Source organism: Lepisosteus oculatus, chromosome 21 (genome assembly GCF_040954835.1).
Source record: "Lepisosteus oculatus isolate fLepOcu1 chromosome 21, fLepOcu1.hap2, whole genome shotgun sequence".
NCBI lineage: Eukaryota > Metazoa > Chordata > Actinopteri > Semionotiformes > Lepisosteidae > Lepisosteus > Lepisosteus oculatus.
Genome location: NC_090716.1, coordinates 409,640 through 477,875, shown reverse-complemented (window position 1 = coordinate 477,875; position 68,236 = coordinate 409,640). Strand labels below are relative to the sequence as shown.

Genomic DNA, 68,236 nt, shown 5'->3' with positions numbered 1-68,236 from the left:
TGTGAGAGACACACTGCGGGCTTCACAGTGTCAGTGTGTGTGTGAGAGAGACACACTGCGGGCTTCACAGTGTCAGTGTGTGTGTGAGAGACACACTGCGGGCTTCACAGTGTCAGTGTGTGTGTGTGAGAGACACACTGCGGGCTTCACAGTGTCAGTGTGTGTGTGAGAGACACACTGCGGGCTTCACAGTGTCAGTGTGTGTGTGAGAGACACACTGCGGGCTTCACAGTGTCAGTGTGTGTGTGAGAGACACACTGCGGGCTTCACAGTGTCAGTGTGTGTGAGAGAGACACACTGCGGGCTTCACAGTGTCAGTGTGTGTGAGAGAGACACACTGCGGGCTTCACAGTGTCAGTGTGTGTGTGAGAGAGAGACACACTGCGGGCTTCACAGTGTCAGTGTGTGTGTGAGAGACACACTGCGGGCTTCACAGTGTCAGTGTGTGTGTGAGAGACACACTGCGGGCTTCACAGTGTCAGTGTGTGTGTGTGAGAGACACACTGCGGGCTTCACAGTGTCAGTGTGTGTGTGAGAGACACACTGCGGGCTTCACAGTGTCAGTGTGTGTGAGAGACACACTGCGGGCTTCACAGTGTCAGTGTGTGTGTGAGAGAGACACACTGCGGGCTTCACAGTGTCAGTGTGTGTGTGTGAGAGACACACTGCGGGCTTCACAGTGTCAGTGTGTGTGTGAGAGAGACACTGCGGGCTTCACAGTGTCAGTGTGTGTGTGAGAGAGACACACTGCGGGATTCACAGTGTCAGTGTGTGTGAGAGACACACTGCGGGCTTCACAGTGTCAGTGTGTGTGTGAGAGAGACACTGCGGGCTTCACAGTGTCAGTGTGTGTGAGAGACACACTGTGGGCTTCACAGTGTCAGTGTGTGTGAGAGACACACTGTGGGCTTCACAGTGTCAGTGTGTGTGTGAGAGAGAGACACACTGCGGGCTTCACAGTGTCAGTGTGTGTGTGAGAGAGAGACACACTGCGGGCTTCACAGGGTCAGTGTGTGTGTGTGAGAGACACACTGCGGGCTTCACAGTGTCAGTGTGTGTGAGAGAGACACACTGCGGGCTTCACAGTGTCAGTGTGTGTGTGAGAGACACACTGCGGGCTTCACAGTGTCAGTGTGTGTGTGAGAGACACACTGCGGGCTTCACAGTGTCAGTGTGTGTGAGAGAGACACACTGCGGGCTTCACAGTGTCAGTGTGTGTGAGAGACACACTGCGGGCTTCACAGTGTCAGTGTGTGTGTGAGAGAGACACACTGCGGGCTTCACAGTGTCAGTGTGTGTGAGAGAGACACACTGCGGGCTTCACAGTGTCAGTGTGTGTGAGAGAGACACACTGCGGGCTTCACAGTGTCAGTGTGTGTGTGAGAGAGAGACACACTGCGGGCTTCACAGTGTCAGTGTGTGTGTGAGAGACACACTGCGGGCTTCACAGTGTCAGTGTGTGTGTGAGAGACACACTGCGGGCTTCACAGTGTCAGTGTGTGTGTGTGAGAGACACACTGCGGGCTTCACAGTGTCAGTGTGTGTGTGAGAGACACACTGCGGGCTTCACAGTGTCAGTGTGTGTGAGAGACACACTGCGGGCTTCACAGTGTCAGTGTGTGTGTGAGAGAGACACACTGCGGGCTTCACAGTGTCAGTGTGTGTGTGTGAGAGACACACTGCGGGCTTCACAGTGTCAGTGTGTGTGTGAGAGAGACACTGCGGGCTTCACAGTGTCAGTGTGTGTGTGAGAGAGACACACTGCGGGCTTCACAGTGTCAGTGTGTGTGAGAGACACACTGCGGGCTTCACAGTGTCAGTGTGTGTGTGAGAGACACACTGCGGGCTTCACAGTGTCAGTGTGTGTGAGAGACACACTGTGGGCTTCACAGTGTCAGTGTGTGTGTGAGAGAGACACACTGCGGGCTTCACAGTGTCAGTGTGTGTGTGAGAGAGACACTGCGGGCTTCACAGTGTCAGTGTGTGTGTGTGAGAGACACACTGCGGGCTTCACAGTGTCAGTGTGTGTGTGTGAGAGACACACTGCGGGCTTCACAGTGTCAGTGTGTGTGTGTGAGAGACACACTGCGGGCTTCACAGTGTCAGTGTGTGTGAGAGAGACACACTGCGGGCTTCACAGTGTCAATGTGTGTGTGAGAGACACACTGCGGGCTTCACAGTGTCAGTGTGTGTGTGAGAGACACACTGCGGGCTTCACAGTGTCAGTGTGTGTGTGTGAGAGACACACTGCGGGCTTCACAGTGTCAGTGTGTGTGAGAGAGACACACTGCGGGCTTCACAGTGTCAATGTGTGTGTGAGAGACACACTGCGGGCTTCACAGTGTCAGTGTGTGTGTGAGAGACACACTGCGGGCTTCACAGTGTCAGTGTGTGTGAGAGACACACTGTGGGCTTCACAGTGTCAGTGTGTGTGTGAGAGAGACACACTGCGGGCTTCACAGTGTCAGTGTGTGTGTGTGAGACACACTGCGGGCTTCACAGTGACAGTGTGTGTGTGAGAGACACACTGCGGGCTTCACAGTGTCAGTGTGTGTGTGAGAGAGACACACTGCGGGCTTCACAGTGTCAGTGTGTGTGTGAGAGACACACTGCGGGCTTCACAGGGTCAGTGTGTGTGTGTGAGACACACTGCGGGCTTCACAGTGTCAGTGTGTGTGTGAGAGAGACACACTGCGGGCTTCACAGTGTCAGTGTGTGTGTGAGAGATACACTGCGGGCTTCACAGTGTCAGTGTGTGTGTGTGAGAGACACACTGCGGGCTTCACAGTGTCAGTGTGTGTGTGAGAGACACACTGCGGGCTTCACAGTGTGAGTGTGTGTGTGTGAGAGACACACTGCGGGCTTCACAGTGTCAGTGTGTGTGTGAGAGAGACACACTGCGGGCTTCACAGTGTCAGTGTGTGTGAGAGAGACACACTGCGGGCTTCACAGTGTCAGTGTGTGTGTGAGAGACACACTGCGGGCTTCACAGTGTCAGTGTGTGTGAGAGAGACACACTGCGGGCTTCACAGTGTCAGTGTGTGTGTGAGAGACACACTGCGGGCTTCACAGTGTCAGTGTGTGTGTGTGAGAGACACACTGCGGGCTTCACAGTGTCAGTGTGTGTGAGAGAGACACACTGCGGGCTTCACAGTGTCAGTGTGTGTGAGAGAGACACACTGCGGGCTTCACAGTGTCAGTGTGTGTGTGAGAGACACACTGCGGGCTTCACAGTGTCAGTGTGTGTGTGAGAGACACACTGCGGGCTTCACAGTGTCATTGTGTGTGTGAGAGAGACACTGCGGGCTTCACAGTGTCAGTGTGTGAGAGAGACACACTGCGGGCTTCACAGTGTCAGTGTGTGTGAGAGACACACTGCGGGCTTCACAGTGTCAGTGTGTGTGAGAGAGACACACTGCGGGCTTCACAGTGTCAGTGTGTGTGTGAGAGACACACTGCGGGCTTCACAGTGTCAGTGTGTGTGAGAGAGACACACTGCGGGCTTCACAGTGTCAGTGTGTGTGAGAGAGACACACTGCGGGCTTCACAGTGTCAGTGTGTGTGTGAGAGACACACTGCGGGCTTCACAGTGTCAGTGTGTGTGAGAGACACACTGCGGGCTTCACAGTGTCAGTGTGTGTGTGAGAGACACACTGCGGGCTTCACAGTGTCAGTGTGTGTGTGAGAGACACACTGCGGGCTTCACAGTGTCAGTGTGTGTGTGTGAGACACACTGCGGGCTTCACAGTGTCAGTGTGTGTGTGTGAGAGACACACTGCGGGCTTCACAGTGTCAGTGTGTGTGTGAGAGAGACACACTGCGGGCTTCACAGTGTCAGTGTGTGTGTGAGAGAGACACACTGCGGGCTTCACAGTGTCAGTGTGTGTGTGAGAGACACACTGCGGGCTTCACAGTGTCAGTGTGTGTGAGAGAGACACACTGCGGGCTTCACAGTGTCAGTGTGTGTGTGAGAGACACTGCGGGCTTCACAGTGTCAGTGTGTGTGTGAGAGACACACTGCGGGCTTCACAGTGTCAGTGTGTGTGTGAGAGACACACTGCGGGCTTCACAGTGTCAGTGTGTGTGAGAGACACACTGCGGGCTTCACAGTGTCAGTGTGTGTGTGAGAGAGAGACACACTGCGGGCTTCACAGTGTCAGTGTGTGTGTGAGAGAGACACACTGCGGGCTTCACAGTGTCAGTGTGTGTGTGAGAGAGACACACTGCGGGCTTCACAGTGTCAGTGTGTGTGAGAGACACACTGCGGGCTTCACAGTGTCAGTGTGTGTGTGTGAGAGACACACTGCGGGCTTCACAGTGTCAGTGTGTGTGTGAGAGACACACTGCGGGCTTCACAGTGTCAGTGTGTGTGTGTGAGAGACACACTGCGGGCTTCACAGTGTCAGTGTGTGTGAGAGAGACACACTGCGGGCTTCACAGTGTCAGTGTGTGTGTGAGAGAGAGACACACTGCGGGCTTCACAGTGTCAGTGTGTGTGTGTGAGAGACACACTGCGGGCTTCACAGGGTCAGTGTGTGTGTGAGAGACACACTGCGGGCTTCACAGTGTCAGTGTGTGTGTGTGAGAGACACACTGCGGGCTTCACAGTGTCAGTGTGTGTGAGAGAGAGACACACTGCGGGCTTCACAGTGTCAGTGTGTGTGTGAGAGAGACACTGCGGGCTTCACAGGGTCAGTGTGTGTGTGAGAGACACACTGCGGGCTTCACAGTGTCAGTGTGTGTGTGAGAGAGAGACACACTGCGGGCTTCACAGTGTCAGTGTGTGTGTGAGAGAGACACACTGCGGGCTTCACAGTGTCAGTGTGTGTGTGAGAGACACACTGCGGGCTTCACAGTGTCAGTGTGTGTGAGAGACACACTGCGGGCTTCACAGTGTCAGTGTGTGTGTGAGAGACACACTGCGGGCTTCACAGTGTCAGTGTGTGTGTGAGAGAGAGACACACTGCGGGCTTCACAGTGTCAGTGTGTGTGAGAGAGACACACTGCGGGCTTCACAGTGTCAGTGTGTGTGAGAGACACACTGCGGGCTTCACAGTGTCAGTGTGTGTGTGAGAGACACACTGCGGGCTTCACAGTGTCAGTGTGTGTGTGAGAGACACACTGCGGGCTTCACAGTGTCAGTGTGTGTGTGAGAGAGACACACTGCGGGCTTCACAGGGTCAGTGTGTGTGTGTGAGAGAGACACACTGCGGGCTTCACAGTGTCAGTGTGTGTGTGAGAGAGACACACTGTGGGCTTCACAGTGTCAGTGTGTGTGAGAGACACACTGCGGGCTTCACAGTGTCAGTGTGTGTGTGAGAGAGACACACTGCGGGCTTCACAGTGTCAGTGTGTGTGTGAGAGAGAGACACACTGCGGGCTTCACAGGGTCAGTGTGTGTGTGTGAGAGACACACTGCGGGCTTCACAGTGTCAGTGTGTGTGAGAGAGACACACTGCGGGCTTCACAGTGTCAGTGTGTGTGTGAGAGAGACACTGCGGGCTTCACAGTGTCAGTGTGTGTGAGAGAGAGACACTGCGGGGTTCACAGTGTCAGTGTGTGTGAGAGAGACACACTGCGGGCTTCACAGTGTCAGTGTGTGTGAGAGACACACTGCGGGCTTCACAGTGTCAGTGTGTGTGTGAGAGACACACTGCGGGCTTCACAGTGTCAGTGTGTGTGAGAGACACACTGCGGGCTTCACAGTGTCAGTGTGTGTGAGAGACACACTGCGGGCTTCACAGTGTCAGTGTGTGTGTGAGAGAGACACACTGCGGGCTTCACAGTGTCAGTGTGTGTGTGAGAGACACACTGCGGGCTTCACAGTGTCAGTGTGTGTGTGTGAGAGACACACTGCGGGCTTCACAGGGTCAGTGTGTGTGAGAGAGACACACTGCGGGCTTCACAGTGTCAGTGTGTGTGTGAGAGAGACACACTGCGGGCTTCACAGTGTCAGTGTGTGTGTGAGAGACACACTGCGGGCTTCACAGTGTCAGTGTGTGTGAGAGAGACACACTGCGGGCTTCACAGTGTCAGTGTGTGTGTGAGAGACACACTGCGGGCTTCACAGTGTCAGTGTGTGTGTGAGAGACACACTGCGGGCTTCACAGTGTCAGTGTGTGTGAGAGAGACACACTGCGGGCTTCACAGTGTCAGTGTGTGTGAGAGAGAGACACACTGCGGGCTTCACAGTGTCAGTGTGTGTGAGAGACACACTGCGGGCTTCACAGTGTCAGTGTGTGTGTGAGAGAGAGACACACTGCGGGCTTCACAGTGTCAGTGTGTGTGTGAGAGAGAGACACACTGCGGGCTTCACAGTGTCAGTGTGTGTGTGAGAGAGAGACACACTGCGGGCTTCACAGTGTCAGTGTGTGTGTGTGAGAGACACTGCGGGCTTCACAGTGTCAGTGTGTGTGTGTGAGACACACTGCGGGCTTCACAGTGTCAGTGTGTGTGAGAGACACACTGCGGGCTTCACAGTGTCAGTGTGTGTGTGAGAGACACACTGCGGGCTTCACAGGGTCAGTGTGTGTGTGAGAGACACACTGTGGGCAGGGTCAGTGTGTAGGGTAGGGGTCAGTGTGTAGGGTCAGGGTCAGTGTGCAGGGGTCAGGATCAGTGTGTAGGGTTGGGGTCAGGGTCAGTGTGTAGGGTTGGGGTCAGTGTGTTGCTTTGGGGTCATTGTGTAGGGTCAGTGTGTAGTGTCAGGGTCAGTGTGTAGTGTCAGGGTCAGTGTGTAGGGTCAGGTCAGTGTGTAGGGGTCAGTGTGTAGTGTCAGGGCAGTGTGTGTCAGCTGCTCAGCCTCTCTGATTATCACTGGGCTATAATAATAATAATAATAATTGCTTACACTTATATAGCGCTTTTCTGGACACTCCACTCAAAGCGCTTTACAGGTAATGGGGATCCCCTCCACCACCACCAATGTGCAGCCCCACCTGGATGATGCGACAGCAGCCATAGTGCGCCAGAACGCTCACCACACACCAGCTCTCAGTGGGGAGGAGAGCAGAGTAATGAAGCCAATTCATAGAGGGGGATTATTAGGAGGCCATGATTGGTAAGGGCCAATGGGAAATTTGTCCAGGACACTGGGGTTACACCCCTACTCTTTTCGAGAAACACCCTGGGATTTTTAATGACCGCAGAGAGTCAGGACCTCGGTTTTACGTCTCATCCGAAGGACAGCGCCTGTTTACAGTATAGTGTCCCCGTCACTATACTGGGGCATTAGGACCCACATGGACCACAGGGTGAGCGCCCCCTGCTGGCCCCACTAACACCTCTCCCAGCAGCAGCCTTAGTTTTTCCCAGGAGGTCTCCCATCTCCCAGGTACTGACCAGGCTGCTGAGCTTCAGGGGGCTGCCAGTTGTGAGTTGCAGGGTGATATGGCTGCTGACATAACCCATGACCCCCCTCCACCACAACCTGGATCCCCTTAACACTGGAGTGTTAATCTGTATGTGGACTGAGAGTGTGAAGGAGGGAGAGAGTGAGGGGGGGACAGGATGAACACAGTGTTGATTCACAAATGAACGCTTCAGTGGTGTTGTGGAATGATCAGCGTGTGACTCCTCTCCTCAGGTTCCTGGAGAGTCACTGGTTTGTCTGGGTGACTCAGATGAACCACATCCCCATGGACATCGATTACGAGAAGCACCAGGACTGGCTGAGCATGCAGGTACAGACTGTCCTCTGAACACACTGAACATACTGCCCCGACCTCTGAACACACTGAACACACGGCCCTGTCTTCTGAACACACTGCCCAGTCTTCTGAACACACTGAACACAGGACTGTCCTCTGAATACACTGCCCTATCCTCTGAACACACTGAACACACTGCCCCGTCCTCTGAACATACTGAAAACACAACCTCATCCCCTGAACACACTCAACACAGGACTGTCCTCTGAACACAATGTACACACTGCCCCATCCCATGAACATACTGAACAAACTGCCCCATCCTCTGAACACACTGCCTTATCCCCTGAACACACTCAACACTGTCCTCTGAACACAATGAACACACTGCCCCATCCCCTGAGCACACTGCACTGTGCGCTGAACACCCCAGCGCTCAGGGATGTGTGTGCAGAGTCGTGACCCCTGTCTGCCTGTGTGTCTCAGCTGGCCGCCACCTGTAACATAGAGCAGTCCTTCTTCAACGACTGGTTCAGCGGACACCTCAACTTCCAGATCGAGCACCAGTGAGTAGCCCTGAGCACACAGCCTGCGCTCTGAGCGCAGTGAGAACTGGACTCTCAGACAGTCCGCGCGGTCCGCGTGGGCCTGACTCCCGTCTCTGTGTCCCCAGCCTGTTCCCCACCATGCCCAGGCACAACTACTGGAAGGTGGCGCCGCTGGTGCGGGCTCTGTGCCACAAGCACGGGGTGCCCTACCGTGTCAAGGGGCTGTGGCAGGGCTTCACCGACATCGTCAGGTAAGACCTGCTGCAAGACATGCCTGAACACAACACCACACAGCAGCATGAGCTGGAACACGCCGAGAAACTCCTGAACACAACAACACAAACCAGCATGAGCTGGAACACGCCGAGAAACTCCTGAACACAACAACACACACCAGCATGAGCTGGAACACGCCCAGACACTCCTGAACACAACAACGCAAACCAGCATGAGCTGGAACACGCCCAGACACTCCTGAACACAACAACGCAAACCAGCATGAGCTGGAACATGCTAAACACACACCTGAACACGTTACTAGCGTGTGTATTAAGCCTTCTGTCCCTGTCTGTGTATTTAGCTCCCTCTCTCTTCCTCACAGCTCCCTGAAGAAGTCTGGAGATCTGTGGCTGGATGCCTACCTCCACAAATAGGCTGCTGCCCCTGTCTGTCCGTCCTGCCCGAAGTGACCTATCACCCAGCCAATCAACTCATCTGCCACTGCGGTCATTTCATTGATCTGCACCCCTGATACTGCTGTCTTCACATTTGTCAATCTGCATTTCTTTGTCCTCTTCTCTGGTTGTTGCTGAACCCAGAGAGGGAGAACAAGAAAGTCTAACCGCTAAGACGAGAGAATGAAGAAAATCAGAGAGAGAGACAGGGGGAGAGAGACAGGAGAGAGAGACAGGGAGACAGAAGGAGGGAGGGAGAGAGACAGTGAGAGAAAGACAGCAGGAGAGAGTGACAAATGGATGAAACTCAGAGTGTTTAATAGAGAAGCCACCCAGATTGATGGAGAGAAGAAGAGAGAAGGAAAGGGCAAAAAAATGTCGCCAGATCCCCATTACAGAGAACATCAGCTGTTGAAGACAGTGATTAGCCCAGCAGGTCACACTCCAGTTTGCTCGGGCAGTGAAATTGGCCAGTTTCTCCTTTCTCTGTTCCGCTGTTTTCAGCCTCTGATCCAGATGACTAGTTGAGTCCTCTGTACTTCCTGTCACATGTACCAGGAGATGGACTGTGATTGGCCAGTCCGTGTCCTCAACGGGAACCAGGAAACAATTCTGCCTTTTTGGGCCTAGGGACCATGTAGAAGTACTTGAATGTATTAATACTAGAACTAATTTAATTAATTTAACAATAAGCAAGTGTGTGTTTGTGTTTTTATATATCTTCTTTAATCCTCTCTGATCTCAGAGACACTGCAGGCCTGAGCAGCTCTGGAAGGGACAAACACTTTGTGTCAAGATGTCCATCTGCACTCTGGCCTCTGTCCAGGGGTCACAGTTCCACCAGCCCACTCATCCGTGGGTAGTGAGAGCAGTGCAGAGAGGGAGCGCTGACCAGGGGCTGGATAGGGCCTTGAGCAGACAGCTCCTCAGACAGAGCTCAGGGTCCAGAGCCGACAGCTCTTCAGACAGAGCTCAGGGTCCAGAGCCAACAGCTCCTCAGAGCTCGGGTCCAGAGCAGACAGCTCCTCAGACAGAGCTCAGGGTCCAGAGAAGACAGCTCCTCAGACAGAGCTCAGGGTCCAGAGCAGACATCTCTTCAGACAGAGCTCAGGGTCCAGAGCAGACAGCTCCTCAGACAGAGCTCAGGGTCCAGAGCCGACAGCTCCTCAGACAGAGCTCAGGGTCCAGAGCAGACAGCTCTTCAGACAGAGCTCAGGGTCCAGAGAAGACAGCTCCTCAGACAGAGCTCAGGGTCCAGAGCAGGAAAGCTCCTCAAGACAGAGCTCAGGGCCCAGAGCAGACAGCTCCTCAGACAGAGCTCAGGGCCCAGAGAAGACAGCTCCTCAAGACAGAGCTCAGGGTCCAGAGCAGACAGCTCCTCAGACAGAGCTCAGGGTCCAGAGCAGACAGCTCCTCAGACAGAACTCAGAGTGCAGAGCAGACAGGTTCTCAGACAGAGCTCAGGGTCCAGAGCAGACAGCTCATCAGACAAGAGCTCAGGGTCAAGACCAGACAACTCCTCAGACAGAGCTCAGGGTCCAGAGAAGACAGCTCCTCAGACAGAGCTCAGGGTCCAGAGCAGACAGCTCCTCAGACAGAGCTCAGGGTTCAGAGAAGACAGCTCCTCAGACAGAGCTCAGAGTCCAGAGGGACAGGTTCTTTTATGATGGTGCTGTTTTCGACAGACACTGGACAAGAACCAAGCCCCCCTCTGACAACCCTGCTGAAGTCCAATAAACTTTCAGATGAGACCCTGGTGTACTTGTTTCTTTTGCACAGAGCAACTGGGTTTATGAGCCTCTTCCCTACAAGAGGAGGAGAGTCAATACAACACTCTGCACACGCTAAACTGCCAGGCCTTCATGACCCGAGCAGTGTCTGTCATCAGCTCTCCCTTGAGCTGTGACAGGAGACCCTGCATTGTATTATTATTATTGAGAGACAGGCTCACTATTCCTGAAGCTGGGATAGGACATCACACTGTATTATTATTACTGAGGGACAGGTTCACTGTCTGTTCTGGGCTACACACACTGTATTATTATTATTATTATTATTATTATTATTATTATTATTATTATTATTATTATTATTATTGAGAGACAGGCTCACTGTCTTTTCTTCAGGCTGGGGACAGGAGATCTCACACTGTATTATTATTGATAAAAAGGGGTCACTGCCTGTTCCTCAGGCTGTGACAGGAGATCACACACTGTATTATTATTGAGAGACAGGCTCACTGTTCCTCAGGCTGGGACTGGAGATCACACACTGTATTATCATTATTGAGAGACAGACTCACTGTCTGTTCCTCAGGCTGGAACAGGAGATCGCAAACTGTATTATTATTATTGAGAGACAGACTCACTGTCTGTTCCTCAGGCTGGGACAGGAGATCACACACTGTGTTATTATTATTGAGAGACAGACTCACTGTCATTAAATATTTAAATATTGACAGGAGATCACATACTGGGCTGCCAGTTTGAGTTCCCTCCTCCCTCTCCCAGTAGGATCGGGACTTGTTGTGATTCTGGCAGGTGTGGAAATTCTGGGACTAGATTTCTGAGTTTGGGGAAGAATGTTTCTCTTATCCCAGAATATTTGTCACAGTGTAGTAGGAAGTGCACCTCTGACACCGGGAGCACATCCTGTCCTCTCTGGGCAGCCAGGTCTACCTGTGTAGCCCAGTTTCTATGGCCAGACTGTGGTCACTGAGCCTGTACTTCGTCAGGGTCTGTTTCTTATCATGGTCAAATATTCGGCTAGTGTGTATTGTCTGTTTAGGGTTCTGTAGCATTCCAGTTTATGTTGTGTTTGTGTGTGTGTGTCCCAGTGTGTGAGATATTGCTGTTTGATCTGTGCTGTGATGTGGTTGAGTCTGAGTTGTGGTGCTCTAGCAGTGCTGTCCTGATGCTGGTTAGTGTCGGTGTGGCTCAGGTCAGTGAGCCTCGGGACCAGCTGGCTCAGGGGGCTCTGTTTTGGGCTCAGCTCTTGGCTCAGCAGGGCTTTGTGGTGGTAGGAATTTTGGTCGCAGTTTTTTAGGTGTAGCCAATACTTTAATACTCTCTCTCCCTCCCTCTCCCTCTCCTCTCTCAGTCCACATACAGATTAACACTCCAGTGTTAAGGGGATCCAGGTTGTGGTGGAGGGGGGTCATGGGTTATAACCCAGTGATAATCAGAGAGGCTGAGCAACTGACACACACTGACCCTGACACTACACACTGATCCCTACACACTGACCCCTACACACTGACCCTGACCCCTACAAACTGACCCCTACACACTGACCCTGACCCTAAATACATATTGGCAACTGATACACAAAACTTCACAAGGGGAAGGATAAAAAAAATACTAATAAATGAGACAAACCGCAGCAGTCGTATTAACACTGGGGTGGCATCAGTCTGGCCGTTGGCAAGCAGAGCCTGGAGCTGAAAGACAGCTCTCAGTTCCGCTGCAGAAGCACACCTGTGAGATCAAAGACAGCCAGCGAAGACTCAAGGTCAGAACGTCCACCCCTCCTCCTCCTCCTTCTCTTCATCCCTCTCCAGGTGATCGGCACCCTGGGTCCCAGCCAATCAGATTGGCCCTGCAGAGCAGGCAGGTACATCACAAATGCACCTGGAAAGCCCAGAGGCACAGATAAGAAGATGCTGGACATTCCAGTATATAACCCTCTCCAAGCGAAGACACACAGACTGAGCCCCAGCGCTCTGCGAGAGACACATCTGGACACTCCTCTCCTCTCAGCCGCTATATAACCCTCTCCGAGCAGCGAGACACACGGACTGAGCCCCAGCGCTCTGCGAGAGACACATCTGGACACTCCTCTCCTCTCAGCCGGTATATAACCCTCTCCGAGCAGCGAGACACACGGACTGAGCCCCAGCGCTCTGCGAGAGACACATCTGGAAACTCCTCTCCTCTCAGCTGGTATATAACCCCTCTCCGAGCGAAGACACATGGACTGAACCCCAGCGCTCTGCGAGAGACACATCTGGACACTCCTCTCCTCTCAGCCGGTATATAACCCTCTCCGAGCAGCGAGACACACGGACTGAGCCCCAGCGCTCTGCGAGAGACACATCTGGACACTCCTCTCCTCTCAGCCGGTATATAACCCTCTCCGAGCAGCGAGACACACGGACTGAGCCCCAGCGCTCTGCGAGAGACACATCTGGACACTCCTCTCCTCTCAGCCGGTATATAACCCCTCTCCGAGCGAAGACACATGGACTGAGCCCCAGCGCTCTGCGAGAGACACATCTGGACACTCCTCTCCTCTCAGCCGGTATATAACCCCTCTCCGAGCAGCGAGACACATGGACTGAGCCCCAGCGCTCTGCGAGAGACACATCTGGACACTCCTCTCCTCTCAGCCGGTATATAACCCTCTCCGAGCAGCGAGACACACGGACTGAGCCCCAGCGCTCTGCGAGAGACGCTGCTGGACACTGCAGAGATGGTAAGAGCAACTCGGCAGACCGCTGACAGTGCTGCAGGAGCACGGGCTCGCACTTCTCCTGCCTCATCAACAGCCCTTTCTTTTCAGATCTTCCTTGTGCTTCTCATCCTGAGGCTTGCGGTGACCTTTGACCTGCCACTTCCTGCTGCCGTGGACATACCCTCACACTTGCCTCCAGGTCAGCTGACACACCCAGAGGCCTCTGATTGGTCACATGTCTCCTGTCTGTGCTCTAGTGTCGCAGTGTTAAAGCGGATATGCGGTTGTGTCTCCAGCAGGGGGCGCGAGACCGGGGAGCCACTTTGTGGCCGAGGCCCTCAGGAGAGCTGGAGAACTGATAGACGCAGCATACACTCACACTGGCGAGAGGTGAGAGACAGCTGGAGAACTGAGAGACACTGGGCACACTTACACTGGCGAGAGCATTATTGAAAGACAGGCTCATTGTTCCTCAGGCTGAGACACACTGTATTATTATTATTGAGAGACAGGCTCACTGTCTGTTCCTCAGGCTGTGACAGGAGGTCACACACTGTATTATTATTATTGAGAGACAGGCTCACTGTTCCTCAGGCTGGGACAGGAGATCACACACTGTATTATTATTATTGAGAGACAGGCTCACTGTCTGTTCCTCAGGCTGGGACAGGAGATCACACACTGTATTATTATTATTGAGAGACAGGTTCACTGTCTGTTCCTCAGGCTGGGACAGGAGATCACACACTGTATTATTATTATTGAGAGACAGGCTCACTGTCTGTTCCTCAGGCTGGGACAGGAGATCACACACTGTATTATTATTATTGAGAGACAGGCTCACTGTCTGTTCCTCAGCCTGTTACAGGAGATCACACACTGTATTATTATTATTGAGAGACAGGCTCACTGTCTGTTCCTCAGGCTGGGGCAGGAGATCACACACTGTATTATTATTATTGAGAGACAGGTTCACTGTCTGTTCCTCAGGCTGGGACAGAGATCACACTGTATTATTATTATTGAGAGACAGGCTCAATGTTCCTCAGGCTGTGACAGGAGATCATACACTGTATTATTATTATTATTATTATTATTATTATTATTATTATTATTATTGAGAGACAGGCTCGCTGTTCCTCAGGCTGGAACGGGAGATCACACGCTTTTATTATTATTGAGAGACAGGCTCACTGTTCCTCAGGCTGTGACAGATCACACACTGTATTATTATTATTATTATTAGTAGTAGTAGTAGTAGTATTATTTTGAGACAGACTCACTGTCTGTTCTTCAGGCTGGGGACAGGAGATCACACACTGTATTATTATTGAGAGACAGACTCACTGTCTGTTCCTCAGGCTGGAACAGGAGATCACACACACTGTATTATTATTATTATTATTATTATTATTATTATTATTATTATTATTATTATTATTATTGAGAGACAGGCTCACTTTCTGTTCCTCAGGCTGGGACAGGAGATCACACACTGTATTATTATTATTGAGAGACAGGCTCACTGTTCCTCAGGCTGGGACAGGAGATCACACACTGTATTATTATTATTGAGAGACAGGCTCACTGTCTGTTCCTCAGGCTGGGACAGGAGATCACACACTGTATGAATTAAATCCTGGTACTGTGTCTCCCTCTCAGGATGAAAGTGTCTCTGACCCAGGGCTCAGTCCAGCCCAGCGACCTGCTGTCCCTGTTCAAGCAACCGGGCCCGGAGACACAGGCCCAGGTGCAGGCAGCCGAGTTCCTGGAGAACACTGTGGAGCTGATCCGGGAGATGGTGTACACACAGGGTCTGCAGGCGTCCAACCTGACCCACATCTCCGGTACAGGCAGTGCTATCCAGTGTGGAGCTACCCCCCACCTCCATTACTGCCCTTGATCCCCTCTCTCTCCCCATTCCACCCCCTCTCTCTCTCTCCAGCAGTGTGGGGGCCCTGTTCCCCCCCTCTCTCCCTCTCTCCAGCAGTGTGGGGACCCCGTTCCTCCCCTCTCTCTCCAGCAGTGTGGGGGCCCTGTTCCCCCTCTCTCTCCCTCTCTCCAGCAGTGTGGGGGCCCTGTTCCCCCTCTCTCCCTCTCTCCAGCAGTGTGGGGGCCCTGTTCCCCCCCTCTCTCCCTCTCTCCAGCAGTGTGGGGACCCCGTTCCCCCTCCCTCTCTCAAGCAGTGTGGGGGCCCTGTTCCCCCCCTCTCTCCCTCTCTCCAGCAGTGTGGGGGCCCTGTTCCCCCCCTCTCTCCCTCTCTCCAGCAGTGTGGGGACCCCGTTCCTCCCCTCTCTCTCCAGCAGTGTGGGGGCCCTGTTCCCCCTCTCTCTCTCTCTCTCCAGCAGTGTGGGGGCCCTGTTCCCCCTCTCTCCCTCTCTCCAGCAGTGTGGGGGCCCTGTTCCCCCCCTCTCTCCCTCTCTCCAGCAGTGTGGGGACCCCGTTCCTCCCCTCTCTCTCCAGCAGTGTGGGGGCCCTGTTCCCCCTCTCTCTCTCCAGCAGTATGGGGGCTCTGTTCCCCCTCTCTCTCTCCAGCAGTGTGGTGGCCCTGTTCCCCCTCCCTCTCTCAAGCAGTGTGGGGGCCCTGTTCCCCCCCTCTCTCCCTCTCTCCAGCAGTGTGGGGACCCCGTTCCTCCCCTCTCTCTCCAGCAGTGTGGGGGCCCTGTTCCCCCTCTCTCTCCCCAGCAGTGTGGGGGCCCCGTTCCCCCTCTCAATTCAATTCAGTTCAAGGTGCTTCATTAGCATGACCGATGGGTACAATCAGTGTTGCCAAAGCAAATAAAAATAATAAAATTAACATGGAACAAAAAAATAAATAAAAGTAAAATTAAATCTACAGACATTTACAAAGACATATTAGAAAATATTTACATATACTGTAGACAGATGGAGCATTATTGGGAGACAGACTCACTGTTCCTCAGGCTGACAGGAGATCACATACTGGGCTGCCAGTTCAACTGAGTTCCCTCCTCCCTCTCCCCCCTCTCTCCAGCAGTGAAGGGGCCCTGTTCCCTCTTTCTTTCTCTCAAATTCAAATTCAAGGTGCTTTATTAGCATGACCGATGGGCACAATCAGTGTTGCCAAAGCAAATAAAATAATAAAAAACTAGCACGGAACAAAACAAAAATAAAAATAAAATAAAATCTACAGACATATTACAGACATTTAAAACAAAGACAAATCATAAAATTATAACATATACTGTAAACATATTGAGCATTATTGGGAGACAGATTCACTGTTCCTCAGACTGTGACAAGAGATCACATACTGGGCTGCCAGTTCAACTGAGTTCCCTCCTCCCTCTCCCAGTAGGATTGGGACCTGTTGTGATTCTGGCAAGTGTGGGAACTCTGGGACTAGATTTCTGAATTTAAGGAAGAATGTTTCTCTAATCCCAGAGTATCTGTCACAGTGCAGTAGGAAGTGCACCTCTGTCTCTATTTCTCCCCGCTGGCAGTGGGAGCACAGCCTGTCCTCTCTGGGCAGCCAGGTCTGCCTGTGTCGCCCAGTTTCTCTGGCCAGGCTGTGGTCACTGAGCCTGTACTTCATCCGGGTCTGTTTCTTATCTTGGTCAAATATTCGGCTAGTGTCTGTTAAGGGTTCTGTAGCATTCCAGTTTATGTTGTGTTTGTGTGTGTGTATCCCAGTGTGTGAGATATTGCTGTTTGATCTGTGCTGTGATGTGGTTGAGTCTGAGTTGTGGTGCTCTAGCAGTGCTGTCCTGATGCTGGTTAGTGTCGGTGTGGCTCAGGTCAGTGAGCCTCAGGACCAGCTCTCTCTCTCTCCAGCAGTGTGGGCCCTGTTCTCAGTGCAGTAGTAACCTGTTGGTTCTTCTCTCAGAGATGCTCAGTACCCAAGACATGGAGACAGTTGCCGAGGCAACAGGCTGCTTGTCCGAGCTCCAGCCCCTGCAGTGCGAGACAGACTGTCTCTCAGACCGGTACCGCTCCATCACAGGAGAGTGCAACAACAGGTACACAACTACACAACTCAGACTGGTTTCGCTCCATCACAGGAGAGTGCAACAACAGGTCCACAACTGCACAGCTACACAACTCAGACCCGTACCACTCCATCACAGGAGAGTGCAACAATAGGTACACAACGGCACAACTCAGACCGGTACCACTCCATCACAGGAGAGTGCAACAACAGGTACACAACTGCACAACTCAGACTGGTTCCGCTCAGCACTTTCAAACACACTGCTTACTGCAGTGACCATCAACAGAAAGTGTGGTGATACTGGATTCTTCAGCCACATGAAATTCCAGGACTTGTCTTAAAGCAAAACGAACCAACTCCTCACTCTTGGGTCCACGTTTAGTACTTCTCCGGGCAGTGCAACTGTACCTGGACAGCAGGACAGCTCCCCAGCCCCAGGAAACACCACTCACACAAGTACAGCAGCAGCAGAAGCAGCTCATAGTCACCACCAAGCAGCTAGCAGGCAGCCACATCCTCCATATTCGGCTTATACAGGCTGGCCAGGGCACACAGATGATTCCTGATCTCTTGATGGCAGATACAGCCTTTTCAGGTGGAAGCCATCTTGAAACTATCTTGATCAGTCTGGTGAGCCATCTAGGTAGGGACATACTACCAGAAACTGGAAGAGTTGGTTTTTAGAGTAAAATAACCCTGCCCCTTTCCCTGGTGACATCAGAAGTTATAGAGATGAAGAACATGTACAGCTGTGTATCTACACAGCTACACAACAGTACAACAGCTGCACAATTACCCTTGTATATTTTTCCCTAGGATCATACCCTTGAATATGAATTGCAACAATACTAATTACAATCAGTAGCATCCGTCCTACAATTATCATTTCATGAGTACTACATAAGTATTAAAATTGCTGCTATAATCTTGATGCTGTTATTACATTTTTAGTGCAATTCCAGTTGTATTCATGAACTTGACACTATTAATAATGGAAGTATTAACAGGAGTAATATTGTTAAAATTGTTGATCAATATTCTAGCAGTAACGGCAATGATCATGGCCTCGCCTTGTTTGATCAATGCTATTGACAGTGTGATAATTAATATTGCTCCTTGCTCTGCTGTGACCTGTCTGACCTGTGACCTCTGACCCCGAGCAGGAAGCACCCCCGCTGGGGTGCGGCCAACACCCCCTACGCTCGCTGGCTGCCAGCACAGTACGAGGACGGTCGCAGCGCCCCCCGCAGCTGGGACCCCCAGCACCGCTACAACGGACACCCCCTGCCCCCGGTAAGAACGCTCCTCCCCTCGGCTCGCTGGACCCCTGAGCGGACCGGGAGACAGCGGGCGTCTGCACGGGGGAAGAGGAACACGCCAGCTGCCCGCAGCCACTCCACGTGACAGCCGAGTTTAAACGAGCGCGCTTCATTCTCGTCAGCGAATCAGAAATGACCCAGCCTGTACCTGTGTCCCAGCCCCAGGGTTCCCTGCTCATTCTCGAGCCCATTAGCTTTACTGCTGTCCAGAGCTCTCAAGACTTCGAACACGTCCGCCAAGCCCGTCTTCATCAGTGTCCAACACCAGAGATCAGGTTCTTTTCATCTGGCAACATATGACACTGAAAAAATGCACTGTGCTCCACACACTGAACACTGTTCCCAACACACTGTGTACTGTACTCCATACACTGTACACTGTACTCCACACACTGTGTACTGTACTCCACACACTGTACACTATACTCCACACACAGTGCACAGTGCTCCACACACTGAACACTGTTCCCAGCACACTGTGTACTATACTCCACACACTGTACACTGTACTCCACACACAGTGCACAGTGCTCCACACACTGAACACTGTTCCCAGCACACTGTGTACTATACTCCACACACTGTACACTGTACTCCACACACTGTGTACTGTACTCCACATACTGTACACTGTACTCCACACACTGTGTACTATACTCCACACACTGTACACTGTACTCCACACACTGTACTCCACACACAGTGCACAGTGCTCAACACACTGAACACTGTTCCCAACACACTGTGTACTGTACTCCATACACTGTACACTGTACTCCACACACTGTACACTATACTCCACACACAGTGCACAGTGCTCAACACACTGAACACTGTTCCCAACACATTCTGTACTGTACTCCACACATTGTGCACAGTGCTCCACACACTGAACACTGTTCCCAACACACTGTGTACTGTACTCCATACACTGTGTACTGTACTCCACACACTGTACACTATACTCCACACACAGTGCACAGTGCTCCACACACTGAACACTGTTCCCAGCACACTGTGTACTATACTCCTCACACTGTACACTGTACTCCACACACTGTACTCCACACACAGTGCACAGTGCTCAACACACTGAACACTGTTCCCAACACACTGTGTACTGTACTCCATACACTGTACACTGTACTCCACACACTGTACACTATACTCCACACACAGTGCACAGTGCTCAACACACTGAACACTGTTCCCAACACATTGTGTACTGTACTCCACACATACTGCACAGTACTCCACACACTGTACTCCACACACAGTGCACAGTGCTCAACACACTGAACACTGTTCCCAACACATTCTGTACTGTACTCCACACATTGTGCACAGTGCTCTACACACTGTACTCCACACAGTTTACAGTGCTCCACACACTGAACACTGTTCCCAGCACACTGTGTACTGTAGTCCACACACTGTGCACTGTATTCCTCGTACAGTGCAGTGTACGCTACTGCAGTGTGGTGTATTATAAAGTGCCTTGTATTTCTTGTATAGTGGACAGTGCCCTTTATTGCACAGTGTATTCCCCGTACACTGATGTGTGTTCTAGTGCGGTAAAGTGGAGTGTATGGCACAGTCACAGGCTAACTGAAGGTCCAGACTCAGCCCCAGTGTTGCCTCGTCTCTGCAGGTCAGACAGGTCTCCCAGCTGGTGCTCCACACACCCAATGAGGAGATCTCTCTGGACTCGCTGACCCAGGTGCTGGTGGAATGGGGCCAGTGGATTGACCATGACCTGGACTTGACCCCCCAGAGCGGCAGCACAGCAGACTTCCTGTCTGGGGCAGACTGTGCTCATACCTGCAGCCAAAACAGCCCATGTTTCCCCATAAAGGTATTAAAAACATCCTTTCTCTCACTCTCCATCCCTTCAGTGTTAATGTACTGGAGTGTCCAGTCAGTGTGTCTGTATGAACCCCTCTCTCTCTCTCAGTGCAGTGTTCATGTACTGGAGTGTCCAGTCAGTTGTCTGTATTAACCCCTCTCTCTCAGTGCAGTGTTAATGTACTGGAGTGTCCAGTCAGTGTGTCTGTATGAACCCCTCTCTCTCAGTGCAGTGTTAATGTACTGGAGTGTCCAGTCAGTGTGTCTGTATGAACCCCTCTCTCTCTCAGTGCAGTGTTAATGTACTGGAGTGTCCAGTCAGTGTGTCTGTATTAACCCCTCTCTCTCTCAGTGCAGTGTCCATGTACTGGAGTGTCCAGTCAGTGTGTCTGTATGAACCCCTCTCTCTCTCAGTGCAGTGTTCATGTACTGGAGTGTCCAGTCAGTGTGTCTGTATGAACCCCTCTCTCTCAGTGCAGTGTTAATGTACTGGAGTGTCCAGTCAGTGTGTCTGTATTAACCCCTCTCTCTCTCAGTGCAGTGTCCATGTACTGGAGTGTCCAGTCAGTGTGTCTGTATGAACCCCTCTCTCTCAGTGCAGTGTTAATGTACTGGAGTGTCCAGTCAGTGTGTCTGTATGAACCCCTCTCTCTCAGTGCAGTGTTAATGTACTGGAGTGTCCAGTCAGTGTGTCTGTATTAACCCCTCTCTCTCTCAGTGCAGTGTTAATGTACTGGAGTGTCCAGTCAGTGTGTGTATGAACCCCTCTCTCTCAGTGCAGTGTTAATGTACTGGGGTGTCCAGTCAGTGTGTCTGTATTAACCCCTCTCTCTCAGTGCAGTGTTAATGTACTGGAGTGTCCAGTCAGTGTGTCTGTATTAACCCCTCTCTCTCAGTGTTAATGTACTGGAGTGTCCAGTCAGTGTGTGTGTATTAACCCCTGTCTCTCTCAGTGCAGTGTTCATGTACTGGAGTGTCCAGTCAGTGTGTCTGTATGAACCCCTCTCTCTCAGTGCAGTGTTAATGTACTGGAGTGTCCAGTCAGTGTGTCTGTATGAACCCCTCTCTCTCTCAGTGCAGTGTTAATGTGCTGGAGTGTCCAGTCAGTGTGTCTGTATTAACCCCTCTCTCTCTCAGTGCAGTGTTAATGTACTGGAGTGTCCAGTCAGTGTGTCTGTATGAACCCCTCTCTCTCTCAGTGCAGTGTTAATGTACTGGACTGTCCAGTCAGTGTGTCTGTATGAACCCCTCTCTCTCTCAGTGCAGTGTTCATGTCCTGGAGTGTCTCTCCCAGGTCCCTCTCTCTGATCCGCGCTCCAGTCTCGAGGGCTGTCTCCCGTTCTTCCGCTCGGCTCCGAGCTGTACCCCTGGGGGCCCAGATGGGGTTGCCCCGGTGACGCCGTGGCCGCGCGAGCAGCTGAACGCCATCACCGCCTTCGTGGACGCCAGCATGGTGTACGGCAGCGCCCCCTCGCTGGCCGCCCAGCTGCGCGACCGGGGGTCCCCCCAGGGGCTGCTGACGGTGAACGCCCGCGTGTCCGACCTGGGCCGCCCCCTCCTGCCCTTCCTGCCCCGGCCCCCCGGCCTGCCAGACGCCTGCGCGCCGCCCTCCGCCCCCCGCAACGGCTCGTCCTGCTTCATGGCCGGTACTGACCGCTCCCCCGCCGCTGCCCCTGACGCGCGCCCCCGCCCTGACCCGCCCTCCCCCTCTCGCTCTCCCCCAGGAGACTCCCGCGCCAACGAGCACCTGGGCATGCTGGCTCTGCACACGCTCTTCCTGCGGGAGCACAACCGGCTGGGGCTCGCCCTGCACGAGCTCAACCCGCACTGGAGCCCAGGCACGCTGTACCAGGAGGCCAGGAAGATCGTGGGCGCTATACACCAGGTGTCCTCCCTCTTGCTGTGTCCATCGCCCTGCTCCTCTCCCTCTCGCTATCAATCTTCTCATTCCTCTCTCTCTCTGTCTCTGAATCTGCCTCTCCCCCTCCTCCTCCTCTCCATGAATCTGCCTCTCTCACTCCTCCTGCTCTCTCTGTGAATCTCCCTCTCTCACTCCTCCTGCTCTCTGTGAATCTGCCTCTCTCACTCCTCCTACTCTCTGTGAATCTCCCTCTCTCACTCCTGCTCTCTCTGTGAATCTCCCTCTCTCACTCCTGCTCTCTCTGTGAATCTCCCTCTCTCACTCCTGCTCTCTCTGTGAATCTGCCTCTCTCACTCCTCCTGCTCTCTGTGAATCTCCCTCTCTCACTCCTCCTGCTCTCTCAATTCAATTCAATTCAATTCAAGGTGCTTTATTAGCATGACCGATGGGTACAATCAGTGTTGCCAAAGCAAATAAAAATAATAAAATTAACATAGAACAAAACAAAAAATAGAAGTAAAATAAAATCTACAGACATGTTACAGACATTTACAACAAAGACATATTATATAATATCGACATATACTGTAGGCGGCTGGAGCATTATTGGGAGACGGACTCACTGTTCCTCAGGCTGTGACAGGAGATCACATACTGGGCTGCCAGATCAACTGAGTTCCCTCCTCCCTCTCCCAGTAGGATTGGGACCTGTTGTGGTTTTGGCAGGTGTGGGAACTCTGGGATTAGATTTCTGAATTTCGGGAAGAATGTTTCTCTAATCCCAGAGTATCTGTCACAGTGCAGTAGGAAGTGCACCTCTGTCTCTATTTCTCCCTGCTGGCAGTGGGAGCACAGCCTGTCCTCTCTGGGCAGCCAGGTCTGCCTGTGTCGCCCAGTTTCTATGGCCAGGTTGTGGTCACTGAGCCTGTACTTCGTCAGGGTCTGTTTCTGTTTGTTATTTTTTATTTTGGTCAAATATTCAGCTAGTGTGTATTGTCTGTTTAAGGTTCTGTAGCATTCCAGTTTATGTTGTGTTTGTGTGTGTGTGTCCCAGTGTGTGAGATATTGCTGTTTGATCTGTGCTGTGATGTGGTTGAGTCTGGGTTGTGGTGCTCTAGCAGTGCTGTCCTGAGGCTGGTTAGTGTTGGTGTGGCTCAGGTCAGTGAGCCTCAGGACCAGCTGGCTCAGGGGGCTCTGTTTTGGGCTCAGCAGGGCTTTGTGGTGGTAGGAATTTTGGTCACTGTTTTTTAGGTGTAGCCAATACTTTAATATTCTTTTCTGTATGTTTATCAATAGTGGGTACTGGCCTAATTCGGCCCTGCACCCGTTGTTAGGAGTTTTTCTCTGCACACGGAGGATGATTCTACAGATCTCCATGTGCAGAGTTTCTGTGGGGTGTTTGTCCCATTGGGTGTAATCCTGGTCTGTGAGTGGACCCCAAACTTCACTGCCGTATAGGGCAATGGGTTGGATTACACTTTCAAATATTTGGAGCCAGATTCTTGTTGGTGGGTTGATGTTGAAGAGCCTCCTTCTTATTGTGTAGAAAGCCCTGAGTGCCTTCTCCCTCAGTGCCTTCACTGCCAGGTCAAAACTCCCGGAAGAGCTGATGGTGAGACCGAGATATGTGTAGCTGGATGTGTGCTCCAATGTGTTGTTGTTCAGTGTGAATTTGTACCTGTTTCCCTGAGGTCTGGCTTTCTTCTGGAAAACCATGACTCTGGTCTTGTCCAGATTGACTGTCAGTGCCCAGGTCTGACAGTACTGCTCCAGCAGTGCCAGGTTCTGCTGCAGCCCCTGTTCTGTGGGCGACAGCAGGACCAGGTCATCTGCGTAGAGCAGGAACTTGATTTCTGTGTCGTGTAGTGTAAGACCAGGAGCTGCAGACTGCTCCAACATTCCTGCTAATTCATTGATATAGATATTGAACAGTGTTGGGCTCAGGCTGCAGCCCTGTCTCACCCCGCGGCCTTGGGTGAAGAATTTAGTCCTTTTGTTTCCAATTTTCACTGCACATTTGCTCTCTGAATACATTGATTTAATTATGTCGTACACTTTGCCCCCTATGCCACTTTGGAGTAGTTTATAAAACAATCTCTCATGCCAAATCGAGTCAAATGCTTTTTTGAAATCGACAAAGCAGGCAAAAATTTTTCCTTTGTGTTTTTGGTGGACGTGTTTGTCTATCAGTGTGTGTAGGGTGTAAATGTGATCAGATGTGCGGTGATCTGGCAAGAAGCCAATCTGACTTTTACTCAGGACATTGTGTTCGGTAAGGAAGGCCAGTATTCGTGTATTTAGGATACTGCAGAATACCTTCCCCAGGTTACTGTTCACACAGATGCCCCGGTAGTTGTTGGGATCGAGTTTATCTCCACTCTTATAGATGGGCGTGATCAGTCCTTGGTTCCAGGCCTCGGGGAAACATCCGGCTGTCATGATGAGATTGAGGAGTTTGAGCAGGGCTTGTTGCAACTTTGGGCTGCTGTGTCTCAGCATCTCATTTATGACTCCATCATGGCCACAGGCTTTGCGTGGTCTGAGGGCCTGGAGTTTGTCCAGTAGCTCCTGCTCAGTGATTGGGGAGTCTAAGGGGTTTTGGTTGTCTTTGATAGCCAATTCCAAAATTTTGAGTTTTTCATAAATGGTGTTTTGGTCTGATTGATTTGTATTTGGGAGCTTTTCATAGAGATTTTCAAAGTATGTTTGCCAGATTGTTCCATTTTGGATGGCCAATTCTTCTGGTTTTGATTTGTTTAAGTTGTTCCACTTCTCCCAGAAACAATTCTGATTTAGTGACTCCTCAATTTCTGCAAGTTGTTTGTCTATGTATGTGTTTCTTTTCTTTTTCAGCGTGTGTTTGTAAAGTTTTACCATGTCACAGTACCTGAGTCGCAGATCTGTGTTGTGTGGTTGTCCGTGTTTTTCATTTGAGACTTTTCGTAGTGCATTTCTGATGTTTTTGCACTCCGATGAATCTCTCTGTGAATCTGCCTCTCTCACTCCTCCTGCTCTCTGTGAATCTCCCTCTCTCACTCCTGCTCTCTCTGTGAATCTCCCTCTCTCTCCTGCTCTCTCTGTGAATCTCCCTCTCTCACTCCTGCTCTCTCTGTGAATCTGCCTCTCTCACTCCTCCTGCTCTCTGTGAATCTCCCTCTCTCACTCCTGCTCTCTCTTTGAATCTGCCTCTCTCACTCCTCCTGCTCTCTGTGAATCTCCCTCTCTCACTCCTCCTGCTCTCTGTGAATCTGCCTCTCTCACTCCTCCTGCTCTCTGTGAATCTCCCTCTCTCACTCCTGCTCTCTCTGTGAATCTGCCTCTCTCACTCCTCCTGCTCTCTGTGAATCTCCCTCTCTCACTCCTGCTCTCTGTGAATCTGCCTCTCTCACTCCTCCTGCTCTCTGTGAATCTGCCTCTCTCACTCCTCCTGCTCTCTGTGAATCTCCCTCTCTCACTCCTCCTGCTCTTTCTGTGAATCTGCCTCTCTCCTCCTCCTCTCCATGAATCTGCCTCTCTCACTCCTGCTCTCTCTGTGAATCTGCCTCTCTCACTCCTCCTGCTCTCTCTGTGAGGTGTTGACATGGGATCAGTATTTGCCAAGGATCCTGGGACGTGAAGCCCACCAGCGCCTCCTGCCTGTGTATGCGGGGTACAGCGAGCAGACCGACCCGCGCATTGCCAATGTGTTCGCCACTGCAGCCTTCCGGTTTGCCCATGTGACCGTCCAGCCCGTCGTCCTGCGGCTCGACGACAACTACGCCCCCAGCTCCGCCCACCCCAGCCTGCTGCTCCACCAGTCACTCTTCTCCTCCTGGAGGATCATAAAGGAGGGTAGGACGCCCTGACCACTGTACAATCCTCCTCAGAGGAGGGTAGGACACCCTTAAACTAACCCTTAAACTCTGTACAGTCTCTGCTCACAGGAGGGTAGGATCCTCTGTTGCTGTCTAAGAGCCCTGAACACTGTACAGTCTCTGCTCACAGGAGGGTAGGACCCCCTGTTGCTGTCTAAGAGCCCTGAACACTGTACAGTCTCTGCTCACAGGAGGGTAGGACCCCCTGTTGCTGTCTAAGAGCCCTGAACACTGTACAGTCTCTGCTCACAGGAGGGTAGGATCCCCTGTTGCTGTCTAAGAGCCCTGAACACTGTACAGTCTCTGCTCACAGGAGGGTAGGATCCCCTGTTGCTGTCTAAGAGCCCTGAACACTGTACAGTCTCTGCTCACAGGAGGGTAGGACCCCCTGTTGCTGTCTGAGAGCCCTGAACACTGTACTGGAGCTCTGCCAGTACTGGGGGGAAGATACCCTGTGCCTCTCAGTTGTTCCGTCTCCTGTTGCCCCAGGTGGTATTGCCCCTGTGCTGCGTGGGATGCTGGTGGCCCGGGCGAAGCTGCAGACCCCCAGCCAGATGATGGTGGAGGAGCTGACCGAGAGGCTGTTCCAGGCTCAGGGTGGGCTGGCGCTCGACCTGGGCGCTCTGAACCTGCAGCGAGGGCGCGACCACGGGCTCCCCGGTACTCTGCCAAACTGACCTCTGACCCTCATGCCTGCCCACTCCTGGGGGAGCTCCTCCCTCAGCACAGTCCTGATGTGTGATGACCTCTGACTCTGCTGCTCTCTCAGGACAGTCCTGTGTGATGACCTCTGACCCTGCTGCTCTCTCAGGACAGTCCTGATGTGTGATGACCTCTGACCCTGCTGCTCTCTCAGGACAGTCCTGATGTGTGATGACCTCTGACCCTGCTGCTCTCTCAGGACAGTCCTGATGTGTGGGGACCTCTGACCCTGCTGCTCTCTCAGGACAGTCCTGTGTGGTGACCTCTGACCCTGCTGCTCTCTCAGGACAGTCCTGTGTGATGACCTCTGACCCTGCTGCTCTCTCAGGACAGTCCTGTGTGGTGACCTCTGACCCTGCTGCTCTCTCAGGACAGTCCTGTGTGGTGACCTCTGACACTGCTGCTCTCTCAGGACAGTCCTGTGTGATGACCTCTGACCCTGCTGCTCTCTCAGGACAGTCCTGTGTGATGACCTCTGACACTGCTGCTCTCTCAGGACAGTCCTGTGTGATGACCTCTGACCCTGCTGCTCTCTCAGGACAGTCCTGTGTGGGGACCTCTGACCCTGCTGCTCTCTCAGGACAGTCCTGATGTGTGATGACCTCTGACCCTGCTGCTCTCTCAAGACAGTCCTGTGTGATGACCTCTGACCCTGCTGCTCTCTCAGGACAGTCCTGTGTGATGACCTCTGACACTGCTGCTCTCTCAGGACAGTCCTGTGTGATGACCTCTGACCCTGCTGCTCTCTCAGGACAGTCCTGTGTGGGGACCTCTGACCCTGCTGCTCTCTCAGGACAGTCCTGATGTGTGATGACCTCTGACCCTGCTGCTCTCTCAGGACAGTCCTGATGTGTGATGACCTCTGACCCTGCTGCTCTCTCAGGACAGTCCTGTGTGATGACCTCTGACACTGCTGCTCTCTCAGGACAGTCCTGTGTGATGACCTCTGACCCTGCTGCTCTCTCAGGACAGTCCTGATGTGTGATGACCTCTGACCCTGCTGCTCTCTCAGGACAGTCCTGGTGTGTGATGACCTCTGACCCTGCTGCTCTCTCAGGACAGTCCTGTGTGGTGACCCCTGACCCTGCTGCTCTCTCAGGACAGTCCTGTGTGGTGACCTCTGACACTGCTGCTCTCTCAGGACAGTCCTGTGTGATGACCTCTGACCCTGCTGCTCTCTCAGGACAGTCCTGTGTGGTGACCCCTGACCCTGCTGCTCTCTCAGGACAGTCCTGATGTGTGATGACCTCTGACCCTGCTGCTCTCTCAGGACAGTCCTGTGTGGTGACCCCTGACCCTGCTGCTCTCTCAGGACAGTCCTGATGTGTGGGGACCTCTGACCCTGCTGCTCTCTCAGGAACGTCCTGATGTGTGATGACCTCTGACCCTGCTGCTCTCTCAGGACAGTCCTGTGTGATGACCTCTGACCCTGCTGCTCTCTCAGGACAGTCCTGATGTGTGATGACCTCTGACCCTGCTGCTCTCTCAGGACAGTCCTGTGTGGTGACCCCTGACCCTGCTGCTCTCTCAGGACAGTCCTGATGTGTGGGGACCTCTGACCCTGCTGCTCTCTCAGGACAGTCCTGATGTGTGATAACCTCTGACCCTGCTGCTCTCTCAGGACAGTCCTGATGTGTGATGACCTCTGACACTGCTGCTCTCTCAGGAACGTCCTGATGTGTCCTGGCCTGTCTCCTAGGTTACGGGGTATGGCGCCACCTGTGTGGTCTGTCTGTGCCTCTCAATGAGACGGAGCTGGCCCGCGTGCTGGGCAGTGCCACCCTGTCCAGGAAGCTTCTCTCTCTGTACGGGACGCCCGAGAATGTGGATGTGTGGGTGGGGGCCATCGCTGAGCCAGCCCTCCCTGGGGGCCGAGTGGGGCCCCTGCTCGCCTGCCTCCTGGGGCGACAGTTCAGAGCTCTGAGGGATGGAGACCGGTGAGCACATCTGTAGGTCCGATCTGGTAATACAGGGCCTGTGGAGCACTGACAGTACAGCACCAGTACCACCACTGTCAGTACAGTGTACAGTATAGTACAGCTCCAGCGTCCTGACCTTACAGTGTATAGTACAGTACAGCTCCAGTGTCCTGACAGTACAGTGTACAGTACAGCTCCAGTGTCCTGACAGTACAGTACAGTACAGCAGCAGTGTCCTGACAGTACAGTACAGCTCCAGTGTCCTGACAGTACAGTGTACAGTACAGTACAGCTCCAGTGTCCTGACAGTACAGTACAGTACAGCAGCAGTGTCCTGACAGTACAGTACAGCTCCAGTGTCCTGACAGTACAGTGTACAGTACAGCTCCAGTGTCCTGACAGTACAGTACAGCAGCAGTGTCCTGACAGTACAGTACAGTACAGCTCCAGTGTCCTGACAGTACAGTACAGCTCCACTGTCCTGACAGTACAGTGTACAGTATAGAGCTAGTGTCCTGACAGTACAGTACAGCTCCAGTGTCCTGACAGTACAGTGTACAGTATAGAGCTAGTGTCCTGACAGTACAGTACAGCTCCAGTGTCCTGACAGTACAGTGTACAGTGCAGTACAGCTCCAGTGTCCTGACAGTACAGTGTACAGTACAGCTCCAGTGTCCTGACAGTACAGTGTACAGTGCAGTACAGCTCCAGTGTCCTGACAGTACAGTACAGCTCCAGTGTCCTGACAGTACAGTGTACAGTACAGTACAGCTCCAGTGTCCTGACAGTACAGTGTACAGTACAGCTCCAGTGTCCTGACAGTACAGTGTACAGTACAGTACAGCTACAGTGTCCTGACAGTACAGTGTACAGTACAGCTCCAGTGTCCTGACAGTATTACAGCAGCACACTGGTAATAAAGTCTCATACAGCACCTCCAGATGCTCGTGCATCGAGAACAGTGCCAGTCCCAGCTGCTCCCTCTGTCTCTCTCTGCCCCAGGTTCTGGTGGCAGAAGGAGGACGTGTTCACCGCCGCTCAGAGGGCTGAGCTGCACAAGGCCTCTCTGTCCCGCATCATCTGTGACAACACGGACATCACGCGTGTGCCTGCCGATGTGTTCACACACGGAGCCCTGCTGCCCTGTGGTCACAGCAGCATCGCACGCCTCAACCTGTCTGCCTGGAGAGAGGAGGACACAGGTGAGAGAGAGAGAGGAGGACACAGGTGAGAGAGAGAGGAGGACAGATATTCTGGCAGATATTCTGGGAACATTCTTCCCTACATTTACAAATCTAATCCAAGAATTCCCAAAACTCCCAGAATCACTACTCGCAATCCTACCTGTAGAGGGAGTAGAGAACTCAGTTGAACTGGTAACCCAGTATGTCATCTCCTGTCTCAGCCTGAGGAACAGACAGTGAGCCTGTCTCTTTAAAATAATAATACAGTGTGTGATCTCCTGTCACAGCCTGAGGAACAGTGAGCCTGTCTCTCAATAATAATAATACAGTGTGTGATCTCCTGTCCCAGCCTGAGGAACAGACAGTGAGCCTGTCTCTCAATAATAATAATACAATGTGTGATCTCCTGTCCCAGCCTGAGGAACAGTGAGCCTGTCTCTCAATAATAATAATACAGTGTGTGATCTCCTGTCCCAGCCTGAGGAACAGTGAGCCTGTCTCTCAATAATAATAATACAATGTGTGATCTCCTATCACAGCCTGAGGAACAGACAGTGAGCCCGTCTCTCAATAATAATAATAATATAGTGTGTGATCTCCTGTCCCAGCCTGAGGAGCAGACAGTGAGCCTGTCTCTCAATAATAATACAGTGTGTGATCTCCTGTCCCAGCCTGAGGAATACGAATACTACATTCTTATCTTATCTGTGTCTGTACTGTAAATATCTAGATTTTATATGTTAATTGTATTTGTTTTGCTTTGGCAACGCTGATTTTACTCATTGGTCAAGCCAATAAAGCACCTTGAATTGAACTGAATTGAGAGGAGAACAAAGGTGAGAGAGGAGAGAGGAGAGAGAAAGGAGAGAGAGGAGACAGAGGGGAGAGGGATAGGAGGACACAGGTGAGAGAGGAGAGGGACAGGAGGCCACAGGTGAGAGAGGAGAGAGAGAGGCGAGGGATAGGAGGACAGGTGAAGAGAGGAGAGAGGAGGACACAGATGAGAGAGGAGAGGAGGAGGGAGAGGAGGACACAGGAGAGAGGGCCTGCTGATGCTCTGTCTGTGGTGACCCCCCCTCTCAGACCCCCACTGCGGCGCGGTTCCCCGCCTGGCACACGGCTTCTCCCTGCGCTGTGGCGCCGCGGTCCTCTACGAGTGTCGCCGTGGTTACCAGCTGCGGGGCTCCCCTTCCGTGACCTGTGACCCCCACAGTGGGCAGTGGCGCCCAGCTCCCCCCGCCTGCCAAGGTACAGCCCGTGCCCTCCCAGGCCCCGCCCGCCCTGCTTGAACCCGCAGCCTGCGCTGTCAGGGCTGTGCTGTGTCTTTCAGATATTGACGAGTGTGCCAGCTTCCCTGCGCCCTGCCCGCCCTCGGACACCTGCGTCAACACGCCGGGGTCCCACCTGTGCACAGGTGAGCCATCGCCCCTCCCTGTGAGACAGCCTGGTCGCTCTTCTCTCCTCCCTCCAGTCACGGCGTCTCCCTCCTCTTCCTCCCTCAGACAAGGGGACGGCCCCCTCGCCCCATGTGACCTCCGTGGTCGCCGCGGTGATGGCAGTGACGGGAGGCGTGGCTCTGCTGTTGCTGGTGGTCACATGCTACAGGAGGTGGGTTGCTATTGGCTGAAAGTGGGGCCCGGAAACATGGAAGCTGTCCAGTTCGTTAAAGACCAATTCAACCCAATTAGACCTGGGATCGTGCCATTTTCTGTCTCTATTCGGGTGTGAAACTTCTCGGGGGAACTAAAAATTCATAAAAGATCAGTTTGCAAACGCCAAAACCAGATTGGCACGGTCTCAGGACTGGACACCTGTCCAGTGATAGGTGCAGGAGAGCAGCCATGAGGACCAACTCTGAGGGAAATATCCCACTGTCACTCCGCAGGGTTGGCAAGAGACGACAGCCTATGATTGGTGGATGCTGCGGAAAGGAGGCGGGGCCGAGAATTGTCCAATTCCCCGCCGGGGAAGGACACACCACTGAGAAGAAAGGGGAGGGGCCACAACGAGACTAGCGATTACAGACCAATCAGACTGCGTCCATGTGCTAATAACACACACTCATCGCACAGCTGGTCCGTCTCTAGACTCATATACTCACAGTAGTTTCCTGTAATACTGCGTCAGGCACCTGACAGAAATGTCTTTGCTTCCTATTAAACTGGCAGAGTTTACACTGCTCTCCTTGGGTGAATGTTGTTCTTGCCTGAACAGAACCCGTCCAGTGACGTTCTCCAGGATCAGTCCAGCTCAAGTCCAGGACAGCTGTTGTCATCCACTGGAGTCCATCTGACCCAGGTGCTGGCTGGGTAACCAACAGGACTGGGAGACCAGCTCTGACACACACATATACAGAGACAGACAGACACAAACGCGCAGACAAAGATACACATTGATACACGCACACTGATAGAGGTTCACACAGATATACACACACTGATAGAGGTTCACACAGATACACACACACTGACAGAGGTACACACACATACACACACTGATACGGGTACACACAGATACACACACACGCAGACATAGATACACACAGATACACACACTGATAGAGATACAAAGATACACACACACACAAAGAAGAACACACACAGGCTCTGGGTTCTGACTCAGTCTGCTCTTTACTGGTTCAGACAGATGTGTACAGGAGGTCAGAATCTCGGTTCGGCCGGAAAGCACTGGGCAGCACTGTGGCAGTGGTCTCCTCTGACCACTCAGTGCTGCCCCCTGCTGGCTGTGGTCTGGATGCATAGATATCAGTGGAACATACATAGCTAGATATGCATATATAAACAGTACATTTAATCACTGTGTGAGGTTAGCATATCGGCTTGTGCAAAGAGAACTGTCTGAGTTTCCTCTGGAGTCACGCTGACTGCAGGCAGGGGCCAGACTGGCACCACCTCTGCTCCTGTCTTTGTGGGAACGCCACCGCCTGCCACCACTCACCCACGACCCCCATCGCCCCACTGACTCCCACACGTTCCCCATGAAGCCCCACTGCCCCCACGAGTCTTCCACTGGTCCCCAAAATCTTCCACAGATCCCCACGGACACCCAGAGTCTTCCACTGACCCCCAAAAACTTCCATAGATCCCCACTGACCCACAAAGTCTTCCACTGACCCCCACTGTCCCTCAGAATCTTCCACTGGTCCCCAAAATCTTCCATAGATCCCCACTGACCCCCAGTCTTCCACTGTCCCCCAAAGTCTTTAACTGTCCCCCACTGACCCCCAGAGTCTCCCACTGTCCCCCAAAGTCTTGAACTGTCCCCCACTGACCCCCAGAGTCTCCCACTGTCCCCCAGAGTTTTCTGCTGGTTCCCACAAACTCCTAGTGATGTTGTCTGACCCCCAGTGTCCCCCATGTCCATCCTGCCGTCCCCGTGACCCCCACACCAGTCTGCCCCTCGGCCCACAGAACCAGCTCTCAGAGTCCAGTTCGCCCCAGTAACTTAGCGACAGGCCACTTTCCTGAGAGAGAGGACAACTGGAACACAGGACTCATCTCTCTCTCCATCAGCTCCCAGCTGTCTCCCTGCGGCCGCGGGCTGTCCTCTTCCTCCTCCTCCTCGTCTCTATCCCTCCTCGGTCCAGTAGACGCCCAGCTTGGCCACACTCATCTCTCTGCGCAGACGCATCAGCTCCCAGAACACCTGCGCAGCTGGGCGAGAGGCACCAAGTCAGCACCCACAACACGCCTGTGCGTCTCCCTGTGTGTGTGTGTGTGTGTGTGTGTGTGAGGCCAGCGAGTCAGCACCCACAACACGCCTGTCCCTGCGTCTGCGCGTCTCCCTGTGTGTGTGTGTGTGTGTGTGAGCGAGGCCGAGTCAGCACCCACAACACGCCTGTCCCTGCGTCTCCCTGTGTGTGTGTGTGAGCGAGGCCAGTGAGTCAGCACCCACAACACGCCTGTCCTCGCGTCTGCGCGTCTCCCTGTGTGTGTGTGTGTGTGTGTGTGTGTGTGTGTTGTGTGTGTGAGAGAGAGAGAAAGAGGCCAGCGAGTCAGCACCCACAACACACCTGTCCCTGCGTCTGCGCGTCTCCCTGTGTGTGTGTGTGTGTGTGAGGCCACCGAATCAGCACCCACAACACACCTGTCCCTGTGTGTGTGCGTGTCTGCGTGTCTCCTCGTGTGTGTGTCTCACCATCCTGCCTGACCAGGCCCTGCTGGATGTAGCGCACGTAGGTGAAGAAGTTGCACACGGCTGTGATCTGCAGGGAGAGAGACAGTCAGTTAGACTGCAGCCTGACAGCGATCGCTCCACTCCAGCGCTCAGACAGTACTGAGGACCCCTCACACACAGAGAGTCAGGCAGCAGCGAGGACACACCTGTCTGAGGGCTTGTGCCCAGAGAGAAGACAGCACAGACAGGTTCCCGGGCTCTGCTGGAGGGGCAGAGACAGACAGAAAGAGAGACAGAGAGACAGAGAGACAGTACCCTGGCTCTGCTGGAGGGGCAGGGACAGACAGACAGAGAGACAGAGAGACAGAGAGACAGAGAGACAGAGAGACAGTACCCTGGCTCTGCTGGAGGGGCAGGGACAGACAGACAGAGAGACAGAGAGACAGAGAGACAGAGAGACAGAGAGACAGTACCCTGGCTCTGCTGGAGGGGCAGGGACAGACAGACAGAGAGACAGAGAGACGAGTACCCGGGCTCTGCTGGAGGGGCAGAGACAGAGAGACAGAGAGACAGTACCCTGGCTCTGCTGGAGGGGCAGGGACAGACAGACAGAGAGACAGAGAGACGAGTACCCGGGCTCTGCTGGAGGGGCAGAGACAGAGAGACAGAGAGACAGAGAGACGGGTACCTGGGCTCTGCTGAAGGGGCAGAGACAGAGAGACAGAAAGAGAGACAGTGAGACAGGTACCCGGGCCCTGCTGGAGGGGCAGAGACAGAGAGACAGAAAGAGAGACAGTGAGACAGGTACCCGGGCCCTGCTGGAGGGGCAGAGACAGAGAGACAGAAAGAGAGACAGTGAGACAGGTACCCGGGCTCTGCTGGAGGGGCAGAGACAGAGAGATAGAGAGACGAGTACCCGGGCTCTGCTGGAGGGGCAGAGACAGAGAGACAGAGAGACAGTGAGAGGGGCAGAGACAAAGACAGAAAGAGAGACAGTGAGACAGAGAGACAGTACCCTGGCTCTGCTGGAGGGGCAGGGACAGACAGACAGAGAGACAGAGAGACAGAGAGACAGTACCCGGGCTCTGCTGGAGGGGCAGGGACAGACAGACAGAGAGACAGAGAGACAGAGAGACAGGTACCCTGGGTCTGCTGGAGGGGCAGGGACAGACAGAAAGAGAGACAGAGAGACAGAGAGACAGTACCCTGGCTCTGCTGGAGGGGCAGGGACAGACAGACAGAGAGACAGAGAGACGAGTACCCGGGCTCTGCTGGAGGGGCAGAGACAGAGAGACAGAGAGACAGTACCCTGGCTCTGCTGGAGGGGCAGGGACAGACAGACAGAGAGACAGAGAGACGAGTACCCGGGCTCTGCTGGAGGGGCAGAGACAGAGAGACAGAGAGACAGAGAGACAGAGAGACGGGTACCCGGGCTCTGCTGAAGGGGCAGAGACAGAGAGACAGAAAGAGAGACAGTGAGACAGGTACCCGGGCCCTGCTGGAGGGGCAGAGACAGAGAGACAGAAAGAGAGACAGTGAGACAGGTACCCGGGCTCTGCTGGAGGGGCAGAGACAGAGAGATAGAGAGACGAGTACCCGGGCTCTGCTGGAGGGGCAGAGACAGAGAGACAGAGAGACAGTGAGAGGGGCAGAGACAGAGACAGAAAGAGAGACAGAGAGACAGAGAGACAGTACCCTGGCTCTGCTGGAGGGGCAGGGACAGACAGAGAGACAGAGAGACAGAGAGACAGAGAGACAGAGAGACAGTACCCGGGCTCTGCTGGAGGGGCAGGGACAGACAGACAGAGAGACAGAGAGACAGAGAGACAGGTACCCTGGCTCTGCTGGAGGGGCAGGGACAGACAGAAAGAGAGACAGAGAGACAGAGAGACAGAGAGACAGTACCCTGGCTCTGCTGGAGGGGCAGGGACAGACAGACAGAGAGACAGAGAGACGAGTACCCGGGCTCTGCTGGAGGGGCAGGGACAGACAGACAGAGAGACAGAGAGACAGAGAGACAGAGAGACAGAGAGACAGGTACCCTGGCTCTGCTGGAGGGGCAGGGACAGACAGACAGAGAGACAGAGAGACAGTACCCTGGCTCTGCTGGAGGGGCAGGGACAGACAGACAGAGAGACAGAGAGACAGAGAGACAGAGAGACAGTACCCTGGCTCTGCTGGAGGGGCAGGGACAGACAGAGAGACAGAGAGACGAGTACCCGGGCTCTGCTGGAGGGGCAGAGACAGAGAGACAGAGAGACAGTACCCTGGCTCTGCTGGAGGGGCAGGGACAGAGAGACAGAGAGACAGTACCCTGGCTCTGCTGGAGGGGCAGGGACAGACAGACAGAGAGACAGAGAGACAGAGAGACAGAGAGACAGTACCCTGGCTCTGCTGGAGGGGCAGGGACAGAGAGACAGAGAGACAGAGAGACAGAGAGACAGAGAGACAGTACCCGGGCTCTGCTGGAGGGGCAGGGACAGACAGACAGACAGACAGAGAGACAGAGAGACAGAGAGACAGGTACCCTGGCTCTGCTGGAGGGGCAGGGACAGAGAGACAGAGAGACAGAGAGACAGAGAGACAGTACCCGGGGTCTGCTGGAGGGGCAGGGACAGAGAGACAGAGAGACAGAGAGACAGAGAGACAGAGAGACAGAGAGACAGTACCCGGGCTCTGCTGGAGGGGGAGATGGGGTAGTACACGTCCGAGTCGCCCAGTCTGATTCGATGGGTGCAGGGGCAGCAGAGCCCGCTGAGGGCACACCTCCTGCTGAGACACAGGCAGACGCAGGGCCATCAGCGCAGGGAGCGCCAGCGACAGGGGTTCGAATGAACAAGAACGGGACAGGGCCGTGAGCAGGCGTTAGCGGTTAGTCAGAGGACGTGAAATCACTTACGTCTCTACTTGACCTCTGCACCCACTGCAAGCAGAGAGAAACAGAAACACTTTTTAAACTGGGGTAAACAGAGACACCAGATGACCCCCACAGCTCCACCAAGGCCACTCACTGTGCACCCCGAAACTCCAGCTCTGTCCCGGGACAGAGGTCCCCTTGGGTCAGTGGTCAGTAGTGTGGACCCTAACCCCTTGGGTCAACAGTCAGTAGTGTGGACCCTAACCCCTTGGGTCAACAGTCAGTAGTGTGGACCCTAACCCCTTGGGTCAGCGGTCAGTAGTATGGACCCTAACCCCTTGGGTCAGCGGTCAGTAGTGTGGACTCTGTGCGGTGGTCAGTCTTACTTGGGGCCCCCTCGATCCACAGCGGAGGCCTTGACCACAGGGAGGGTCTGCAGAGCAACCGGCTCAACACTGAGGGAGTTTGACTCCACAGCAGCCTGGACAGCCTCCGCCAGCTGAGAGAGAGAGACAGGTTAATACACAGCAGCCTGGACAGCTGAGAGAGAGAGACAGGTTAATACACAGCAGCCTGGACAGCTGAGAGAGAGAGACAGGTTAATACACAGCAGCCTGGACAGCCTCCGCCAGCTGAGAGAGAGAGACAGGTTAATACACAGCAGCCTGGACAGCCTCCGCCAGCTGAGAGAGAGACAGGTTAATACACAGCAGCCTGGACAGCTGAGAGAGACAGGTTAATACACAGCAGCCTGGACAGCCTCCGCCAGCTGAGAGAGAGAGACAGGTTAATACACAGCAGCCTGGACAGCTGAGAGAGAGAGACAGGTTAATACACAGCAGCCTGGACAGCTGAGAGAGAGAGACAGGTTAATACACAGCAGCCTGGACAGCCTCCGCCAGCTGAGAGAGAGACAGGTTAATACACAGCAGCCTGGACAGCTGAGAGAGAGAGACAGGTTAATACACAGCAGCCCGGACAGCCTCCGCCAGCTGAGAGAGAGAGACAGGTTAATACACAGCAGCCCGGACAGCCTCCGCCAGCTGAGAGAGAGAGACAGGTTAATACACAGCAGCCCGGACAGCCTCCGCCAGCTGAGAGAGAGAGACAGGTTAATACACAGCAGCCTGGACAGCTGAGAGAGAGAGACAGGTTAATACACAGCAGCCTGGACAGCTGAGAGAGAGAGACAGGTTAATACACAGCAGCCTGGACAGCTAAGAGAGAGAGGTTAATACACAGCAGCCTGGACAGCCGAGAGAGAGGTTAATACACAGCAGGACTGACCTCTCTGCGTGTGAAGGACAGACAGGGCCCAATATCCTCTCTGTAGACCCGGTTCATGAAGGCGCTGGTCCGCTCCAGACTGGGCTGCTCCTTCCAGGACAGGAACTCAGCATAAAGGACCGAGTCCAGCTGGAACACACAGAACTAGGTCACAGAACCGGGGCTCCAACACACTGACTAACACACCGACACAGTGAGACTGTGACACACCGACACACAGAGGCTCTGACACACAAGCTACACACTGAGACTGTGACACACTGACTAACAGAATTACACACTGAATGACTAACACACTGAGTCTCTGACACACTGACTGACACACTGAGGCACAGAGACTAAGACACACAGACACACCCACTGTGACACACTGAGACTGTGAAACACTGTCACACTGTAACACTGAGACACACTGAGACTCTGACACACTGTGTAACACTGAGACACTGTGTCACACAGTCACATTGAGACTCTGACACACTGTCACACTGAGACACACTGACACGCTGTGTCACTGAGACACAATGAGACACTGTGTCACATTGAGACACTGAGACACACTAAGACTCTGTGTCACACTAAGACACACTGACACGCTGTGTCACTGAGACACAATGAGACACTGTGTCACACTGAGACACTGAGACACACTAAGACACTGTGTCACACTAAGACACACTGACACGCTGGGTCACTGAGACACAATGAGACACTGTGTCACACTGAGACTCTGACACACTGTGTCACACTGAGACTCTGACACACTGTGTCACACTGAGACACACTGAGACACTGTGTCACACTAAGACACACTGACACGCTGGGTCACTGAGACACAATGAGACACTGTGTCACACTGAGACTCTGACACACTGTGTCACACTGAGACTCTGACACACTGTGTCACACTAAGACACACTGAGACTCTGTGTCACACTGAGACACACTGACACGCTGTGTCACTGAGACACACTGACACGCTGGGTCACTGAGACACAATGAGACACTGTGTCACACTGAGACTCTGTGTCACACTAAGACACACTGACACTCTGGGTCACTGAGACACAATGAGACACTGTGTCACACTGAGACTCTGACACACTGTGTCACACTAAGACACACTGAGACACTGTGTCACACTGAGACGCACTGACACGCTGTGTCACTGAGACGCACTGACACGCTGTGTCACACTGAGACTCTGACACGCTGTGTCACACTGTCACACGGAGACGCTATGTCACACGGCCGGCCCACACGCTCACACACCAGCGCCCCGGGGGCGGGGGGCGGGGTTACCTGGCGCAGGCGGGGCGCAGGCCCCTCCCCCTCGGCGGGCCAGCGGGGCTCGTAGGTCACGCTGTGGGCCCGGCCCGGGAGCACACACACAATCAGAGAGAGGAGAGCAGGAGCAGCCGACTGAGAGAGACAGGGGACAGAGACTGCGGAGGGTTAGTGCGGGAGGGGAGACCGGGGTACCCCACCGCTCGGCACAGCCAGAGGAGACGCAGCAGCTCAGCGAGAGAGTGAAGCACCGAAGCCCCGCCTGCCCGAGGCTTCCCATTGGCTCACCTCGCGGCCCTCCTTCCCCATTGGCTGCAGGGGGGCGGGGGGCAGGGCCGGGGAGCCAGCGCTCTTGTTGCGGACGTGCCCCCCACTGCGGCGGGGCGCCCCCCCCCGGGCCGGCGGAAGCAGCTGGGGGTGCAGCTGCGGGTTGGGGGAGGCGGGGGTGGAGGTCAGGACCAGAGTCTTCAGGGCAGAGACCTCCGCCTGGAGAACATCAATCTGAGAGGGGCGCAGGAGACACAGGAAGTGGGGTTACCCGACGGGCGCTCGGTCTGCACCCCCAGACCCCACAGGCGCTTGCAGTGGCCGCCGGACAGACTGACCTTGCCCTGGGCCTCCCTCAGCTGTTTCTCTGCTGCTGCCTGCTTCCTGCTGGCCTCGTGCACCATCTTATTGGCTTCCTGAGGGAAACGACAGAGAGGCACAATGGTTCCCGACTGGGTGCCACTCAGGGTGAGGGGCGCTCGAGGCCGGGGCTCACCTCGAACAGGCTCGCCGTGAGCTCCTCCAGCTCCTGCTCCAGCTGGTCTCGAACCCGGGACAGCCGCTCGCACTCCTCGCCCTTGAGCTGCAGTTCCTGCAGGAGAGAGCCTGGCTGTCACCCCAAAGTCACCACACTCAACACAACCCCTAATCACCCTGACCTGTGTGTGTGTGTGTGTGTGTGTGTGTGTGTGCAGGGGAGCAATGTGTGTGTGTGTTAGGGGGGACAGTGTGTGTGTCTCTGTGTGTGTGGAGGGGGGGGACAGTGTGTGTGTATGTGTGCAGGGGAACAGTGTGTGTGTGCGGGTGTGTGTGTGTTGGGGGGGACAGTGTGTGTGTGCAGGTTAGTGCGTGTTGGGGGGACAGTGTGTGTGTGGGGGGGTGTGTGTGCGTGCGGGTGTGTGTGTGGGGGGGGTGACAGTGTGTGTGTGGGGGGGGTGACAGTGTGTGTGTGTGTTGGGGGGTGACAATGTGTGTGTGTGGGGGGGTTGACTGTGTGTGTGTGTGTGTGCGGGGGTGTGTGTGTGTTGAGGGGTGACTGTGAGTGTGTGTGTGGGGGGGTTGACAGTGTGTGCGGGGGTGTGTGTGTGTGCGGGGGTGTGTGTGTGTTGAGGGGTGATTGTGTGTGTGTGCGGGGGTGTGTGTGTGTTGAGGGGTGACTGTGAGTGTGTGCGGGGGTGTGTGTGTGTGTGTGTGGAGGGGGGGGACAGTGTGTGTGTATGTGTGCAGGGGAACAGTGTGTGTGTGCGGGGGTGTGTGTGTGAGTGTGTGTGGGCAGGAGGGGGTGCCAGTGTTCCTCCAGGACAGACCCCAGTGTCTCGTACCCTCTGAGCTGCGGTCAGCTGCTCCCGCAGGATCTCGGAGCCCTTCTCCAGAGAGGAGCTGCGCAGGCGGGACAGACTGCAGCTCTCGGAGCCGTGGCCCCCGGCGCCCCCCGGGACCCCCGGGACCCCCGGGACCCCCGGGACCCCCTCGCCCAGCGGCATCGGGGCAGCTTGACCGCCCGCCCCACAGCAGGGCTCCAGATTCACCAGCCTGGGGAGAGAGGACAGGTCAGCAAACCCTATCACACAGCACCCCCTGTCCTCCACTATGCCACCACACCCCTCTCTCTCCTGACAGTGTCCCGGGACAGCACCCCTCTCTCTCCTGACAGTGTCCCGGGACAGCACCCCTCTCTCCCCCTGACAGTGTCCCGGGACAGCACCCCTCTCTCTCCTAACAGTGTCCCTGGACAGCACCCCTCTCTCTCCTGACAGTGTCCCGGGACAGCACCCCTCTCTCTCCTGACAGTGTCCCTGGACAGCACCCCTCTCTCTCCTGACAGTGTCCCGGGACAGCACCCCTCTCTCCCCGACAGTGTCCCTGGACAGCACCCCTCTCTCCCCCTGACAGTGTCCCGGGACAGCACCCCTCTCTCTCCTGACAGTGTCCCGGGACAGCACCCCTCTCTCCCCCTGACAGTGTCCCTGGACAGCACCCCTCTCTCCCCCTGACAGTGTCCCGGGACAGCACCCCTCTCTCTCCTAACAGTGTCCCTGGACAGCACCCCTCTCTCCCCCTGACAGTGTCCCGGGACAGCACCCCTCTCTCTCCTGACAGTGTCCCGGGACAGCACCCCTCTCTCCCCTGACAGTGTCCCGGGACAGCACCCCTCTATCCCGCTGACAGTGTCCCTGGACAGCACCCCTCTCTCTCCTGACAGTGTCCCTGGACAGCACCCCTCTCTCCCCCTGACAGTGTCCCGGGACAGCACCCCTCTCTCTCCTGACAGTGTCCCGGGACAGCACCCCTCTCTCCCCCTGACAGTGTCCCGGGACAGCACCCCTCTCTCTCCTGACAGTGTCCCTGGACAGCACCCCTCTCTCCCCTGACAGTGTCCCTGGACAGCACCCCTCTCTCTCCTGACAGTGTCCCTGGACAGCACCCCTCTCTCTCCTGACAGTGTCCCGGGACAGCACCCCCGTCTCCCCCTGACAGTGTCCCTGGACAGCACCCCTCTCTCTCCTGACAGTGTCCCGGGACAGCACCCCTCTCTCTCCTGACAGTGTCCCGGGACAGCACCCCTCTCTCCCCCTGACAGTGTCCCGGGACAGCACCCCTCTCTCTCCTGACAGTGCCCCTGGACATCACCCCTCTCTCCCCCTGACAGTGTCCCGGGACAGCACCCCTCTCTCCCCCTGACAGTGTCCCCGGGACAGCACCCCTCTCTCTCCTGACAGTGTCCCGGGACAGCACCCCTCTCTCTCCTGACAGTGTCCCGGGACAGCACCCCTCTCTCTCCTGACAGTGTCCCGGGACAGCACCCCTCTCTCCCCCTGACAGTGTCCCGGGACAGCACCCCTCTCTCTCCTGACAGTGTCCCTGGACAGCACCCCTCTCTCTCCTGACAGTGTCCCAGGACAGCACCCCTCTCTCCCCTGACAGTGTCCCTGGACAGCACCCCTCTCTCTCCTGACAGTGTCCCTGGACAGCACCCCTCTCTCTCCTGACAGTGTCCCGGGACAGCACCCCTCTCTCCCCCTGACAGTGTCCCGGGACAGCACCCCTCTCTCTCCTGACAGTGTCCCTGGACAGCACCCCTCTCTCCCCCTGACAGTGTCCCGGGACAGCACCCCCGTCTCCCCCTGACAGTGTCCCTGGACAGCACCCCTCTCTCCCCTGACAGTGTCCCGGACAGCACCCCCGTCTCCCCCTGACAGTGTCCCTGGACAGCACCCCTCTCTCTCCTGACAGTGTCCCTGGACAGCACCCCTCTCTCTCCTGACAGTGTCCCGGGACAGCACCCCTCTCTCCCCCTGACAGTGTCCCGGGACAGCACCCCTCTCTCTCCTGACAGTGTCCCTGGACAGCACCCCTCTCTCTCCTGACAGTGTCCCGGGACAGCACCCCTCTCTCCCCCTGACAGTGTCCCTGGACAGCACCCCTCTCTCTCTGCTGACAGTGTCCCGGGACAGCACCCCTCTCTCTCCTGACAGTGTCCCTGGACAGCACCCCTCTCTCCCCCTGACAGTGTCCCTGGACAGCACCCCTCTCTCTCCTGACAGTGTCCCAGGACAGCACCCCTCTCTCCCCTGACAGTGTCCCAGGACAGCACCCCTCTCTCCCCTGACAGTGTCCCTGGACAGCACCCCTCTCTCTCCTAACAGTGTCCCTGGACAGCACCCCTCTCTCTCCTGACAGTGTCCCGGGACAGCACCCCTCTCTCTCCTGACAGTGTCCCTGGACAGCACCCCTCTCTCCCCCTGACAGTGTCCCGGGACAGCACCCCCGTCTCCCCCTGACAGTGTCCCTGGACAGCACCCCTCTCTCCCCTGACAGTGTCCCGGGACAGCACCCCTCTCTCTCCTGACAGTGTCCCGGGACAGCACCCCTCTCTCTCCTGACAGTGTCCCGGGACAGCACCCCTCTCTCCCCTGACAGTGTCCCTGGACAGCACCCCTCTCTCCCCTGACAGTGTCCCGGGACAGCACCCCTCTCTCTCCTGACAGTGTCCCGGGACAGCACCCCTCTCTCTCCTGACAGTGTCCCTGGACAGCACCCCTCTCTCTCCTGACAGTGTCCCTGGACAGCACCCCTCTCTCTCCCTGACAGTGTCCCTGGACAGCACCCCTCTCTCTCTGCTGACAGTGTCCCTGGACAGCACCCCTCTCTCCCCTGACAGCGTCCCGGGACAGCACCCCTCTCTCTCCTGACAGTGTCCCGGGACAGCACCCCTCTCTCTCCTGACAGTGTCCCAGGACAGCACCCCTCTCTCCCCCTGACAGTGTCCCGGGACAGCACCCCTCTCTCCCCCTGACAGTGTCCCTGGACAGCACCCCTCTCTCTCCTGACAGTGTCCCGGGACAGCACCCCTCTCTCTCCCCGATAGTGTCCCGGGACAGCACCCCTCTCTCCCCCTGACAGTGTCCCTGGACAGCACCCCTCTCTCTCCTGACAGTGTCCCGGGACAGCACCCCTCTCTCCCCTGACAGTGTCCCTGGACAGCACCCCTCTCTCTCCTGACAGTGTCCCGGGACAGCACCCCTCTCTCCCCCTGACAGTGTCCCGGGACAGCACCCCTCTCTCCCCCTGACAGTGTCCCGGGACAGCACCCCTCTCTCTCCCCGATAGTGTCCCGGGACAGCACCCCTCTCTCCCCCTGACAGTGTCCCTGGACAGCACTCCTCTCTCTCCTGACAGTGTCCCTGGACAGCACCCCTCTCTCCCCTGACAGTGTCCCTGGACAGCACCCCTCTCTCCCCCTGACAGTGTCCCGGGACAGCACCCCTCTCTCCCCCTGACAGTGTCCCTGGACAGCACCCCTCTCTCCCCTGACAGTGTCCCTGGACAGCACCCCTCTCTCCCCTGACAGTGTCCCTGGACAGCACCCCTCTCTCCCCTGACAGTGTCCCTGGACAGCACCCCTCTCTCCCCCTGACAGTGTCCCTGGACAGCACCCCTCTCTCCCCCTGACAGTGTCCCTGGACAGCACCCCTCTCTCCCCCTGACAGTGTCCCTGGACAGCACCCCTCTCTCTCCTGACAGTGTCCCTGGACAGCACCCCTCTCTCCCCTGACAGTGTCCCGGGACAGCACCCCCGTCTCCCCCTGACAGTGTCCCTGGACAGCACCCCTCTCTCCCCTGACAGTGTCCCGGGACAGCACCCCTCTCTCTCCTGACAGTGTCCCGGGACAGCACCCCCGTCTCCCCCTGACAGTGTCCCTGGACAGCACCCCTCTCTCTCCTGACAGTGTCCCGGGACAGCACCCCTCTCTCTCATGACAGTGTCCCGGGACAGCACCCCTCTCTCCCCCTGACAGTGTCCCTGGACAGCACCCCTCTCTCTCCTGACAGTGTCCCAGGACAGCACCCCTCTCTCCCCCTGACAGTGTCCCGGGACAGCACCCCTCTCTCCCCCTGACAGTGTCCCTGGACAGCACCCCTCTCTCTCCTGACAGCGTCCCGGGACAGCACCCCTCTCTCTCCTGACAGCGTCCCGGGACAGCACCCCTCTCTCCCCTGACAGCGTCCCGGGACAGCACCCCTCTCTCTCCTGACAGCGTCCCGGGACAGCACCCCTCTCTCTCCTGACAGTGTCCCGGGACAGCACCCCTCTCTCCCCCTGACAGTGTCCCGGGACAGCACCCCTCTCTCTCCTGACAGTGTCCCTGGACAGCACCCCTCTCTCTCCTGACAGTGTCCCGGGACAGCACCCCTCTCTCTCCTGACAGTGTCCCGGGACAGCACCCCTCTCTCCCCTGACAGTGTCCCGGGACAGCACCCCTCTCTCTCCTGACAGTGTCCCTGGACAGCACCCCTCTCTCCCCCTGACAGTGTCCCTGGACAGCACCCCTCTCTCCCCCTGACAGTGTCCCTGGACAGCACCCCTCTCTCTCCTGACAGTGTCCCGGGACAGCACCCCTCTCTCTCCTGACAGTGTCCCAGGACAGCACCCCTCTCTCTCCTGACAGTGTCCCGGGACAGCACCCCTCTCTCCCCCTGACAGTGTCCCTGGACAGCACCCCTCTCTCTCCTGACAGTGTCCCGGGACAGCACCCCTCTCTCTCCTGACAGTGTCCCGGGACAGCACCCCTCTCTCTCCTGACAGTGTCCCGGGACAGCACCCCTCTCTCTCCTGACAGTGTCCCTGGACAGCACCCCTCTCTCTCAGTCCGGGCTGCCCGGCGCGGCGGCCATGCTGCTGCAGGGTCCGACCGAAGGAAACATTTTCAGTTTCGGGCTGGACGCCGGACAGGAAATAAGAGCGATACCAGCAGCTGTGCCTCCGCCCGGCCGCAGTCCCGGCTCCGCACGCAGAAGGAAGCCCCTCGCCGGCTGTCGCTGCAGTCCCAGCTCCCCTCTCCGCCGGCAAGGCGCTATAAATCTCAGCCGCGCCGTATTTACAGCAACAATTTCGACAGGAAAGCAATCAAATCACAGTTACGTCACGCCCTGCACGGCCCACGTGACGCACAAACATTCCTCCAGCTGCAAGATCACGTGACCGACCTCTCCCTCCCCTGCTCGCGTGCGCTTGCTTTCCCGAAGTGAGACAAACAGCTTATGGGCCACGTCTAAGTACTGGGACCGGTCCACTCCCGGCCTAAACTCTCAGAGCGTCGAGAGAAGGACAATTGCGAGACGGGCTTTTCATTTATTAATGCCATTATTATCCTGAGACAGACTACTTCACGTTTGAATGCCAATATTGGCTTGAGGTCAAGCTCACTGTACCACTTTCTCTGACAGGAGATCACACACTGTATTATTATTATTGAGAGACAGGCTCACTGTCTGTTCCTCAGGCTGTGACAGGAGATCACACACTGTATTATTATTATTGAGAGACAGGCTCACTGTCTGTTCCTCAGGCTGGGACAGGAGATCACACACTGTATTATTATTATTGAGAGACAGGCTCACTGTTCCTCAGGCTGTGACAGGAGATCACACACTGTATTATTATTATTGAGAGACAGGCTCACTGTCTGTTCCTCAGGCTGGGACAGGAGATCACACACTGTATTATTATTATTATTATTATTGAGAGACAGGCTCACTGTTCCTCAGGCTGGGACAGGAGATCACACACTGTATTATTATTATTGAGAGACAGGCTCACTGTCTGTTCCTCAGGCTGTGACAGGAGATCACACACTGTATTATTATTGAGAAACAGGTTCACTGTCTGTTCCTCAGGCTGAGACAGGAGATCACACACTGTATTATTATTATTGAGAGACAGGCTGTCTGTTTCTCAGGCTGTGACAGGAGATCACACACTGTATTATTATTATTGAGAGACAGGCTCACTGTCTGTTCCTCAGGCTGGGACAGGAGATCACACACTGTATTATTATTATTATTATTATTATTATTGAGAGACAGGCTCACTGTTCCTCAGGCTGGGACAGGAGATCACACACTGTATTATTATTGAGAAACAGGTTCACTGTCTGTTCCTCAGGCTGAGACAGGAGATCACACACTGTATTATTATTATTGAGAGACAGGCTGTCTGTTTCTCAGGCTGTGACAGGAGATCACACACTGTATTATTATTATTGAGAGACAGGCTGTCTGTTTCTCAGGCTGGGACGGGAGGTCACACACTGTATTATTATTATTGAGAGACAGGCTCACTGTTCCTCAGGCTGGGACGGGAGGTCACACACTGTTTTATTATTATTGAGAGACAGGCTCACTGTCTGTTCCTCAGGCTGTGAAGGAGATCACACACTGTATTATTATTGAGAAACAGGTTCACTGTCTGTTCCTCAGGCTGAGACAAGAGATCACAAACTGTATTATTATTATTGAGAGACAGGCTCACTGTTCCTCAGGCTGGGACAGGAGGTCACACACTGTATTATTATTATTGAGAGACAGGCTCACTGTTCCTCAGGCTGGGACAGGAGGTCACACACTGTATTATTATTATTGAGAGACAGGCTCACTGTCTGTTCCTCAGGCTGGGACAGGAGATCACACACTGTATTATTATTATTGAGAGACAGACTCACTGTTCCTCAGGCTGGGACAGGAGATCACACACTGTATTATTATTATTGAGAGACAGGCTCACTGTTCCTCAGGCTGTGACAGGAGATCACACACTGTATTATTATTATTGAGAGACAGGCTCACTGTCTGTTCCTCAGGCTGGGACAGGGAGATCACACCACTGTATTATTATTATTATTATTATTATTATTATTGAGAGACAGGCTCACTGTTCCTCAGGCTGGGAACAGGAGATCACACACTGTATTATTATTATTGAGAGACAGGCTCACTGTCTGTTCCTCAGGCTGTGACAGGAGATCACACACTGTATTATTATTGAGAAACAGGTTCACTGTCTGTTCCTCAGGCTGAGACAGGAGATCACACACTGTATTATTATTATTGAGAGACAGGCTGTCTGTTTCTCAGGCTGTGACAGGAGATCACACACTGTATTATTATTATTATATTGAGAGACAGGCTCACTGTTCCTCAGGCTGGGACAGGAGATCACACACTGTATTATTATTATTGAGAGACAGGCTCACTGTCTGTTCCTCAGGCTGTGACAGGAGATCACACACTGTATTATTATTGAGAAACAGGTTCACTGTCTGTTCCTCAGGCTGAGACAGGAGATCACACACTGTATTATTATTATAGAGAGACAGGCTGTCTGTTTCTCAGGCTGTGACAGGAGATCACACACTGTATTATTATTATTGAGAGACAGGCTGTCTGTTTCTCAGGCTGGGACGGGAGGTCACACACTGTATTATTATTATTGAGAGACAGGCTCACTGTTCCTCAGGCTGGGACAGGAGGTCACACACTGTTTTATTATTATTGAGAGACAGGCTCACTGTCTGTTCCTCAGGCTGTGACAGGAGATCACACACTGTATTATTATTGAGAAACAGGTTCACTGTCTGTTCCTCAGGCTGAGACAGGAGATCACAAACTGTATTATTATTATTGAGAGACAGGTTGTCTGTTTCTCAGGCTGTGACAGAAAATCACACACTGTATTATTATTATTGAGAGACAGGCTCACTGTCTGTTCCTCAGGCTGGACAGGAGATCACACACTGTATTATTATTATTGAGAGACAGGCTCACTGTTCCTCAGGCTGGGACAGGAGGTCACACACTGTATTATTATTATTGAGAGACAGGCTCACTGTTCCTCAGGCTGGGACAGGAGGTCACACACTGTATTATTATTATTGAGAGACAGGCTCACTGTTCCTCAGGCTGGGACAGGAGGTCACACACTGTATTATTATTATTGAGAGACAGGCTCACTGTTCCTCAGGCTGGGACAGGAGGTCACACACTGTATTATTATTATTGAGAGACAGGCTCACTGTCTGTTCCTCAGGCTGGGACAGGAGATCACACACTGTATTATTATTATTGAGAGACAGACTCACTGTTCCTCAGGCTGGGACAGGAGATCACACACTGTATTATTATTATTATTATTATTATTATTATTATTATTATTATTATTATTATTATTATTATTATTGAGAGACAGGCTCACTGTTCCTCAGGCTGGGACAGGAGGTCACACACTGTATTATTATTATTATTGAGAGACAGACTAACTGTTCCTCAGGCTGGGACAGGAGATCACACACTGTATTATTATTATTATTATTATTATTATTATTATTATTATTATTATTATTATTATTATTATTGAGAGACAGGCTCACTGTTCCTCAGGCTGGGACAGAAAATCACACACTGCACACTGGATAGAGCCAGATCTCCTTAGACGTCTGTCTCTTTCTGCCTGTCCCTCTCTCTGCCTGTCTCCTTCTCCATGACCTGGGCTGTGGACAGAGGGCTCGTACTGTGTGTCTCCCAGAGGAGGCTGTGTGCAGTGGGGGAGGCAGTGGGTGCCCTCCTGGGTGTCAAGACCTTGGGGCTTCTCTAGAGTTGGACTGACAGTCAGGCTGAAGGTGAAGTTCCAGGAGCTCCTGCACTGAAAACAGACTGCAGATACTGCCTGGGCTTCTCTGAGCACTGGATCACAGGGTGCCACAAGAGCACTGAGCCACAGTACCTTCAGAGCACCAGCAGAGGGAGACAGAGAGGCACAACGAGCAGGGCGATTGTGATTCAGAGCATTCCAGTGCTGAGAGACCCAGTGTGCACTGGGCACCAGTCTTCATCCACACATGAGTGTGGGATTAGCTCCAGGGTTGTGAAACGCGCTGCAGTTTGTGTGAGTGTGTGTGAGATTAGCCTCAGCCTCACAAGGCAGCTTTGTTGGACAGAGCGATTAGCACATCAAGTGACCGGAGGCGTAGGCGTCCGTTTCTGTGCCCAAGTCCCTGCTCGTTCGCTCGCTCACTCTCAGACCCTCCACTCCGCGGTGCCCCACTGTGAGTATGATCAGCAGCTCGCTAACCGATCAGCCAATCAATTATCCAGGTAGTGTTCGCTCCCAGCGCAGGAGTCAGAGAGAAGCATGAGAATCTGCATGGTCATGTCGAACCACTGTAAGTCCAAAATTATAAATCTGTTTACACACAGACAAGGAATTCAATGGGAAGTTACTCTGATGAGGGAGTGTTAGTGTGAAGTTACAGAGGAGCTGGACTGAGTGTCTCTACAGTATCTCCAGCTCTGATGAGGGAGTGTTAGTGTGAAGTTACAGAGGAGCTGGACTGAGTGTCTACAGTATCTACAGCTCTGATGAGGGAGTGTTAGTGTGAAGTTACAGAGGAGCTGGACTGAGTGTCTCTACAGTATCTCCAGCTCTGATGAGGGAGTGTTAGTGTGAAGTTACAGAGGAGCTGGACTGAGTGTCTACAGTATCTCCAGCTCTGATGAGGGAGTGTTAGTGTGAAGTTACAGAGGAGCTGGACTGACTGTCTACAGTATCTACAGCTCTGATGAGGGAGTGTTAGTGTGAAGTTACAGAGGAGCTGGACTGAGTGTCTACAGTATCTCCAGCTCTGATGAGGGAGTGTTAGTGTGAAGTTACAGATGAGCTGGACTGAGTGTCTCTACAGTATCTCCAGCTCTGATGAGGGAGTGTTAGTGTGAAGTTACAGATGAGCTGGACTGAGTGTCTACAGTATCTACAGCTCTGATGAGGGAGTGTTAGTGTGAAGTTACAGATGAGCTGGACTGAGTGTCTCTACAGTATCTACAGCTCTGATGACGGAGTGTTAGTGTGAAGTTACAGAGGAGCTGGAATGAGTGTCTACAGTATCTACACCTCTGATGAGGGAGTGTTAGTGTGAAGTTACAGAGGAGCTGGACTGAGTGTCTCTACAGTATCTACAGCTCTGATGAGGGAGTGTTAGTGTGAAGTTACAGAGGAGCTGGACTGAGTGTCTCTACAGTATCTCCAGCTCTGATGAGGGAGTGTTAGTGTGAAGTTACAGAGGAGCTGGACTGAGTGTCTCTACAGTATCTACAGCTCTGATGAGGGAATGTTAGTGTGAAGTTACAGGTGGGTTGTTTCTACAATCTGTTCTACAGATTGAAGATTTAAATTCTTGTTTTATGTTTGTCTGCTTATTGACTAAATTTCTTTTCACTTTTTTCCTGTCTGTGTTTTAGGAATGAATTGTGTCCATATGCCACCGTCAGTGTGTCAGAAAACCTCTTCATCAGTAACTGTGTTAATCAGGTTGTGTGTCATTCAGCGGTTTGCTCTGCAGTGGCTCAGCCTGTCCTATAGGGGGCAGTGATGACAGTGACATACTCCCGGTGTGTGGCCGATGCTCGACTGGGCACTTTCTCTCACCTCCTCCTGCGCTGGAGAGGCAGCATCTACAAACTGCTGTACAGAGAGCTTCTCATCTTCACCATACTGTACTTCTCTCTCAGCGCCCTCTACAGGTAACGAGCTGCACTTCAACATCTGGCTGTAGATAGAGGAGATTGGAGAGACAAGTGGGCAGGGGAAGAGAGTCTGGAGGCCAGTACACAGAGAAAAGGAAGTGAGGAGAAACAATGTATCCTACAGATATCTAACCCTAACCCTAACACTAATCTGCAGAAGTCTAACCCTAACCCTACAATGACCAGACTCTAACCCTAACCCTCCACAGTGATCCAATCCTAGTGCCAACCTCTAGCAATCCAACCCTAATCCTACAATTGTCTTGGACTGACCTCCACCAATCTAACCCTAACTCTACAGAGATCTAACCCTTACTCTACATATTTCTAAGCCTAACACTAACTCTAGAGATCTAACCCTAACCCTACAGCAATGTGCCTGATTGAAGATGTGCCTGGCTTGTGTCCTCTCCTATCTGCAGGTTTATCTTACCGGACAGACAGAGGCGCCTGTTTGAGAAATTGTCCCTGTATTGCAACCGCTATGCTGAGCTCATCCCTGTCTCCTTCGTGTTAGGTGAGACTGCACTGAACACTGCACACTGGACACTGGCACCACCCACGAAACACTATGCACACACTGAACACTGTACACACTCAGTACTATATACTCTTGTTTTTACCTGAATATTCTGAATACAAAAGTTTGTACAATGTATAATATAAAGACTCAGACCAGCTCCTATGAACTTCACACTAACACTCCCTCATCAGAGCTGGAGATACTGTAGAGACACTCAGTCCAGCTCCTCTGTAACTTCACACTAACACTCCCTCATCAGAGCTGTAGATACTGTAGAGACACTCAGTCCAGCTCCTCTGAACTTCACACTAACACTCCCTCATCAGAGCTGGAGATACTGTAGAGACACTCAGTCCAGCTCCTCTGTAACTTTACACTAACACTCCCTCATCAGAGCTGTAGATACTGTAGAGACACTCAGTCCAGCTCATCTGTAACTTCACACTAACACTCCCTCATCAGAGCTGTAGATACTGTAGACACTCAGTCCAGCTCATCTGTAACTTCACACTAACACTCCCTCATCAGAGCTGGAGATACTGTAGACACTCAGTCCAGCCTCCTCTGTAACTTCACACTAACACTCCCTCATCAGAGCTGTAGATACTGTAGAGACACTCAGTCCAGCTGATCTGTAATTTTGCACTGAATCTCACTGCATGAAATACTGAACATTGTTCACACAACAATGAGTGCAAAGCACAGCACACTGAACTGTGCAATGGCACTTTGAACACTATCAGGATGGAAGTCCCTGCTGCCTCCACCAGAGGGCCCCCTTCCCCACAGCTGCAGGTCCCTGTGGCTCATTGTGTGAGAAGGGGATGAAACTCCTTGGTGCAGGTCATTGCAGCACCTCCTCATGGTTCAGAGCTAGAAGGACACTCTGTCTGTAGAGCTGTAAATATGACCCCCAGTTCCTCCTGGAAATACCACACGTGAACATCTGCCTACCGCGTGCTCAGGGTTCGAGTTCTTGAACAGGGAGGTACCTGATACCACAGGGCACAGGCATGCTCAGACTGTGCAGAGAGCAGCCCGGCACAGCCCTATGTGTGCGTGCGTGTATGTGTGTGTGTGTTCTCAGTGTGATATTCAGTCTGTGTGTGTGTGTTCTCAGTATGTCACTCTGCGTGTTGTGTTCTCAGACTGCTCTGCGCTCTGTGTGTGTGTTCTCAGAATGCTCTATGTGTGTGTGTGTGTTTGCAGTGTGCTCTGTGCTCTGTGTGTGTGTTCTCAGTGTGACAGTCTGTGTGTGTGTTCTCAGACTGCTCTGTGCTCTGTGATTTGTGTGTGAGTGTTCTCAGTGTGCTCTGTGCTCTGTGTGTGTGTTCTCAATGTGCTCTGTGTGTGTGTTCTAAATGTGCTCTGTGTGTGTGTTTCTCAGCGTGCTCTGCACTCTCTCTATGCTCCAGGTTCTACGTGACGCTGGTAGTGTCCCGCTGGTGGGGGCAGTTTGAGAGTGTGCCCTGGCCCGACAGGCTGGGGGGGCTGGTGTCTGGGCTTGTGCGCGGCGCGGACGATCAGGGCAGGCTTATGCGACGCAACTTAATGCGCTACGCCAACCTGTCAGGCCTGCTGATCTACCGGTCTGTGAGCACCGCTGTGTACAAGCGATTCCCCACCATGGAGCACCTGGTGCAGGCAGGTACAGTACAGCACACTGCAACACATGGGAGAACAGCACAGTGTAGTACAGCGCAGTGGAGCGGAGCTAGTCCGGACACGGTGACGTCATGGCCCTCCCTCAGCTGCCTGGGCTGGGGGAGCTCTCCTTTAGCTCACTCGGCTGGTTCCCTGTTGCGTTACACCCGGAGACCCGGGTTCACGCCCCAGGTGTAACGGGAGGAAACGGGCAGCAAGCAGCAAAGGGCAAGAGCCCCATGTGGAACAGCACTGGTCACAGCAGCACAGTATGGTACAGTACATTGTACAATAGTACAGCACAGTAACCCGTTCTCTCAGGCTCGTGAGTGTGGAGGAGCCAGTGTGCTGTAGACTGGTGCAGTACAGTAACCTGTCAATTCAATTCAGTTCAAACTGCTTTATTAGCATGACCGATGGGTACAATCAGTGTTGCCAAAGCAAATAAAATAATAAAATGAACATGGAACAAAACGTAAAATAAAATCTACAACAGAGACATGTCATAAAATATTTACATATACTGTAAACATATTGAGCATTATTGAGAGACAGGCTCACTGTTCCTCAGGCTGTGACAAGAGATCACATACTGGGCTGCCAGTTCAACTGAGTTCCCTCCTCCCTCTCCCAGTAGGATTGGGACCCGTTGTGATTCTGGCAGGTGTGGGAACTCTGGGATTAGATTTCTGAGTTTAGGGAAGAATGTTTCTCTAATCCCAGAGTATCTGTCACAGTGCAGTAGGAAGTGCACCTCTGTCTCTATTTCTCCCCGCTGGCAGTGGGAGCACAGCCTGTCCCCTCTGGGCAGCCAGGTCTGCCTGTGTCGCCCAGTTTCTATGGCCAGGCTGTGGTCACTGAGCTTGTACTTCATCAGGGTCTGTTTCTTTTTGCTGTTTCTTATCTTGGTCAAACATTCGGCTAGTGTTTATTGTCTGTTTAGGGTTCTGTAGCATTCCAGTTTATGTTGTGTTTGTGTGTGTGTCCCAGTGTGTGAGATATTGCTGTTGATCTGTGCTGTGATGTGCTTGTGTCTGAGTTGTGGTGCTCTAGCAGTCCTGTCCTGAGGCTGGTTAGTGTCGGTGTGGCTCAGGTCAGTGAGCCTCAGGACCAGCTGGCTCAGGGGGCTCTGTTTTGGGCTCAGCTCTTGGCTCAGAAGGGCTTTGTGGTGGTAGGAATTTTGGTCACTGTTTTTAGGTGTAGCCAATACTTTAATACTCTCTTCTGTATGTTTATCAATAGTGGGTACTGGCCTAATTCGGCCCTGCATCCGTTGTTAGGTGTTTTTCTCTGCACATGGAGGATGTTTCTACAGATCTCCATGTGCAGAGTTTCTGTGAGGTGTTTGTCCCATTGAGTGTAATCCTGGTCTGTGAGGGGACCCCACACTTCACTGCCATATAGAGCAATGGGTTGGATTACACTTTCAAATATTGGAGCCAGATTCTTGTTGGTGGGTTGATGTTGAAGAGCCTCCTTCTTATTGTGTAGAAAGCCCTGAGTGCCCTTCTCCCTCAGTACCTTCACTGCCAGGTCAAAACTCCCAGAAGAGCTGATGGTGAGATGATGAGCTGTCTCTCTCTCAGGGCTCATGACTGCGGAGGAACTGGCGCAGCTCCAGGCTCTGCCTTCGCCCCACAGTAAGTTCTGGGTGCCCTGCGTGTGGTTCGTGAGCCTGGCACAGCGGGCAAGAGCAGAGGGCCGCATCAACAACGACGTGGCGCTGCAAGCCATCCTGAACGTGAGTCCGACTGTCTGTCTGCGGCAGTGTGTGAGTGTGACAGTTAGTGTCTGTGAGAGTGTGTGAGTCTGAGTGTGAGAGTGTGAGTGTTAGTATGTGTTTGTGTGTGTCTGAGTGTGTGAGAGTGTGTGTCTGAGTGAGAGAGTGCGAGTGTTAGTATGTGTTTGTGTGTGTCTGAGTGTGTGAGAGTGTGTGTCTGAGTGAGAGAGTGCGAGTGTTAGTTTGTGTGTGTCTGAGTGTGTGAGAGTGTGTGTCTGAGTGTGAGAGTGCGAGTGTTAGTATGTGTTCGTGTGTGTCTGAGTGTGTGAGTGTTTGTGTGTGAACCCCCCCTCAGGTATCCAGGGAAACTCCCTGACTTCTCCTTTGAGACACAATGTGCTCTGATTCAGCTGGCTGGCCGGTGAGGAAGTGAGACTGCTCTGTGCAGCTGTGCGGAGCGTGAGGGCGCAGGGGGTCGGTGAGGCAGAGTGGGAGAGATCAGACACTCTTCCTCTTTCTAATTCGGATTCTCATAACAGATGAGCTAGTGAGGCCAAAGCAGAACCAGATAGCAGAACATTTACAGACATTTACAGCACATATGGTAGAACATTTACATACAACAATTAAACATTATTGAGAGACAGGCTCACTGTCTGTTGCTCAGGCTGTGACAGGAGATCACACACTGTATTATTATTATTGAGAGACAGGCTCACTGTCTGTTCCTCAGGCTGGGACAGGAGATCACACACTGTATTATTATTATTGAGAGACAGACTCACTGTTCCTCAGGCTGGGACAGGAGATCACACACTGTATTATTATTATTGAGAGACAGGCTCACTGTCTGTTCCTCAGGCTGGGACAGGAGATCACACACTGTATTATTATTATTGAGAGACAGACTCACTGTTCCTCAGGCTGGGACAGGAGATCACACACTGTATTATTATTATTGAGAGACAGGCTCACTGTTCCTCAGGCTGGGACAGGAGATCACACACTGTATTATTATTATTGAGAGACAGGCTCACTGTCTGTTCCTCAGGCTGGGACAGGAGATCACACACTGTATTATTATTATTGAGAGACAGACTCACTGTTCCTCAGGCTGGGACAGGAGATCACACACTGTATTATTATTATTGAGAGACAGGCTCACTGTCTGTTCCTCAGGCTGGGACAGGAGATCACACACTGTATTATTATTATTGAGAGACAGGCTCACTGTCTGTTCCTCAGGCTGGGACAGGAGATCACACACTGTATTATTATTATTGAGAGACGGGCTCACTGTCTGTTCCTCAGGCTGGGACAGGAGATCACACACTGTATTAGTATTATTGAGAGACAGGCTCACTGTCTGTTCCTCAGGCTGGGACAGGAGATCACACACTGAATTATTATTATTGAGAGACAGGCTCACTGTCTGTTCCTCAGGCTGGGACAGGAGATCACACACTGTATTATTATTGAGAGACAGGCTCACTGTCTGTTCCTCAGGCTGGGACAGGAGATCACATACTGTATTATTATTATTGAGAGACAGGCTCACTGTTCCTCAGGCTGGGACAGGAGATCACACACTGTATTATTATTATTGAGAGACAGGCTCACTGTTCCTCAGGCTGGGACAGGAGATCACACACTGTATTATTATTATTGAGAGACAGGCTCACTGTTCCTCAGGCTGGGACAGGAGATCACACACGCACTGTATTATTATTATTGTGTTATCTAATCTTTCGTATTCGTAAACAAAGAGCTTGATTGGTGTGACAAATGACAGTGTTGCCAAAGCCACTTCCTCTGTCTCTCCCTCTCTCTAGGAGCTGAACTCTCTGCGCACTCAGTGCATGAAGCTGTACAGCTATGACTGGATCAGTCTGCCCCTGGTCTACACCCAGGTACTGATCTGGGACAGGGCACACGGCCCCCTGGGTCTGGGATGCTCTCTGTGGATAACGCTTGTGCCCAAGGCGTCAGCTGCTGTGTGAACTGCGGACAGTGTCTTAGTGTGACACGACACCCTTGAGAGCAGTAGGTAGTAGTTAGCTCCTGCCCTGTTGTCATGCAGAGATGGTTACTAGGCGCTGTGTTGCTAGGTGGTGACGGTTGCCGTGTACAGCTTCTTCCTGGCCTGTCTGATTGGCCGCCAGTTCCTGGACCCCGCCCAGGGCTACCCGGGCCACGACCTCGACCTCTGCGTGCCCGTCTTCACCCTCCTGCAGTTCTTCTTCTACGCCGGCTGGCTGAAGGTGAGGCCCCGCCCCCGTCCCCGTGGCGACGTCGCCGCGGTGACGGCGGCGTGGCTGACGCCTGCCGTGGTCCCCCCCAGGTGGCCGAGCAGCTGATCAACCCCTTCGGCGAGGACGACGACGACTTCGAGACCAACTGGCTGGTGGACAGGAACCTGCAGGTCAGGGGGGCCCTGGGGTCAGGCTGCCGGTCGGCTGCGGCCCGGTCCGGCTGCCCACTCGCCGCTCTCTCGCCCGCCAGGTGTCGCTGCTCTCGGTGGACGAGATGTATGACAGCGTGCCGGCCCTGGAGAGGGACCAGTACTGGAACGAGTCGGAGCCACAGCCCCCCTACACTGCGGCCAGCGCCGAGCACCGCAAGCCCTCCTTCATGGGATCTGCGCTGGACATCAGGTGAGAAACACTGGAGCAGCACTGGCCTCCTCTCTCCTTCCCCTCTCCTCTCTCCTCTCTCCTCTCTCTCCTCCCTCTCTCCTTCCCCTCTCCCCTCTCCTCCCTCTCTCCTTCCCCTCCCCTCTCTCTTCTCTCTCTCCTCCCTCTCTCCTTCCCCTCTCCTCTCTCCTTCCCCTCTTCTCTCTCTCCTGTCTCCTTTCCCCTCTCCCCTCTCCTCTCTCTTCTCTCTCTCCTCCCTCTCTCCTTACCCTCCCCTCTCCCCTCTCCACTCTCACCCCTCTCTCCTCTCCTCTCACCCCTCTTCTCTCCTCTCCCCTCTCCCCTCTCTCCATTCACTTCAGCTCAAGGTGCTTTATTAGCATGACCGATGGGTACAATCAGTGTTGCCAAAGCAAATGAAAGTACTATTTACATTAAACAAAACAAAAAATAAAAGTAAAATAAAATCTACAGACATATTACAGACATTTACAACAAAGACATTATAAAATATCGACATATACTGTAGGCGGCTGGAGCATTATTGGGAGACGGACTCACTGTTCCTCAGGCTGTGACAGGAGATCACATACTGGGCTGCCAGTTCAACTGAGTTCCCTCCTCCCTCTCCCAGTAGGATTGGGACCTGTTGTGATTCTGGCAGGTGTGGGAACTCTGGGACTAGATTTCTGAGTTTAGGGAAGAATGTTTCTCTAATCCCAGAGTGTCTGTCACAGTGCAGTAGGAAGTGCACCTCTGTCTCTATTTCTCCCCGCTGGCAGTGGGAGCACAGCCTGTCCTCTCTGGGCAGCCAGGTCTGCCTGTGTCGCCCAGTTTCTATGGCCAGGCTGTGGTCACTGAGCTTGTACTTCATCAGGGTCTGTTTCTTTTTGCTGTTTCTTATCTTGGTCAAATATTCGGCTAGTGTGTATCTCCCCTCTCTCCCCTCTCGTCTCCCAGCGTGCCGAAGGAGGAGATGGAGTTCCAGTCCACCCTGGAGCAGATAAAGGAGCATGAGGAGGCCAATCACTCCACCCCCCTGCTGGGGGCGCTGCTGGGGGTCCACTCTCCCCGCTGCCTGCGCCCCTCGGCCCGCGCCAGCCTGCTGCGCCGCCGCCCGGGGGCGCCCCTGGCTCGCGGCCCCCTGCTCCCGCCCCCCGGCCCCCCCACGCCGGAGCTGGCCTTCTCCTCACTGCCCCTGCTGGAGCGGCCGGGCTCCTACAGCTGCCCGCAGACGCCCATCCACGGCGCCGCGGCGCGCCGGCCCCCCGCCGCCTTCCCCTTCCCCAGCGCGGAGGACCAGCCCCCCCCGGCCTCCCCCCTCACCCCCTGGCTGCCCCGCCGCCCCCCCCCCGCGCTGCACAGCCCGGCTGGCCCCGCCAGCGCCCGGGGGGGCCCGGAGGGGGCGCAGGTCTTCTTCTTCCCCCCCCCCACCCCGCTCCTGCCGCACCCCCCACCCACCCGACTGCATGGCAACGGCAGCAGCAGCCAGGCCGGTGCAGCAGGTAACCATGGCTACAGCAGCAACCACAGCACCGTTAGCAACCTCAGCCTCCTGACCGCTGACTCCGCCCCCCAGCCCCCAGCCAATCAGCAGGCCTTTCCCAACGACTCCGGCATCTCATTGGGCGAGGGAGACCTGCTGGGCCGACTTCTCCTGGACAGGACGAGAGGGAATCTGAACACGCCAAATGGCAAACTGGACACAGACCAGCACTGACCAGTAGAGACCCCTCTCCCATCAGCACCGATCCCCCTCACACCAACACTGACCAGTACAGAACACCACTCCCACCAGCACAGATCCCCTCACACCCACACTGACCAGTTCTGTACACCAGTCACACCAGCAGTCCCCGGTCAAGGAGAGGAGCCCGCTCCAACTCCAGCACAGAGCTGGACACAGCTGTTGTGGGCTAATAAAGGACTGAACTGAGCCCGTGTTCACATCGTTCTTCTGCGCCCAGGACACACTGACCACAGGACACGACACGTCAGAATCAGCTTCCAGGTTTATTGTAATTAATAAAACAAGCAGGAGCAACAGGGGTCTGTCCAGCTGAAGGGCAGCCAGGCCGAGTCAGACAGAGAGACAGGTCCAGTCTGGTCAGAGCTCGCTGTGCTGGACAGGGGACTGGGACGGGGGCTCGAACCCGGAGCCTAGCTGCGCTCCTTGCCCAGCGTGTGCTTGTCGAACAGGTACTCCGCCAGCCCGTTCTGTGGGGCGCCCATGCGACGCAGGTTGGAGATCCAGTCGCTCAGCTCCTTGATGGACTTCACCTGCTCGTCCAGGTAGTGAGTCTCCAGGAAGTCACACATCTGGGGGGACAGAGGCAGGTGAGAGGTGAGACCCCAGGGTCAGGGGTCACTCGCGTACAGGTCAGTGTGCTCAGAGGGTCAAGGGTCAGAGGTCAGGGGACACTCATGTGCGAGTCGATGTGCTCAGAAGATCAGGGGACACTCACGTGAGGGTCACTGTGCGCAGAGGGTCAGGGGACACTCATGTGCGAGTCGATGTGCTCAGAAGATCAGGGGACACTCACGTGAGGGTCACTGTGCTCAGAGGGTCAGGGGACAGGGGACACTCACGTGCGGGTCACTGTGCTCAGAGGGTCAAGTGTCAGAGGACAGGGGACACTCACGTGCGGGTCGTTGTGCTCCGAGGCCACCTTGTGGATGTCCAGCAGCGACTGGTTGACGCTCTTCTCCAGCTGCAGGGCACACTCCAGCGCCTCCAGCCCACTGCCCCACTCGTCCCGCTCCGGCTTCTGCAACAACACCAGCTGTCTCAGCGGCGCCCACAGACACACACAGACACACACAGACACACACAGACACACACAGACACACACAGACACACACAGACACACACAGACACACACAGACACACACAGACACGTACCCGGATGTCCTGCAGGAAGATCTTGCCACCACGCTGGTTCTGCAGGCCCATGAGCTTCTCGGCGTGCTCCCGCTCCTCGTGAGACTGGTGCTTGAAGAAGCGCGCAAAGTTGTGCAGCGCGACATCGTCCCGGTCAAAATAGTACGCCTACAGCAACAACAACAACACACCATCACCCTGTCCCACTGCCTCCCTCTCTCTCCCTCAGCTCTGCCCCTCGGCCCCACTGCCTCCCTCTCCCTCCCTCAGCTCTGCCCCTCGGCCCCACTGCCTCCCTCTCCCTCCCTCAGCTCTGCCCCTCGGCCCCACTGCCTCCCTCCCTCCCTCCCTCAGCTCTGCCCCTCGGCCCCACTGCCTCCCTCTCTCTCCCTCAGCTCTGCCCCTCGGCCCCACTGCCTCTCTCTCTCTCTCTCTCAGCTCTGCCCCTCGGCCCCACTGCCTCCCTCCCTCCCTCCCTCAGCTCTGCCCCTCGGCCCCACTGCCTCCCTCTCTCTCCCTCAGCTCTGCCCCTCGGCCCCACTGCCTCCCTCTCTCTCCCTCAGCTCTGCCCCTCGGCCCCACTGCCTCTCCCTCCCTCCCTCAGCTCTGCCCCTCGGCCCCACTGCCTCTCTCTCTCTCTCTCCCTCAGCTCTGCCCCTCGGCCCCACTGCCTCCCTCTCTCTCTCTCAGCTCTGCCCCTCGGCCCCACTGCCTCCCTCTCTCAGCTCTGCCCCTCGGCCCCACGGCCTCTCTCTCTCACCATGGACACGTAGACGTAGGAAGCGTACAGCTCCAAGCTGATCTGGCGGTTGATGGCCGCCTCACACTCCTGGTGGAAATTCTGTCGCACCTGGGAAGTCATCTCTGCAGAAACTGTAACAGACCATCGATCCTCGATCAATAATCACTCCCAGAGCCCCGGGAGTCCAGACTCCTGTGCAGACTGATCCGCTCCAGGACTCGGCAGCAGCCAGACCGCTGGGCAGGTGGGGGGAAACCCGGCCTGGAGTCACGTGAGGAGCTGGATCAGTCCAACACCTGCACACAGGTCCAGCCCTGAACCCAGAGCCCTGCTGACGCCATTACTGGAGCACAGGACTCACGGAGGCGGCACAGTAACTTACCTGTCACTCCGATGAGCCTGATTCAATAGAGAGACGGGAGCAGAGAGATGTTTTTGTTTCATGTTAATTTTATTTGCTTTGGCAACACCGGTTGTACCCATCGGTCATGCTAATAAAGCACTAATAAAACGGAGGGACAGGGACAGAGACAGACAGGAGCGGCGGGACAGGGACAGAGACAGACAGGAGCGGCGGGACAGGGAGACTCAGACAGACAGGAGCGGAGGGACAGGGACAGAGACAGACAGGAGCGGCGGGACAGGGAGACTCAGACAGACAGGAGCGGAGGGACAGGGACAGAGACAGACAGGAGCGGAGGGACAGGGACAGAGACAGACAGACAGGAGCGGAGGGACAGGGACAGAGACAGACAGACGGGAGCGGAGGGACAGGGACAGAGACAGACAGACAGGAGCGGCGGGACAGGGAGACTCAGACAGACAGGAGCGGAGAGACAGGGACAGAGACAGACAGGAGCGGCGGGACAGGGAGACTCAGACAGACAGGAGCGGAGAGACAGGGAGAGAGACAGACAGGAGCGGCGGGACAGGGAGACTCAGACAGACAGGAGCGGAGAGACAGGGACAGAGACAGACAGGAGCGGAGAGACAGGGAGACTCAGACAGACAGGAGCGGAGAGACAGGGACAGGGACAGAGACAGACAGGAGCGGCGGGACAGGGAGACTCCAGTCCCGGTATTGGGCTCCAGAGGCGCCTGCCCGAGCTCTCCGAACAAGAGACGGGAGCGGGAGGCCGACACTCGACCACAGAGCACAGCTGGAAGCCGCGCGCCCCGGACCCCGAGCCCCCGCGCGGCGGCGGCCCTCTCACCTGGCGACCTTGACTGCGCGGCGGCTGGAGCTCAAGATGGAGGCCGGTCTCGGCTGTGCGGCGACAACAGCTGGAGCTGACAAATTAAGGGTCGCGAAGAAAGCGAGGATACTGATTTTAGATTACGTAATTAGTGAAGATTTGAGGGTGACGTGGGGACACACAAGCGGTTGCCGGGTTGCCGTTCAAGCACTGTTGAAGCAGGAAACCGTCACTCCGCCGAGGATCCGTCAGACTAACGGCTCTGCCCGCAGAGCCCCTCTTATATACCCCTGACGTCACAAAGCCTCCCGGGGGCGGGGGCAGCTGCAGCAGCCAATCACACAGGAGGGCGGTGCAGCTTTGTTTGCCCCGCCCCTCGGATGAGCTGTGCCATACTGCCCGCTGGACAGGGAGAGTAGTGGGTACAGGACGGGTCTGCTCTAATCGGCGCGCTAGGGAAGGCAGTGTCTCTGGGTCTGCGGAGGACAGCAGCAGTGTCCTGCAGTCTCCCTGTGGTCACAGACTCCTCTCCGGGGAGCACAGCGGGGCGCACCAGTGCATCCTGGGACAGGTGGGCATTCCTTTGTGAGTCATCCCAGAATGTCAGAGCGCTGTGGGCCGGTCCCGTCTGGAGTCAACCAGCAGAGTCCCAGGCAGGAAACACACCAGCGGCCTCACAGGGGAATTCTCCCTGACAAGAAATCGGACTTTCCAGATTCCAGACTTGACTAAAGCGCAGGGTTACACAGTGCTGAGCCAGTCCTTTCTGTACTGCGCTGTTACACCACTGTCCACTGACACCACTGTCCAGCCTGAGGACTGTACTGCACTGTTAAACCACTGTCCAGTCTGAGGACTGTACTGCACTGTTATAACACTGTCCAGCCTGAGGACTGTACCTCACTGTTACACCACTGTCCAGCCTGAGGACTGTACTGCACTGTTATAACACTGTCCAGTCTGAGGACTGTACTGCACTGTTATAACACTGTCCAGTCTGAGGACTGTACTGCACTGTTATAACACTGTCCAGCCTGAGGACTGTACTGCACTGTTAAACCACTGTCCAGCCTGAGGACTGTACTGCACTGTTAAACCACTGTCCAGCCTGAGGACTGTACTGCACTGTTATAACACTGTCCAGTCTGAGGACTGTACTGCACTGTTATAACACTGTCCAGCCTGAGGACTGTACCTCACTGTTAAACCACTGTCCAGCCTGAGGACTGTACTGCACTGTTAAACCACTGTCCAGCCTGAGGACTGTACTGCACTGTTATAACACTGTCCAGCCTGAGGACTGTACCTCACTGTTAAACCACTGTCCAGCCTGAGGACTGTACTGCACTGTTATAACAGTGTCCAGTCTGAGGACTGTACTGCACTGTTATAACACTGTCCAGTCTGAGGACTGTACCTCACTGTTAAACCACTGTCCAGCCTGAGGACTGTACTGCACTGTTAAACCACTGTCCAGCCTGAGGACTGTACTGCACTGTTATAACACTGTCCAGCCTGAGGACTGTACTGCACTGTTAAACCACTGTCCAGCCTGAGGACTGTACTGCACTGTTACACCACTGTCCAGCCTGAGGACTGTACCTCACTGTTAAACCACTGTCCAGCCTGAGGACTGTACCTCACTGTTAAACCACTGTCCAGTCTGAGGACTGTACTGCACTGTTATAACACTGTCCAGCCTGAGGACTGTACTGCACTGTTACACCACTGTCCAGCCTGAGGACTGTACCTCACTGTTAAACCACTGTCCAGTCTGAGGACTGTACTGCACTGTTAAACCACTGTCCAGCCTGAGGACTGTACCTCACTGTTAAACCACTGTCCAGCCTGAGGACTGTACTGCACTGTTATAACACTGTCCAGCCTGAGGACTGTACCTCACTGTTACACCACTGTCCAGCCTGAGGACTGTACTGCACTGTTATAACACTGTCCAGCCTGAGGACTGTACCTCACTGTTACACCACTGTCCAGCCTGAGGACTGTACTGCACTGTTACACCACTGTCCAGCCTGAGGACTGTACACAATACAAACAGGACTGGCTCAACACTGTCTAACCCTGTACTTGTGCAAGTCTGGAATCCGGAAAGTCACAGATTTCTTGTCAGGGAAAATTCTGCTGTTTCCTAACTTTCCCCGTGAGGCACCTTGTGTGCTTCCTGGCTGGCTCTCTCCAGACTGGACCGGACCGCCGCGCTCATCACAGGGTCCTGTCCCGTGCTGTCCCGGAGCTCTGGACACAGCAGGACGAACAGCGACCCGCGGCGACTCGGCCGAACCCCCCGTCCGCGCCCGAGCGGCCGCGTGCGTGCAGGGGGATTGACGTCAGCGGCTCGAGGAAGTGCGCGCCGTCGCGTGTCATTCCTGGTGCGTGACTCAGCGGAGTGCGCGCGCCTGTAATTCCGAACCGCAGACTCGCGATCCGGAAGTCTCCCTCCGTGGCCGGCGGGTTCGCGCTGTGCTCAAGCGCGGTTTTGTTTTTGAGCTTGACCCCAGTGAGGTCGCTGAGGGACGGTGACCCGTGGGAAGGCTGTCACTTGCAGCCTGCGTGATGCTCTCGGAGCTCCTGAGACACGAGTCCCCGGCGGGAGACACTCCTGTAAGAACTGCAGCGTCATGGCCGGGCGCTGGGCTGGTAGCACTCACTGCATCACTGTAACAGAGGGATGAGCACAGCTGAGCGCATGACGGGAACAGAACTCCCTTCGCTGGAGAATCTGGCTGCAGCAGGCTGGTCACCTGGCGAGACACTCAACACGGCCTGCGGTATCGAGGCCTGAGAGCGTCACTTCTGAAGGAACAGGTTTATGAACAGTTCCTTCCCAAGGACGTGCAGACCGGGGATACACACAGGAGACCGATATTTACCCCAGCTTCGTCGGCACAATGTCTTTTAACACATGTAACTTAGAAGCCATTCTTTTTATGTGAGTTTTCTTTGTGGAATAGTGTTTGTGTATACAGCTTCCTGCATGTCGTCCGTTTACCCTTTTGTTTTCGGACAGAGAAACTGTAAGATCTCCCATGCCCTGTTCATGCGAATGGCGCTCAAAGGAACTTGAACTCAGACAGAGGAGTTCACCCACGGCCCGTTCGCGCCGCAGGACAGACTGCTCCGCTGTGTCCAGCCTCTGTAGGGAGGAGAACAGGCCCAAAGATCTGCCCCCTGCCCTGGCTGACCGCTGACCATCTCCCAGCCCACTGGGGGCCGGACTGGCCAAAGTGACACAGCAGGTGTCTTCCTGCTCGATATTGACCCACTCCAGCTCTTAATGAACTTGCCCATTTAATGAGTCATTAGTGACTTCACTGCTGGGCTCAGGCCCTGCCCTGTGCAGCTCTGCGCTGTGACCCAGTCCTCAGTCTGCAGGCGCGGTGACGCAGCAGAGGCTGCTGGGCTCAGGCTCAGGGCAGGCCCTGCCCTGTGCAGCTCTGCGCTGTGACCCAGTCCTCAGTCTGCAGGCGCAGTGACGCAGCAGAGGCTGCTGGGCTCAGGCTCAGGGCAGGCCCTGCCCTGTGCAGCTCTGCGCTGTGACCCAGTCCTCAGTCTGCAGGCGCGGTGACGCAGCAGAGGCTGCTGGGCTCAGGCTCAGGGCAGGCCCTGCCCTGTGCAGCTCTGCGCTGTGACCCAGTCCTCAGTCTGCAGGCGCGGTGACCCAGCGCAGGCTGCTGGGCTCAGGCTCAGGCCCGGACCTGCCCTCAGTCTGCAGGCTGCTGGGCTCAGGCCCGGACCTGCCCTGTGCAGCTCTGCGCTGTGACCCAGTCCTCAGTCTGCAGGCACGGTGACGCAGCAGAGGCTGCTGGGCTCAGGCTCAGGCCCGGACCTGCCCGGGCGCGGTCAGGGCCTAATCTCCCCGGCGAGCCGTTACTGAGGGCGCGGCTGTGTGGCTCCGAGATACAGACACCCACACAGGACCGAGGCGCGGAGATAAGCAGGTGGTCGGCCATGCGGCGCAGACAGCACACTCAGCAAGATAACAGGACAGAGCAGGAGGCTGAGGCTTGAAGGGCTCAGCGCAGTTCACACACAGAGCTGGCCTGCAGAAACAGGGGGTCTCACTGCAGGGGGACGGCGACCTTTCACCCCTGGCTGGAGGCTCCTGTGAGCTCTGCAGGACTGAGCCCTCCCTCTGCCCACACCCGGACCGGACTGGGCACCCCAGAGGGGCTGTGAACTTCCACCCCTCCCTCCGCACGCATGCGAGTCCTCAGCCTGAGCCCTGCCAGACACAGGGAGCCCAGCTGTGGGTCTCGGAAGCGGACCATCTACTGAGCCCATGAGCCCAGAGGGACGGTGACCTTTAACCCTTGGCTGGAGCTGTGTGAGGTCGTGGGGCAACACTATAAGGCCTCTTTGAAAGCCGACCCACCTCCAGAAGCAGAGCGGAGCTGCTCAGAGCTGACTGACTCCGAGAGCCAGAGAGCTGGAGTTCAGGTTCAGTTGCCATGCAGTACATCTAGAGCTCAGTGTGAGCAGAGTCCCACCTCCTCAGAGCTACGGAACCCCAGAACCCCGAGCCCCCAGACGCCTGAGCCCTGAGCCCTGAGCTACAGCACCCCAGAGCCCTGAGCCCCAGTCAAACAGCAGACACACAAACCACTGTCACCCAGGGCAGCGTGTACAACAGGCTTGGCTCAGATGAAGGAAGCCAGGTCTAGACTTCAGCTGGTGAATTATCCAGGTCTAGACTTCAGCTGCTGAATTATATATAATGATATACAGCACTGCAATGTAAGCACACTGTAATATTGCACTAAGAGATGTTAGCAGTGAACAGCAAACCAGGTTGATGTTCATTAAAGTTTGTTTCATTGTTGAACAATGAACATTACACTATTAACATGAATATGAAACATAAAAGCACTCTTGCCAGATGTCTAGATATTTATGAACTTTGCTGAAAAGCAAAGAAACATTTTGGCTGTGGAGCCTTCTTCAGGTGTTCATTGTTTCAGTAAAGTAAACCCTTCCTTGTTCTACCCATGCTGACGCAGCTCCCTACTTGAACTATTTATGAACTTTGACTAGCTCCTGCTTATCCTTGAGGTGTCAGTTGTGATCACTACTAACACAGCAGTGTGAAACATTTAAAACTGAGAATTTGCTCTTGAATGACAGTTACATAAAGCAGAATCCCGCAGCAGGGCTCCCCCTAGTGGTCCCTGAGAGAACGGAGCTCACACTGGCCTGCAGGAGCAGCCTCTCTCCTGTACTGACAGAGGT

General features: G+C 54.4%; 5 protein-coding genes and 1 long non-coding RNA gene across 14 annotated transcripts in view; 4 read left to right on the top strand and 2 right to left on the bottom strand.

Moving 5' to 3' along the window:
• Positions 1 to 10,622, top strand: part of LOC107075840 (acyl-CoA Delta-4 desaturase-like) — a 23,316-nt gene extending 12,694 nt beyond the window's left edge. For both annotated transcript variants that reach the window (XM_069181492.1, XM_069181491.1), the window contains 4 exons: positions 7,586 to 7,682; positions 8,136 to 8,215; positions 8,323 to 8,448; positions 8,799 to 10,622. In XM_069181492.1, coding sequence (XP_069037593.1) covers positions 7,586 to 7,682; positions 8,136 to 8,215; positions 8,323 to 8,448; positions 8,799 to 8,850 — 355 coding nt within the window. In that variant the 3' untranslated portion in view covers positions 8,851 to 10,622. The remainder of the gene's footprint in view (positions 1 to 7,585; positions 7,683 to 8,135; positions 8,216 to 8,322; positions 8,449 to 8,798) is intronic.
• A 2,036-nt stretch (positions 10,623 to 12,658) lies between these two features.
• Positions 12,659 to 32,128, top strand: epx (eosinophil peroxidase). Its single transcript, XM_069181572.1, has 16 exons — positions 12,659 to 13,344; positions 13,432 to 13,522; positions 13,620 to 13,713; positions 14,986 to 15,170; positions 17,171 to 17,303; positions 18,439 to 18,568; positions 20,246 to 20,449; positions 21,734 to 22,085; positions 22,164 to 22,324; positions 25,873 to 26,131; positions 26,644 to 26,814; positions 28,556 to 28,793; positions 29,778 to 29,977; positions 31,043 to 31,207; positions 31,290 to 31,567; positions 31,845 to 32,128. The coding sequence occupies exons 1-16, from the start codon at positions 13,342 to 13,344 to the stop codon at positions 31,941 to 31,943; spliced, it is 2,763 nt and encodes a 920-aa protein (XP_069037673.1). The 5' UTR covers positions 12,659 to 13,341; the 3' UTR covers positions 31,944 to 32,128.
• Positions 32,129 to 32,570: 442 nt separating this feature from the next.
• Positions 32,571 to 41,278, bottom strand: rab3il1 (RAB3A interacting protein (rabin3)-like 1). Of its 7 annotated transcripts, none has more exons than XM_069181562.1 (11): positions 41,117 to 41,278; positions 40,291 to 40,386; positions 40,133 to 40,210; positions 39,816 to 40,028; positions 39,543 to 39,662; positions 38,241 to 38,369; positions 37,340 to 37,452; positions 36,996 to 37,019; positions 36,766 to 36,868; positions 34,118 to 34,184; positions 32,571 to 33,633 (listed from the first exon to the last, which is right to left on the bottom strand). In XM_069181562.1, the coding sequence occupies exons 1-11, from the start codon at positions 41,276 to 41,278 to the stop codon at positions 33,548 to 33,550; spliced, it is 1,191 nt and encodes a 396-aa protein (XP_069037663.1). In that variant the 3' UTR covers positions 32,571 to 33,547. The 7 variants fall into 7 exon arrangements, with proteins under 7 accessions (XP_069037663.1, XP_069037664.1, XP_069037665.1 ...); XM_069181563.1 differs by having other exon boundaries at positions 36,766 to 36,865; XM_069181564.1 differs by lacking the exon at positions 36,996 to 37,019.
• Positions 41,252 to 60,360, top strand: best1 (bestrophin 1). The gene is made up of 10 exons (XM_069181561.1): positions 41,252 to 41,344; positions 49,632 to 50,293; positions 51,366 to 51,647; positions 52,073 to 52,167; positions 55,404 to 55,558; positions 57,370 to 57,447; positions 57,646 to 57,798; positions 57,879 to 57,959; positions 58,040 to 58,191; positions 59,131 to 60,360. The coding sequence occupies exons 3-10, from the start codon at positions 51,496 to 51,498 to the stop codon at positions 59,888 to 59,890; spliced, it is 1,626 nt and encodes a 541-aa protein (XP_069037662.1). The 5' UTR covers positions 41,252 to 41,344; positions 49,632 to 50,293; positions 51,366 to 51,495; the 3' UTR covers positions 59,891 to 60,360.
• Positions 60,165 to 63,240, bottom strand: LOC138224411 (ferritin, heavy subunit). 2 transcript variants are annotated; one of them, XM_069181570.1, is made up of 5 exons: positions 63,008 to 63,237; positions 61,812 to 61,924; positions 61,073 to 61,219; positions 60,813 to 60,938; positions 60,165 to 60,489 (listed from the first exon to the last, which is right to left on the bottom strand). In XM_069181570.1, the coding sequence occupies exons 2-5, from the start codon at positions 61,911 to 61,913 to the stop codon at positions 60,331 to 60,333; spliced, it is 534 nt and encodes a 177-aa protein (XP_069037671.1). In that variant the 5' UTR covers positions 61,914 to 61,924; positions 63,008 to 63,237; the 3' UTR covers positions 60,165 to 60,330. The 2 variants fall into 2 exon arrangements, with proteins under 2 accessions (XP_069037671.1, XP_069037672.1); XM_069181571.1 differs by having other exon boundaries at positions 60,376 to 60,489; positions 60,760 to 60,938; positions 63,008 to 63,240.
• Positions 63,241 to 63,357: 117 nt separating this feature from the next.
• LOC138224412 (uncharacterized) lies at positions 63,358 to 67,992 on the top strand. The gene is made up of 2 exons (XR_011182891.1): positions 63,358 to 63,560; positions 65,190 to 67,992. It is a non-coding gene; the product is annotated as an uncharacterized lncRNA (long non-coding RNA).
• Positions 67,993 to 68,236: the final 244 nt, after the last annotated feature.

What these genes read in the sequence shown, in the direction of transcription:
- LOC138224411 (XM_069181570.1), bottom strand. Translation starts at nt 61,913, where the DNA reads ATGACTTCCCAGGTGCGACAGAATTTCCACCAGGAGTGTGAGGCGGCC. An exon ending in CCTACGTCTACGTGTCCATG is followed by an intron (nt 61,220 to 61,811) that starts GTGAGAGAGAGA and finishes TTGTTGCTGTAG; the next exon opens with GCGTACTATTTTGACCGGGA. An exon ending in TCTTCCTGCAGGACATCCGG is followed by an intron (nt 60,939 to 61,072) that starts GTACGTGTCTGT and finishes GTGTTGTTGCAG; the next exon opens with AAGCCGGAGCGGGACGAGTG.
- epx (XM_069181572.1), top strand. An exon ending in GCCCATGTTTCCCCATAAAG is followed by an intron (nt 20,450 to 21,733) that starts GTATTAAAAACA and finishes TGTCTCTCCCAG; the next exon opens with GTCCCTCTCTCTGATCCGCG. An exon ending in CTGGAGAGAGGAGGACACAG is followed by an intron (nt 29,978 to 31,042) that starts GTGAGAGAGAGA and finishes CCCCCCTCTCAG; the next exon opens with ACCCCCACTGCGGCGCGGTT.
- rab3il1 (XM_069181562.1), bottom strand. Translation starts at nt 41,278, where the DNA reads ATGCCGCTGGGCGAGGGGGTCCCGGGGGTCCCGGGGGTCCCGGGGGTC. An exon ending in CTGCGCCCCGCCTGCGCCAG is followed by an intron (nt 38,370 to 39,542) that starts GTAACCCCGCCC and finishes TGTGTGTTCCAG; the next exon opens with CTGGACTCGGTCCTTTATGC. An exon ending in GTGGATCGAGGGGGCCCCAA is followed by an intron (nt 37,020 to 37,339) that starts GTAAGACTGACC and finishes CTCTGCTTGCAG; the next exon opens with TGGGTGCAGAGGTCAAGTAG.
- best1 (XM_069181561.1), top strand. Translation starts at nt 51,496, where the DNA reads ATGACAGTGACATACTCCCGGTGTGTGGCCGATGCTCGACTGGGCACT. An exon ending in CGCTGCAAGCCATCCTGAAC is followed by an intron (nt 55,559 to 57,369) that starts GTGAGTCCGACT and finishes CCCTCTCTCTAG; the next exon opens with GAGCTGAACTCTCTGCGCAC. An exon ending in TGCCCCTGGTCTACACCCAG is followed by an intron (nt 57,448 to 57,645) that starts GTACTGATCTGG and finishes CTGTGTTGCTAG; the next exon opens with GTGGTGACGGTTGCCGTGTA.